The sequence below is a fragment of the Magnolia sinica genome, chromosome 8 (assembly GCF_029962835.1).
Source record: "Magnolia sinica isolate HGM2019 chromosome 8, MsV1, whole genome shotgun sequence".
NCBI classification, from domain to species: Eukaryota; Viridiplantae; Streptophyta; class Magnoliopsida; order Magnoliales; family Magnoliaceae; genus Magnolia; species Magnolia sinica.
This window is the reverse complement of record NC_080580.1, coordinates 34,211,898-34,283,986: the sequence shown is the minus strand read 5'-3', so window position 1 is coordinate 34,283,986 and position 72,089 is coordinate 34,211,898. Positions and strand designations below refer to the sequence as shown.

At 42.1% G+C, this 72,089-nt stretch overlaps 1 protein-coding gene across 1 annotated transcript; it reads left to right on the top strand.

The window, feature by feature from the left end:
• Window positions 1–43,685: 43,685 nt before the first annotated feature.
• On the top strand, window positions 43,686–45,537 carry LOC131254217 (probable LRR receptor-like serine/threonine-protein kinase At3g47570). The gene is made up of 3 exons (XM_058255215.1): window positions 43,686–43,825; window positions 44,370–44,600; window positions 44,922–45,537. The coding sequence occupies exons 1-3, from the start codon at window positions 43,686–43,688 to the stop codon at window positions 45,535–45,537; spliced, it is 987 nt and encodes a 328-aa protein (XP_058111198.1).
• The last annotated feature ends 26,552 nt before the right edge of the window (window positions 45,538–72,089 follow it).

The following is a 72,089-nucleotide window of genomic DNA, read 5'->3' as shown; positions in this document are numbered from 1 at the left end:
ATCACATATTTGAGATATACTAAGCAAGTTATGTTTCAAGCCTTCAACATATAAAACATTTTTAAACATAGGAAGATTAAAAAGTTGAACCGTACCTTGGCCTATAATCTTGCAGTTGCTACCATCACCAAATGTGACTGAACTATCAGTCATATCTTTCAGATCTGTGAATAAAGCTTTGTCACCTGTCATATGCCTGGAGCATCCACTGTCTAGGTACCATTTTGAATGACTTGTTGCTTTGAAAGCAGTGTGAGCAACCAAGCAGGTAACTTTAGGGACCCATTTCATAACTGTTTTGGGTTTAGGAACATAGTTGGTCTTCTTTTCTGTATATTTGTAGGAATGACCTATAGAGTTAGATTTTAAGAGCTCCTTGAGTAAATCAACTATCTTTTCAGCTAGTGGATTTCGTTTCTGATTAAAGTTGACATGGCTGCTTCTAGGTTTTTAATCAGCTAGTGGATTTCATTTCTGATAAGTACTTTTCCCTTTTGAGTTTGAGGACTCTCCTTTAACAAACATAGGAGGAGTATACTTTTGTTTAGGAGGTAGATTTTTATCATAGCCCAACTTAGATCGATCGCCACATTTTCTTGATCCGAATAACAGTTTTTCTAACTTTGGATCACCTTGGGCATATTTCCATGTGTCCTTTAGACTCAGAAGAGAAGATACTTCAGTTTTAAGTTTCTCAATTTCAGATTTTAAATCAATAATTAGGGAGTTTTTGAATTCCAAATCGCATTTTGATTTTTCAAAATAATCTGAAATTTGTGATTTTTCTAAGACAAGTGATTCAAAACATTTTTTGAGTTTAGAAAACTTTTCTTTTTGAAGTTTAAGTTTGACAGCAATTTTACAACTTTCCTTATATAGGGCATTGTAAGCGTCTTGAAGATCATCTTCATTTTCACATTCACTACTCAGATTTTCTTCACTTGTTGAGTCATTATCTGAAAATGTGAATTTGGCTAGAGTCATAAGAGCTTTAACCTCATTGCCCGACTCAGTTTCAGAATCTTCTGATTCAGAAGAACCTTCAGAATCAGATGATTCATCCCATGTAGCCAACATACCCTTCTTCTTGGGTTTGTCCCTTTTAGGACATCTATTTGCTAAGTGCCCATATTCTTGACAGTTGTAACATTGACTATCTTTCAAAGATTTTCGAGATTTGGGTCTAAACTTCTTTTTATCATTTGATTTTTGAAAATCAACCCTTTTCTTGCTTTTGAAAATCTTGTAAAATTTCTTAGCTAAAAGAACCATATCATCTTCTGAATCAGAATTTTCTTCTGAATTACATTTAGAAGATTTTAGTGCGATATATTTACATTTAGGAGCTTTAAAGTTTAACTCGTAGGTTTGTAGTGAACCAACTAGTTCTTCTACCCTCATATTATCCGTATCACGAAGTTCCTGGATCGCGGTTACTTTAGAATTGAACCGTTCAGGAAGTGAGCGTAATATTTTTTCACACACTTTGCTTTCTGGGATTTTATCGCCAAGACCCCACATTGAGTTTACAATGTCATTCAATCTAGTGTAAAACATTTCATTTTCCTCCATATGAATTTCTTCAAATCTGGTTGTGAGGAGTTGGACTTTAGATTTTTTGACAATTGTAGTACCCTCGTGTGTCATTTCTAATATATCCCAAGCTTGCTTTGCAGTATCACAGGAAATGATTCTTTTAAACTCATCTGGTGATAGTGCGCAAGTAATTGCATTTAGTGCTTTAGCACTTGCACTACTCTCACTTTTCTGAAGAGTGGTCCATTGGTAATATAGTGTGACTTTCATAGATTTTGAACCATCAACCCCAGTAACTTCCATGATAGGAGGTTTCCATTCAGTCACTGTGGCTTGCCACACATTTTCATCCATTGATTTGAGGAAGATCCTCATTCTGGCTTTCCAATAGGCATAGTTGGAGCCATCAAAGGGTGGAGGCCTTGTGATTGAAAGGCTATCAAAATTTGACATCTTAAATAGCTTAAATTGTTAGCTCAGGAATTAAATCCAAGAATAAAAAAGAGCTATTAGGCTCTGATACCACTTGAAAAGGCCTAGCTATATGTCCTAGAGGGGGGGAATAGGACAATGCTAAATAAAACTTATAACAGCGGAATTAAAAAGAATATGATAGCCAAAATAAATCACAATGCAAGAAAGTAAAATAATCTCAAAATTCAGATCTTGAGAGGTTGATACAAATGTTGTTCTAAGGACAACCTTACACCAAAAACCAGAGTTTATGGTAGGACAACCTTATTTCTAGAAAGATCTTTGTATCAAATCTCAAACCGAAGAGGAATACAGAAATAAATACAAACTGAATTAAAATAAATTGTAATCACAAATGTATTGTTCTAGGGACAGCCATACACCATAAAAATGGCAGGGCAACCTTGCTGGAACAACTTTTAAAGGAAATTGAATATCAAGCAGATAAAGGAATAGCAGAAAATAAATTCTAAACTATTACAAAATTCTCACAATGCTTGAATTAAATGATTACAACATTCACCACCATACATACATCCCACAAAAGAATAATTAAAGATCAGAAGTATAAATCATTCAACCACAACACAAGGGATTATAGTGGTTCGCCTGTGTGTTCACCAACTGTTAAACAACAGCCACACAGAATGCTACTCCACTCCTAATATCCTCACACAGGGGATATTAGCGTTCACTAACAAAATAGGTTTTCCCAGGTTCACCCAAAACCTTTACAATTGTGTCTTTGTCTATGGGCTTACACAATTAAAAAAACCCCACTTCTGAGTTTTCCTGGCTCTCCTCAGATAACCAATACAACAAGATTTTTCTAGCAAATCTTGAAAGAAACCAAAACAGAAAGGAATTTACAATTAAATGTAAAATACCTGATTATCTCCTTCGTTGTAGCAACCCGGTAGAACCAAATCAGAGTAGATGATTGAATGTCCAAGTTCAATGTCCAGTACTCAATTACAATGGTTCTAATTCTAATAGATTTTAAATTAAACCAAATAGGGCTTGCCTTAATTGATTTTGATTCCAAAGAAAGGGAATAACAATTCCTCTTATCAAATTAGATTGGAATAGCAGAAACAAAATCAATTAAATAAAGCTAAGGAAAGAGAATATTAAATAAGCACACTTAGCTTAGATGGAGCACAGAATTATCTCTCAGAAGTTCGACGAAGATTGGCTTGAATGGATTAATTAATTCGATGATTTCTTCTGAGATTCGTGCACTATTTATAGGTGAGCAGATCGCGTCTTCGACTGGTCTAGGGAGCTCTTCGACTAGTCGAAGCAATAACAGATATTTGAAAAATCAGGCGCGATAAGCTTTGACCGTTCTACGACTGGTCGAAGGTCTCCTTCGACTGGTCGAAGGTCTCCTTCGACTGGTCGAAGAACCTGAAAAACAACGCTGGATTTTGAGTCGAAGTTTTTCAACTGGTCGAAGATGCAGTCGACACTGTTCCTTCGACTGGTCGAACAGATTCCTGGACTAGTCGAAGCCTAACAGATTTTATCCGAAATTTGTAACAAACTCACGACTGATCGAGGAATTTCTTAGACTGGTCGAAGCAACTCTAGGACTAGTCGAAGAAGGCCTAGGACTAGTCGAAGAACAGACCAAACTCATGTAAAATAAACATTCGATTTATGTATCCAAAATGACCTACTTCTATGGTCAACCTATGGTCAGTCAAACCTCAACCATGAAGTAAGGACATTGAAACATTAGGAACTAGTGACCTTAAAGTATGAGCCTAGAAGTCTTGATGTAGTTGAAATCTTGATGTAGCTCAATCTTGAAAGAGTCGCTTTACAAACTACCTTATACTCTTCTTGAAGTTTTGCAGCTTGAGTCTTGTCTTGTGAGTAGTTCTTGCATCCAAGATTGATCCTTGAGCTTTGCTTGTTGTGAGCTTAGCTTGTTATGAATGTTGATCCTTGAGAGAGCTTCACCTATGCAAGTTATATATAACAGTGATTTTGGCACCACAAATATGACAACAGACAAGGATATAAACTATAGCACTTACAAACCGTACACTATGGTTATTATCACAAATCTGAGATATGCTTAGAAGATTATGTTTCAGTCCTTCAACATACAACACATTTTTAATCAAAGGAAGGTTATAGAGTTGAACCGTACCTTGGCCCATAATCTTGCAGTTACTACCATCTCCAAATGTGACTGAACCGTCAGTCATGTCTTTGAGATCGGTGAATAAAGCCTTGTCGCCTGTCATATGCCTGGAGCATCCACTATCTAGGTATCACTTAGAATGGCTTGTTGCTTTGAAAGCGGTGTGGGCAACCAAGCAAGCGATCTTTGGAACCCATTTCATAACCATTTTGGGTTTAGGAGGATAGCAGGTCTTCTTTCGATTGTACGAGTTATAAGTATGACCTAGTGAGTTAGACTTTAGAAGCTCCTTAAGTAGATCAACTATCTTTTCTGCCAAAGGACTTTGGCTTTGCTTTTTATAGTTGATATGTCTTTTAGGTTTTTGAAAATATTTATAGTTTTTATAAAACATTTTTTCTTTCCCTTTTGAGATTAAGATCTCTCCCTTTACAAACGTGGGAGAAGTATTCATCGGTTTAAGAGGAACACTCTTGTCATAGCCCAGACCAGATCGATCGCCACATTTTCTTGATCCAGATAAGAGTTTTTCTAATTTAGGATCACCTTGGGCATATTTCCAGGTTTCCTTAAAACTCAAGAGAGAAGAGACTTCATGTTTTAGTTGTTCGTTTTCAGATTTAAGATTTTCAAACTGGGAGGTTTTAAAATCTAAATCGCATTTTGTCTTTTTAAAATAGTCTGAAATATGGGACTTTTCTAAAACAAGAGATTCATAAATTTTTTGAGTTTAAAAAATTTCTCTTTTTGAAGTTTCAATTTCACAGCAATTTTACAACTTTCCTTGTATAGGGCATTATAAGCATCTTGAAGATCATCTTCATTTTCATATTCACTATTCAGATTTTCTTCATTAGTCGAGTTATCATTATCTGAAAAAGTGAATTTGGCTAGAGTCATAAGGGCCTTAACATCACACCCTAACTCAATTTCAGAATATTTTGATTCAGAACAGACTTCAGAATCAGAGGACTCATCCCAAGTAGTCATCATACTTTTGTTTTTTGACTTGCCCTTATTAGGACATTTGTTAGCCAAATGCCCATACTCATGGCAGTTGTAACATTGATTGTCTTTTAAAGATTTTCTAGGTTTAGGTTTAGGTTTCTTTTTATCAAATGCTTTTTGAAAATCAACTCTCCTTTTACTTTTAAAAATTTTATAAAATCTCTTTGCCAAAAGAGTCATATCATCCTCAGAGTTTTCTAAATCAGAGTTTAAATCATTTTCAGGAAAACCATTTTTAGAAGTTTTTAAAGCAATAGATTTACATTTTGGAGTTTTAAAGGTTAACTTATAAGTCTGTAATGAGCCAACTAATTCCTCAACCTTCATATTGTCCGTATCAGGAAGTTCTTGGATTGCGGTTACTTTAAAATTGAACCGTTCAGAAAGTGAGCGTAGTATTTTAGCACATATCTTGCTTTAAGGAATTTTATCGCCTAGACCCCACATAGAGTTTACAATGTCATTTAATCTAGTATAGAAGTCCATGAACATTTCATTTTCTTCCATACATATTTCCTCAAATTTAGTTGTGAGGATTTGTATCTTAGATTTCTTGATAATTGAAGTACCCTCGTGTGTCATTTCCAATATATCCCAAGCATGTTTTGCAGAATCACAGGATGTAATTCTTTTGAATTCATCCGGTGATAGTGCACAAGTAATTGCATTTAGTGCTTTAGCATTTGCACTACTCTCAATTTTCTAGTGTGGTCCAAGAGAAATATGGTGTAATTTTCATAGATTTTGAACCATCAATCCCAGTTACTTCAGTGGTAGGAGGGGTCCATTCATTCACTATGGATAGCCACACACTTTCATCCATGGATTTGAGGAAGATCCTCATCCTGGCTTTTCAATAGGCATAGTTGGAGCCATCAAAGGGTGGAGGCCTAGTGACTGATAGGCTATCAAAATTTGACATCTTATATATAGCTTAGATCGTTAGCTCAGGAATTAAATCCAAATAAAAAGTAATAAGAGCGAGCTATTAGGCTTTGATACCACTTGAAATGGCCAAGCTATATGTCCTAGAGGGGGGTGAATAGGACTATGCCAAATTAAATTTAAATACTGTGGAATATGAAACAAAGAATAGATAGCACTATACACCAATCACAGAATAGGAATGCAAGAAACAAATTCAATTAACAAAGTTAAAGAAAGAGAATATTAAATATGCACACTTAGCTTAAATAAAGCACCAACTTATCTCTCAGAAGACTAAATTAAATTAACTTGAATTGCTTTATTTATTTTGAGATTCGTGCTCTATTTATAGGTGAACAAATCACATCTTCTACTGGTCTAAGGACCTCTACGACTGGTCGTAGAACCAACAGATATTTGAAAATTTGAGTGCGATAAGATTTGATAGTTTCAAGACTAGTCGTAGGTCTCCTTCGACTGGTCGCAGGATCCCTTCGACTGGTCGTAGGTGACCGAATTTCAACGTTGTTCTTTGAGTCGTAGGTCTACGACTGGTCGAAGATGCAGTCGACACTGTTCCTACAACTGGTCGAACAGTCCTCAGGACTAGTCAAAGCCTAATAGAAAATTTTCAATTTTTGTAACAAACTTACGACTGATCCAGGAAATATTTAGACAGGTCAAAGCAGTGTTAGGACTAGTCGAACAAAGTCCATGACTAGTCTTAGAACAAACCAAACTCACTTATATAAAACATATGAATTATGTATCCAAAATGGCCTACTCTAAAGGTCAACCTAAGGTCAGTCATACCTCAATAGTGAAGTAAGGACATTGAAACTTTAGAGACGAGTGACCTTTGAAAGTAATGGAGCTTGAAGTCTTGATGTCGTTTAAACTTGAGAGATTTTTGAGATCTTGAGATTGAACTTGAAAGCTTCTTGAGATCTTGAGGTTGAACTTGAAAGCTTCTTGAGATTCTTGACTTATGAACAGTGCTTGTCAACCTAAGTTGATCTTAAGTACAACATTGTTCTTCACAGATGCAAGCTTCATAACAGTGTCTTTGGCACCACAAATTTGACAACACAAAGGGCTATAAACTATGACACTTACATATACTTCCATAGTTTGGCCGATTTGTTGAGCAAACATTTTGTTCACTAATCTTTAATAAGTTGCTCCAGCGTTTTCCAAACCAAACGGCATCACACGGTAACAATAAAGACCTTTGTCAGTGACAAAGGTAGTTTTAGATTTATCAGATTAATGCATTATAATTTGATTGTACCCAGAATAAGCATCCATAAAACTAAGAAGTTCGTGCCAGGCAGTGCTATCCATCAACTGATCGATCCTCGGAAGAGGAAAACTGTCCTTTGGACAGGCTTTGTTTAGATCGGTATAGTCAATAAGACTCGCCACTTACCATTGACTTTCTTCACAAGTACGACATTATTTACCCATTCCGAATATTTTATCTCTTCTATGAATTTAGCCTTGAGGAGCTTGATGACCTCTTCTTCAATGATAGCGTACCTTTCAGGGTTGAGCGGGCGTCGCTTTTGTCGGATCGGCCGGTAGGTCGGATCAATGTTAAAGGATCGATCCCTAGCATATCCTCATGTCTCCATGCAAATACATCAGTGTATTGCATGGGTAGGGCTATCAAATTGTCTTTCAGGGGTGATTGCAGAGACGAGCCAATTTGAACCGTTTTGGATTCATCTGTCTCAACCAAAGGTATCAAGATAAGGTCTTCCACCGATTGCCCTCGTTCATGAGTTTCAACCCGAGGATCCAGTGAATCGATCATGGATACCTCGGTTGGAGTTTTAACGGCTGTCGCATAGCAATGTCTTGCATCTTGCTGATCTCCTTTAACGACTCCTACTCCTGACTCAGTCAGGAATTTCCTGAAGAGGTGGTATGCAAATACAACGGCCTGGAGAAGACTTAGAGAAGGTCGGTCGAGTATAGCATTGTATACGGACGACTGATCGACCATCAGAAAGTTGACCATTACTGTCGCCTAATGTGGAGGGTTTCCAGCAGTAAGTGGCAGTGAGATGATCCCTTCTGGGAGTGTCTATCCTACTGAGAATCTGATCAATGGGGTACGAATCGGCCACAATGCCAATTGTTTAACACTCATTTTGTCGAACGCCTGAGTAAATAGTACGTCAGCAGACGATCCTGTGTCGACGAGTATACGGAACACCCTTCGGTTCGCGATGGTGAGAGTGATGACTAATGCATCATTATGAGGATGGTGAATGCCTCGAGCACCTTCATCGGTGAACGAGATACAATATTTTTCCATTTTCTTTTTTTTCGATGGCCGAGCTATAATCAGAATTTCAGACTCAGGCCGACTGATGCTCCTGGCATGGTTCTTCCGAGCATTGTTGGAGTCGCCTCCGCCTCGGGGGCCACTGACGATAGTCTGAATTTCCTCCGTGGGTCGGTTGTCGCCTGGGCGTTCTTTCACTGTCCCAGTTCTTTCGTCGTGTTCTCTGAGTCGGCCTTCTCGGATGAGCCTTTTGATCTCTTCCTTCAAGTGATAGCAATCACTCGTATTGTGTCCATGATCGCGATGGTAGTGGCAATACTTGTTCTTACTCCGATGTTTGGGATTACTTTGGAGCCTATCTTGCCAGTTGACGAATCCTTCTCCCTTAATGTAAGACCCGTATCCTAGTCCGTACCGTTCTATAGGCTTCTGCGGTCCTCCCGGTCGAATTTCGGCGACCCACGATCTGTTATCGATGTTTGCGCGTGATCTTGAAACGTGTCCGTATATTAGAGTCGACTCGACCAGAAACTTATACCCTAGCGACCGCGCCGTCGTAGCAGTTCCAATGCCACGTCTCGCGCGCCAAGGCGATACCCAGGCCAGGGGATGTGGACCCACATTCAGTTCGAGGAAAACGCCGCGCGTTGTGAATTCTGAGAGAATCTCTACAATATGTCTCATTAACCAATTAATCAAGTGTACACCATATCTCAAGTACATCACCCATACCCCATGCCACCTCAGCCCCGTACAAGTTAACTCTCTCTCTCCCCACCCATACCTCTTTTACATAATTTTCAACCCAACCCATGCCTTTCCATTCCCATGCCTTACAATAACCATTCCACCCATCTCTCTCTCTTATACCTCTCTCTCTCATCTCCTCTCTCTCTCTCTCTCTCATTTTTCTCCCCAGCAACCCACATCCAATGCTCCATGAGAGAGCTAGGTGTGGCCCACCTTCCTATCTCTCATCCCCCACCCTTCAAAACTGATTTCGATCATTGAATCATGTCCCATTGGAGCTATGATGAGGAGGAACCCAAGAAGAAGCAAAAGGTGGGTGTTCTTAACCTTAGATCGTGATTTTGTTGTAGGGCCCACTTATGGTATGACCCACTTAATGTATGCTTTGTATTGGGTGTAGGGAGGGCCCATAGTGGTGGGTTCCCTCCCCTTCACGCCTCTTTCTCTCTCTCCCTCTCCTTTATTTTATGGTGATGATGAAGCCTTGTGGCCCACCCGAAGGAACCCCACCGTGAAATATGTGTTTTATCCAGGCCATCCACCAAATGGGCCTACACCAATGGTGAAATCCCGCTACAGCATAGTGTGGTGGACGCTACTGCCAGCGGCCAGAAAAAATACTGTAGCAGGCGACATCCAGCTACTTTAGTAGAGAGGGGAGTGTGGAACCCACAACAGGCCCCACTCATGATGCTTGTATTTAATCCACACCGTCCACCCCATTTTTCAATTCATTTTAGGTGTTGAGCCGAAGAATGAAGTTGATCCAAAACTCTGGTAGGCCACACCGACTAAAACATTATTTAATAGTTAAAATTTATTAGGACCTGCTGCGATTTTCTGTGCGTCAAAAAATATCCAATATTGGGCTCGTTTGGTCTGTCTCGAGCCGAAAAATCCAATGGCTGGGGTGGATTTTGCTGATACGGGCCCCACTTAGGAAAATCCGTAAGAAAACTAATTTTAAAAAAAAAAACAAAACAAAACTATCAGCAACAGTAGACGTTGTTGCTGCTGCGCTGTGGACGGACGGGCAAGGACCAGGGTCCCACCCGTGGGCCTCACCATGATTTGTGGGAACATCAACACCGTGCATTTTGATGGGGCCCCTTAGGGCAGTGGGCCCTCCAAAAATCAGCCATATGTAAAACTCAGGTGGTCCACACTACAGGGAATAGTGGGATTGAACGGCTACCATTGAAACTTTTTTTGGGTTGTCACATAAGTTTTGAATCGATATGAAATTTGTTTTTCATATGCATTTGGGTCCGTGTGACCTTATTAAAAGATTGGATGGCAGATAAATGTTATGGTGGGCCTCACGTGGGACCCACCTGTTGATTGGAAGCAGAATGGTCGGTGTACCTCACACCAGCAGGCGGCTGGTGTGATTGACGTCAGCAAGTTTTGGTGGGCCACACCTTGATGTACGTGGTGTATTTGCACCGTCCAGCAGATCTGGACGGTGGGCCACACCTTAAAGTATTTATTATATCCACATCATCCATCCCTGGACAGTGGGTACCCACCATGATGTATGCGTTATAGGTCCAGGCCGTCCAGGCCATGAACGCTGGATATGCTTAGAAAAATATTATTATTATTAGTATTATTATTATTATTATTATTATTATTATTATTATTATAATATAACATTATATATATATGTATAAAATAATATAATTTATTATATATAATAGTATGGTGGGCCCCACGTGGGACCCACCTGCCTAGAAGCCCATATCAGCTATATAGCTGCTAACTTAACGTCAGCAGCCCAAGGGTCTGATGTATGTGTTATAATCCAGATCGTCCACTCTCATGGACCCACGCTGATGTGTATTCTTGATCCACCCCATCCATGCACAGCTACGTGGGGCCCACCTTGTGGCTGCCATGTGTGGCCTGCCATGATGCATATCCACCCGTCCATCTGCTTTACCATGTGAGACAGTGGGTCCCAGCAGCGTAGCTGTTGTACTGATGTCAGTCAGTGGGTCTGATCCGAGGTATGCGCTATATTCAAACGTCTATCCATTTGGCAAGAGGGGCCCACCAAGATCCGTGCTTCGCTCACACTATCCAGCCATTTTGAGATGGCAGCTGGGGCCCACGTTATGTACGTATTTCATCCACACCGTCCACAACATTTAGACAGTGCTGGACTGTGGTTGGACGGTGTTGTGGACACCTGATGATGTATGTTTCATATCCGCACCATCCAGCGTGTTTGGACAGTACTGTCAGTGTTTAGACAGTGCTGACAAATGTTTAGACAGTGCTGGATAATGTTTGGATGGTGGTGATTTACCTAGCAATGTTTGGACAGTGCTAATCATCATTAGTGGGCCATGTGCCCTATGGAATGATAGTGTACAGTGATACACATGTTACACCTACCACCATTGAAATAATTTTTGGTGTGGTCCAAGTCCACTTGAGGGCCATTGGTGCGGCCCATCCATGAGGCTCATCATGATGTATTTTTAGCCCATATGCGGGGCCTACCTGTTTGTATTTTTGGCCCATGTGATGGGCCCCACCTGTGTTGTATTTGAAGCCCATATGATGAGGCCCGCCTTGATGTATTTATGGCCCACCTCGATGGATTTGTAGCCCATCCATGAGGCCCGACGTATTGCATATGAGGCCCATGTAATGCGGCCCACTTGATGTTTATATGGCTCATGTGGTGTATTTGAGGGACCATATGCTGGGCCCACCTGTTATGTGTTCGTGGCCTCTTATCGAGGCCCAATATGATGTTTTTATGGCCCACCTGGATATATTTGTGGCCCATCCCTAAGACTCACCTTGATGTGTATTACTGCGACCCACTTGTGATATATGAGGCTCATTGGTGCGACCCATCCATGAGGCCTATCATGATGTATCTTTGGCCCATGAGCAGGGCCCACCCGTTGCGTATTTATGGCCCATCGATGAGGCCCAATTGATGTATGTTGAGACCCATGGGTTGTAGCCCTTTGTGATGCATTTGAGGCTCATGGGTCGTGGCCCTTGGTGTTGTATATTGGGCCCGCATATGCGGCCCACCGTGATGTATGTATTGTATATCTATGTCGTCCATTCGTGCGGCCCTCCATGTTGTATGCATTGTATATCTATGCCGTCCATTTGTGCGGCCCGCAATGTGGTATATTTGCGGCCCATTGAGGAGGCCCATTTTGATATATTTAGGGCCCATGGGACGTGGTCCATCCGATGTATATAGGCCCATGTGATGCAGCTCATGTGATGTGTATTAGGCCCATAAGACACGGCCCATTATGATAGTATGAGGCCCATTATGGTGCATTTGAGGGCTAGGCTATGGAGCCCATTGTGATGTATGTTAGACCCATGTGAAAAGTCCATTGTAATGTGTATTAAGCTCTTGAGTGAGGCCCATGGTATTGTATATTTGTCCCTTGAATGAAGCCATGGTTCCACTATATGTTAGGGTCTATGAGGGCTATTCCTTGGGGGCAATGTTGGTTAAATGTCCACATTGTCGAGGCCGATTGTCGATACCAGTTATTGATACTGATTATGAGTATGTGGTAGCATAGCATCATGATACATGCCCATACGTATCATCTGCATGTTTATTGTGAGATGTGATTGATCATTGCATACGTCATAGTACAGATGATTTATGAGACTCCCTGATAGGTGGAGTTATCCCACATGAGCGCACGGTATGCGCAGGATTGATACATGATTGAACTACATGACTCATGCATCTTGCATTGTGTGATAGTGATTACTATACGCCCTAGCGACATCAGGGCTGTGACCTCCACAAGTATGTCGTGGGTGACTAGATGGGACACCAAAAATGTTTGGTTCGAGCATCTGGGCACTTTGGATGTCCGTGGGTGAAAGTCCCTAAACCTCTGAGGCCAGGAGACACCCAAACGTTGAGACTGAGTAGATACATAAGCGCCCGAGTACCAAATACCAGGAGGCCGCATCTCCCACTGTGTCATGGTCGGTTGGGAGGGGGTGTGGCCTTACCAGCCCGAGAGTAGAGGGCATAGCTAGGCTGAGTTGACCAGCTCGTGAATGGGTCCACTATCGATGTGTCGGGTAGATATTGGCTAACTACTGGTCAGGAGGATAGTGAGGTCTCTTCAACTTGTATGGTTGCGCGTCAGTGGGCGGCGATTTACATGTAGAGTGCACTAGACCCCAGTGATGATCCCAAAGATGTATAGTACTGATTTGTAGAGCAGGAGTTGCATATTCATTCATTCATTTACTATCCACTCGGGCTGGTGGTGTGCAACTATTCGTTATGTGTACCTTCGCAATGGCTAGGATTTCGGTTATGCCGTGTGACTAACCTGAGATCAGGAGTTTACCACATTGAGTCTGACTATCCAAATTAGGTATGGGACTAGTTTGGATAGAAGTCCTTTGTGATGGACTCCATAGCCTGCGATACTACATACTATCATCTCGACTTCACACTCTAGCATGGTCATTCCATTCGCACCGCATATTGCATTACATCTGAAGCATATGACATTTTGGGTTGATATGTTTCTGCATTCATATGACTTAGATGAGGCTAATGGTATTCGTTGCTCTTCAGAATTGCGTAGGGTATTGTACCATCGGTATCTGATATTTGACTCATTATGTCTCTGCATTGTACAACTGACCACTACCTTCTAAGTATATGACATTGGCTTGTTATGTCTTTTCATCACATATCCTGAATTAGGTTGATCATATTTTTATAGGACTTGTCAATACTACTGCTTACTCTGATATTGTATGGTTCGTGGACTTACCAGTATTTCTGTTTACTCTGACATTACATTCTGAGTACGCATATACTGTTCACACACTTACACCACCCTCTAAGCTTTCTGTAAGCTTATGCACGATAGATGTATGAAGGTGACGCTAGGACATAGTCGTAGCTAAGCAGGAGCAGGAGCGTGCAGCCAAGCCTTGTAAAGATTTTTATTATATGCATGTATTTTTCCCTTTCAGCATTGTACTGAAATAATTATATTTGTGGATATGTGGTGATGATGTCGTTCTTGTGATTTGAGTATACTTGTGGTTATTCTCCTTACGAGACAAATTCATATTGAAAATCCTCCTTGTGGGATCCCAGGATCGAAAACTGGCGTATAGGCGCTGGGAGCCAAGAATGGGGTGCTACGGAGGCTGTCGGCACTGGATTTGGCGATCGAAAAAATATAACAAGTCCGGAGACCCGGTTATGGACTGGACCAACTCCCCGAGAGTTCGAGGCAACAGTTCGAACTGAGACAAAATGAAGCCTAAAGGAGAGACTTAGCTCAGATTTGTAGGAAATGAATCCGACCGAGGCTCAAGAGTCAAGAGCCATAGGCAAAATATATAAGACACATAAAGCTAGCTTGGAAAACGAGGCAACAACGTCTAAAGCGACCGACTGAGGTCCAAATGCTAGAAGTCACCTGACCGACCATAAAACCGACCCGAGTTAAGTCAGTTACAGTGTCGGCTATCAGATTAAGGAAGAACATCGGCCATAAGTCGATGTTGTTTCGTCCGACAGAAGGCGAAAGTACTTGCAGCCAGCCGAGACTCATTTACTACCAGAGTCAGCTGAGCCGAGCGAGGAAGAGACAGTGTAAACTTTAAATATCGTCCCAAAAATCTTATATAAGGATCTTCGATCCCGAGGATCTCGGGATCCGTTGAAGTCCGTAAATGAATCAAACCAAATCTCCTAGGAATCGGGAAGAGAATCCCCGCACGCTGGGACCTCTCACTCCTATATAGGAAGGACTCTCTAGGATCAAAGGTACACAGAAAAATACCTCAAAAATTCCTTCCTTCTTTTCCAGTTACTAACTTAAGCATCGGAGGTTCCTCGACCCTGGCCAGGGTCCCCTTTCCATCTTTCCTGTGCAGGTAGCAACTAAGAAGGAGGTGCGTCAGGTTTTTTGCATCAACACTCAGTATAATCGATCTCTCAGCCAACAGATTCTATGGAACAATTCCTGAAGAAATGGGTCGTTTGCTTCTCCTACGGCATCTCAGTGTGGCTAATAACACATTCATCGGAGAAATTCCAACAAATCTGACCCATTGTTCAAAACTCGAAGCCCTTAGTCTTTATGGGAATCAACTGTCAGGGAGGATTCCAAATGAGTTTGGATCTCTATTGAATCTCACAAGATTGGAGCAAATGTTAGAACAGATGCATTGCCAACAAGTTCAATATCCTCATCACGGACATGCAACAAACGTCCCACAATAATGTGTTGACCCACAGCCTGTTGCTCTACGATCGGTCCCTTAGCAAAGTCAGCCCACGGTCTGTCCGAGCCAGGGCCCGCTCATTCCGCGACTGCCTTGCTACCCCCCACTGATCTCCGACACGAGATAGATCGGCAGAGGCGTAGCCAGCCTCCGGTTGAGGGAATGACAGAAAGCGCCGAGCCCTGGAAAACTGACCTCCAAGACTTCAGAAGAAAAGTGTAGGAAGAGATCGTGGATATGAATCAGAGTCGGGATACACATCAAACTAAGCCCGAAACAAAGACATCCTCGTTTGTGGAGGAAGTAATGCGTGCTCAACTACCGGAACGGTTTCGTCTTCCACAGATCACACCTTTCACCGGTAAAATCGATCCAACTAAACACATCGAATGCTTTCGAACATACATGAAATTGCACGATGCCTCGGATGCCGTGATGTGCCGAGTTTTCTCCCTCACCTTAGCCGATGTAACCCGACTTTGGTTTAACCAGTTGAAGCCAAAGTCCATCAGCTCATTCACGGAACTCAGTGATGGCTTCCTCACCAACTTCATTGGTGGGAAGAAGAAATTGAAGCCGCCTGCACATCTGAACAACATAGTTTAGAAGGAGGGAGAGCTATTGAAAGACTACATCAAGCACTTCAATTTTGAGTTGCTCCAAGTTTGGAAACATTCAGAGGAGACAACACTCAATTCAATCATGCAAGGTGTTAGGGACAAACTGTTTCTGGCATCCTTGGACAAGAATCCTCCTCTGACTCTAGCTGAGTTCATGACTCGGTCGGATAAATACCCAGACCCTGAGGAAATATAAAATTTGCATGAAGCTGCCTAAAACGCAAGAGCTCTGGCCAAAGAGTCAGCCAAAAAGAAAGTTGACTCGGCTGGAGGGAAGAAGTGTAAGGACGACCGAACGCACCCAAGAACGTAAGTCGAGAAAATGACCAGACCAAAAGTTTTCAACCTATAACCCACTCAACAAACCTCAAAAGCAGGTTCTGATGGAAATTAAGGGTGAAGGATTCATCAACTGGCCAAATAGGCTCCGAAGTAATCCCAACCGATGGAGTAAGAACAAGTATTGCCACTACCATCGCGATCGTGGACACAAAACGAGTGATTGCTACCACTTGAAGGAAGAGATCGAAAGGCTCATCCGAGAAGGCTGACTCAAAGAACACGTCGAAAGAACCGGGACAACAGATGAAATCCCGGGCGACAATCGACCCACGGAGGAAATCTGGACTATCGTCGGTGGCCCCCGAGGTGGAGGTGACTCCAACAATACTCGGAAGAACCATGCCAGGAGCATCAGTCAGCCTGATTCCGAGATCTTGATCATAGCTCAGCCTTCGAAAGAAAAGAAGAGGAAAAAATATTGTATCTCATTTACCGATGAAGATGCTCGAGGCATTCACCATCCCCATGATGATGCATTAGTCATCACTGTAAGTGCTATAGTTTATATCCCTGTTTGTTGTCAAATTTGTGGTGACAAAATCACTATTATGTTATATATAACTTGCTTAAGTGAAGACTCTCTCAAGGATCAACATTCATGAACAAGCTAAGCTCACAAGACAAGCAAAGCTCCCAAGTACAAGGATCAATCTTGAATGAAAGAACTGCTCACAAGACAAGACTCAAGCTGCAAGACTTCAAGAAGAGTTCAAAGCAGTTTGTACACTTTCAAGATTGAGCTACATCAAGGTTTAAGCTACATCAAGGTTTAATCTACATCAAGGTTTAATCTACATCAAGGTTACAAAGCTCATACTTCAAGGTCACAAGTTCCGAATGTTTCAATGTCCTTTACTTCATGGTTGAGGTTTGATTGACCATAGGTTGACCTTAGAAGTAGGTCATTTTGGATACATAAGTCGAATGTTATTTTATATGTGATTGGTCTGTTCTTCGACTAGTCCTAGGCCTTCTTCAACTAGTCCTAGACTTGCTTCGACCAGTTTAAGAAAATCCTCGACCAGTCGTAAGTTTGTTACAAATTCCGGATAAAATCTATTAGCCTTCGACTAGTCCAGGAATCTGTTCGACCAGTCGTAGGAACAGTGTCGACTGATCTTCGACCAGTCGTACAACCTTCGACTCGAAGTCCAGCGATAGTTTACAGGACCTACGACCAGTCGAAGGAAACCTACGACCAGTCGTAGAACGGTCAAAGCATATCCCGCCGGATTTTTCAAATATCTGTTATGGCTTCGACTAGTCGAAGAGCACTCTAGACCAGTCGAAGACCTGATCTTTTCACCTATAAATAGTGCACGAATCTTAGAAGAAATTATCGATTTAATTAAAGTATTCAAGCCAATCTTCGTCGAACTTTTGAGAGATAATTCTGTGCTCCATCTAAGCTAAGTGTGCTTATTTAATATTCTCTTTCCTTAGCTTTATTTTAATTGATTTTGTTTCTATTATTCCAATCTGATTTGAAAAGAGGAATTGTTATTCCCTTTCTTTGGAATCAAAATCAATTAAGGCAAGCCATATTTGGTTTAATTTAAAATCTATTAGAATTAGAACCATTGTAATCGAGTACTGGACATTGAACTTGGACATTCAATCATCTACTTTGATTTGGTTCTACCGGGCTGCTACAACGAAGGAGATATTTAGGTATTTTATATATTGTAAATTCCTTTCTATTATTTTGGTTTCTTTCAAGATTTACCAGAAAAATCTTGTTATATTGGTTATCTGAGGAAAGCCAGGAAAACTCAGAAGTGGGGTTTTTTTAATTGTGTAAGCCCACATACAAAGACACAATTGTAAGGGTTTTGGGTGAACCTGGGAAAACCTATTTTTAGTGAACGCTAATATCCCCTGTGTGAGGATATTAGGAGTGGAGTAGCTTTTTGTGTGGTTGTTGTTTAACAGTTGGTGAACACACAGGCGAACCACTATAAACCCTTGTGTTGTGGTTGATTGTTTTATTCTTCTATTCTTTAATTATTCTTTTGTGGGTTATATGTATGGTGGTGAATGTTGTAATCATTTAATTCAAGCTTTGTGTGAATGTTGTAATAGAATTTATTTTCAGTCATTCCTTTATCAACTTGAATTTCAATTTCATTTGAAAGTTGTTCCAGCAAGGTTGCCCTGCCATTTTTATGGTGTATGGCTGTCCCTAGAACAATACATTTTTAATTACAAGTTCTTTCAATTCAGTTTGTATTTCTTTTTGTATTCCTCTTCGATTTGAGACTTGATACAAAGATCTTTCTAGAAATAAGGTTGTCCTATCATAAACTCTGTTTTTGGTGTAAGGTTGTCCTTAGAACAACATTTGTATTAACCTCTCAAGATCTGAATTTTGAGGTTATTTTACTTTCCTGCATTGTAATTTACTTTGGCTATCATTTTCTTTATTATTCCGCTGTTATAAGTTTTATTTGGCACTATCCTATTCACCCCCCCCCCCTCTAGGACATATAGCTTGGCCTTTTCAAGTGGTATCAGAGCCTAATAGCTCTTTTTTTTATTCTTGGATTTAATTCCTGAGCTAACGATTTAAGCTATTTAAGATGTCAAATTTTGATAGCCTTTCAGTCACTAGGCCTCCACCCTTTGATGGCTCCAACTATGCCTATTGGAAAGCCAGAATGAGGATCTTCCTCAAATCAATGGATGAAAATGTGTGGCAAGACACAGTGACTGAATGGAATCCTCCTATCATGGAAGTTACTAGGGTTGACGGTTCAAAATCAATGAAAGTTACACCATATTACCAATGGACCACACTTCAGAAAAGTGAGAGTAGTGCAAATGCTAAAGCACTGAATGCAATTACTTGCACACTATCACCGGATGAGTTCAAAAGAATCATTTCCTGTGATACTACAAAGCAAGCTTGGGATATATTAGAAATGACACACGAGGGTACTACAATTGTCAAAAAATCTAAAGTCCAACTCCTCACAACCAGATTTGAAGAAATTCATATGGAGGAAAATGAAATGTTTATGGACTTTTACACTAGATTGAATGACATTGTAAACTCAATGTGGGGTCTTGGCGATAAAATCCCAGAAAGTAAAGTGTGTGCAAAAATATTACGCTCACTTCCTGAACGGTTCAATTCTAAAGTAACCGCGATCCAGGAACTTCGTGATACGGATAATATGAGGGAAGAAGAACTAGTTGGTTCACTACAAACCTACGAGTTAAACTTTAAAGCTCCTAAAGGAAAATCTATCGCACTAAAATCTTCTAAATGTAATTCAGAAGAAAATTCTGATTCAGAAGATGATATGGCTCTTCTAGCTAAAAAATTTTACAAGATTTTCAAAAGCAAGAAAAGGGTTGATTTTCAAAAATCAAATGACAAAAAGAAGTTTAGACTCAAATCTCGAAAATCTTTGAAAGATAGTCAATGTTACAACTGTCTAGAATATGGGCACTTAGCAAATAGATGTCCTAAAAGGGACAAACTCAAGAAGAAGGGTATGTTGGCTACATGGGATGAATCATCTGATTCTGAAGGTTCTTCTGAATCAGAAGATTCTGAAACTGAGTCGGGCAATAAGGTTAAAGCTCTTATGACTCTAGCCAAATTCACATTTTCAGATAATGACTCTACAAGTGAAGAAAATCTGAATAGTGAATGTGAAAATGAAGATGATCTTCAAGACGCTTACAATGCCCTATATAAGGAAAGTTGTAAAATTGCTATCAAACTTAAACTTCAAAAAGAAAAGTTTTCTAAACTCAAAAATTGTTTTGAATCACTTGTCTTAGAAAAATCACAAATTTCAGATTGTTTTGAAAAATCAAAATGTGATTTGGAATTCAAAAACTCACTAATTGTAAAATCTGAAATTGAGAATCTTAAAACAGAAGTATCTTCTCTTCTGAGTTTAAAGGACACATGGAAATATGCCCAAGGTGATCCAAGTTAGAGAAACTTTTATCCGGATCAAGAAAATGTGGCGATCGATCCGGGTTGGGCTATGATAAAAATCTACCTCCTAAAAAAAAGTATACTCCTCCTATATTTGTTAAAGGAGAGTCCTCAAACTCAAAAGGGAAAAGTACTTATCAAGATTTTTCTAGAAATTCAAAAACTTTTCAAAAACCTAGAAACAGCCATGTCAACTTTAATCAGAAACGAAATCCACTAGCTGAAAAGATAGTTGATTTACTCAAGGAGCTCTTAAAATCTAACTCTACAGGTCATTCCTACAAATATACACAGAAGAAGACCAACTATGTTCCTAAACCCAAAACAGTTATGAAATGGGTTCCTAAAGTCACCTGCTTGGTTGCTCACACTGCTTTCAAAGCAACAAGTCATTCAAAGTGGTACCTAGACAGTGGATGCTCCAGGCATATGACAGGTGACAAAGCTTTATTCACCGATCTGAAAGATATGACTGATGGTTCAGTCACATTTGGTGATGGTAACAACTGCAAGATTATAGGCCAAGGTACGGTTCAACTTTTTAATATTCCTGTGTTTAAAAATGTTTTATACGTTGAAGGCCTAAAACACAACTTGCTTAGTATATCACAAATATGTGATAATAACCATAATGTTCGGTTTTCTAATCAAAGCTGTGAAATACTAAACAATAAGGGTTCTGTAATATTAACTGGATGTAGAACGTCTGAAAATTGCTATATTATTAGTGAATCCAGCTCATCTAATCAAACATGTCACATGGTCCATACAGACGAGACTGACTTATGGCACAAACGTCTTGGACATGTACATTATCGAAATTTATATCGATTGAGCAAACGAGAACTTGTAAGAGGTTTACCCAAACTTCAGAAATTAGATAAAATATGTGGTGAGTGCCAGATAGGCAAACAAACAAAGAACTCACACAAAAAGGTGAATTCAAATACCACATCAAGACCACTCGAACTTCTCCACATGGACTTGATAGGACCTATCAGAACGGAAAGTTGTGGTGGTAAAAAGTATATCTTGGTAATAGTTGATGACTTTACCAGATATACATGGGTAGTCTTCTTAAGGGATAAATCTGAAACCCTTGAAGAAGTAAGAAAAGTTCTCAAAAGGATTCAAACTGAAAAATCTTCTCAAATCAGTAAAATTCGTAGTGATCATGGATCTGAATTTGAGAATAGCAATTTTGAGAAGTTCTGTACCGACCAAGGAATATTACATGAATTCTCTGCTCCCAAAACTCCACAACAAAATGGAATTGTTGAAAGGAAGAATAGGGTGCTTCAAGAAATGGCTAATGTCATGTTGAATAGCATGAAGCTCTCAAAAAATCTTTGGGCTGAAGCAGTCAACACAGCTTGCTATATTATTAACCGAGTATACACTAGAAAAGATAATAATAAAACGGCTTACGAATTGTGGTTCAATAAAAAGCCTACTGTTAAATACTTTCGAGTTTTTGGCAGCAAGTGCTATATCTTACGTGATCGTGAAAATTTGGGAAAGTTCGATACGAAGAGTGATGAAGGTATTTTTCTAGGGTACTCTTTAAACAGTCGAGCTTATAGGGTCCTGAACAAAAGGACTGGTGTGATTCAAGAATCGATCAATGTTGTCATTGATGATCATTTAAACACACCAACTTCTAATTCAGATAATGATGAAGTACTAATCATTGATAAACCTGATACTTCATCGAATCAAACTGATTCTGAGTTGAGGACTGTTAAAGATCATCCAACCACACAAATTCTTGGAAACCCTCTCACCGGTGTTCGCACCCGTAGACAACTTGAAGATATATGTAATTGTGTATGTTTTACATCCCAAATTGAACCATCTAACGTAAAAGAAGCTCTTGCTGATGAAAACTGGATTGTTGCGATGCAAGATGAACTCAACCAATTCGTAAGAAATGATGTTTGGTATCTCGTACCAAGACCTAAAAATAAACACATCATTGGAACAAAATGGATTTTCAAAAATAAGTCTGACGAATGTGGAAATATAATTAGAAACAAGGCTAGACTAGTGGTACAAGGTTATACTCAAATTGAAGGAATTGATTTCGATGAAACCTTTGCACCAGTAGCACGTCTTGAATCTATCAGACTATTTATATCCATTGCATGTTTTAGAAAGATAAAGATCTATCAGATGGATGTGAAAAGTGCTTTTTTAAATAGCGATTTACATGAAGAAGTCTATGTTGAACAGCCAATGGGATTTGAAGATTCCAAAAATACTGATCATGTATATCGGCTTACAAAGGCACTTTATGGATTAAAACAAGCACCTAGGGCATGGTATAAGAAACTAACGAAATTTCTTTTAAATCATAATTTTCAAATGGGATCTGTTGATAAAACTCTGTTTATTAAAAAACATAATGATCATATCTTAATGGTACAGATTTATGTTGATGATATCATTTATGGATCAACTTGTACTGACTTGACTACTGAGTTTGCAGATTTGATGAAATCACAGTTCGAAATGAGCATGGTTGGGGAATTGACTTATTTCCTTGGATTGCAAGTAAAGCAACAATCTGAAGGAATATTCATTTCTCAATCTAAGTATGTCTTGAATCTAATCAAGAGATTTGAATTTGAAAATGACAAAAATTTTGATACTCCTATGAGTACTACCCTGAAACTATCAAAAGACTCTAATGGTAAAAATGTTGACTCAAAACTTTATCGGAGTATGATTGGTAGTTTTTTATATTTAACTGCTAGTAGACCTGATATTTCTCTAAGTGTTGGTATTTGCGCAAGATATCAATCTGATCCAAAAGAATCTCACTTGATTGTTGTCAAGCGAATTATTAGATATGTCGCAAGTACTGTAAATCTTGGTCTCTGGTATCCTCATGAAACCGATGTCCAATTAGCTGGGTACTCGGATGCTGACTGGGCTAGTAATCTAGATGATAGAAAATCAACCAGTGGTGGTTGTTTTTCATTGGAAATTGTCTAGTTTCCTGGTTTAGTAAGAAACAAAATTCTATATCACTTTCAACAGCTGAAGCTGAGTATATCGCAGCTGGTAATGCATGTACACAGCTTGTTTGGATGCAACGAATGCTAAGTGATTATGGAATTAAATAGGATTCTATGTTATTACATTGTGATAATTCCAGTGCGATAAATATTTCAAAAAATCCTATTCAGCATTCTCGTACTAAGCATATTGACATTAGATTTCATTATATAAGGGAATTAGTAGAAGAAAAAGTTATATCTCTAGAATATATTCCTACTGAAGATCAACGTGCTGATATTTTCACAAAACCTCTTGATAAAAGCAGGTTCAAAAAGATGAATTTGATCTTGGCATGTGCATTTTAAATTGATAATTTATGCCTTCTTGTATAATATTGTATATATTTGCTAGATTGAATTCCAATTTTTGTTTAAATTGCAAGAAAATTTAATTTTTTGGGGTTTGTACGACCAGTCGTCCTACGACCGGTTGTAGATACCCACGACTAGTCGTAGAACACGGGTTTCACTTCAAATTGGGGATTTTTCACTTTCTTCCTCATTTCTTCTTTCTTCTCCTTGGAGCCGAACTTTGACTTGTCGAACCCATCTTTCAAGTCCTTCAAGGTTAGTGTTCCAAATCCTCTTTTTCTTGCATATTTGTGTCTAGATTGGTTCCTTTTCTCTCTTGAAGCTTTCTATTTTAAAATTCATTGAATTTGGGTTTAGATCTTGAAAGATCTGTTTTAAGAAAACCCACTTCTCAATTCTTTGCAACTTCCTATTTTCTTAAAATCCTTGTTGCAAATGGCTTCTAGAGGTAGAAAAACTACTTCCCGTAGTCCATCTTCTTCCTCCAGATCGACTGCTATTTCTAAGCGTCAACTTCTTGTTCCTAATGATGATCCATCATATGTTAGGGACATTAGATCTCGTAATGTTATTGTTGAGCATGCTGTTGATGTTAATCATATTGCACCTTTTGACATCCTTCCTCTGCTTGAAGCTGTAGGTTGGGTTAACTTATTACATTGGGGTGGGCCTGCATACCGGTCCATTGCCCAATCCATGTTTACATGTATTAGTGCATTTTCACAGGATAATTTAACTTTCCAAATATCTACTAGAGAAGGGCCTTTTGACGTTGATCGTCATTTAATTTCAGCCCTTATGGAAATTCCTGTGAATGATGAGGGTATTCCAATTCATAACTTAACTGATAAACCCTCAATGGCTGAAAAACGCATGCTAACTAGAGACTTGTGCAACATGGATGTTCAATGGACTCAAAAAGGGAATGCGCTTCCCGCAAGGTATTTGTTACCCAAATACAGAATTCTCCACAGAATCTGTGTGTCTAATCTGTATCCTCGTTCGGGTAATAAATCTGACTTGACTTCATTTATGGTTCGTGTTATCCATGCTATCTCAAATGGTACTCGGATTTGTTTACCATCCTTAATCTGTCATTTCATTCTTCAGTTTCAACTCCATCCTGGTCATAGTGATATTCCTTTTGCCTATTTTATGACTGTATTGGCTACTCATATGTTAGTCGATATGCCTGTTGATGAAGCACCAATCCATCATCTGATCTTCAACAATACAAATATCAATAAGATGAAGTTGGATCTGCTTCCTGAACAAGGTGGTGGTGGTGGTGGTGGTCCTGAAGAAGCTGGTGTTGATATTAATATGGATAACATTTTTGAGGAACTGGATTCTGACTCAGCTAATGATCCAGATTTTGTACCATCTGATGTTGATGCACGTCTGAGTGCATTAGAGGGTAAAGTTGAGAACATAAATGTTAAGTTAGAAAACATGTCTGTTGCTCATGATTTGCAATTTAAGTACATGTGCAAATATCTTAGGCGCTTGAACAAAGGCATGCACCAACTTGATCCTTCTATTCCTGCTCCTTCATCAAGTTCTAGTTCTGACTAGTTTTTATGAGACTTCTGGTCTGTAATAACTTTATTACTTAGTACTTGTTTGCTTGGGTTTGAGATGGATTCTATTTATATTTTATGCTAGATATTTGTTCTTGATGTAATATTTATGCTGGATATATGTGATGCTATCTTGAGTACCTCTATGACTCTTTTGCTATACTCTCTTACTTCCTCATGTTTCCTCTCATGACTTCCTTTATTTAGTTCTCCTTTGTCATATTGTGACAAAAAGGGGGAGAATGGTTTGTTCTTAATATGATTGTGAGAGGAGTAGCATTGGTTATGTTACTCAGGGGGAGTGGGGAGCCAAGGGGAGTATATGTTGGCTCTTGTTGAATGTTGAAACTGGTTGCATGTTGAATATTGAAATTTGAATATTGATTTGCAGGTATTAACCAGTCGTTTTACTTTTGTTTGGTTATGTGTTTTGTCACTAATTTGACAAAGGGGGAGATTGTAAGTGCTATAGTTTATATCCCTGTTTGTTGTCAAATTTGTGGTGACAAAATCACTGTTATGTTATATATAACTTGCTTAAGTGAAGACTCTCTCAAGGATCAACATTCATGAACAAGCTAAGCTCACAAGACAAGCAAAGCTCCCAAGTACAAGGATCATTCTTGAATGAAAGAACTGCTCACAAGACAAGACTCAAGCTGCAAGACTTCAAGAAGAGTTCAAAGCAGTTTGTACACTTTCAAGATTGAGCTACATCAAGGTTTAAGCTACATCAAGGTTTAATCTACATCAAGGTTTAGTTACAAAGCTCATACTTCAAGGTCACAAGTTCTGAATGTTTCAATGTCCTTTACTTCATGGTTGAGGTTTGATTCACCATAGGTTGACCTTAGAAGTAGGTCATTTTGGATACATAAGTCGAATGTTATTTTACATGTGATTGGTCTGTTCTTCGACTAGTCCTAGGCCTTCTTCAACTAGTCCTAAACTTGCTTCGACCAGTCTAAGAAAATCCTCGACCAGTCGTAAGTTTGTTACAAATTTCGGATAAAATCTGTTAGCCTTCGACTAGTCCAGGAATCTGTTCGACCAGTCGTAGGAACAGTGTCGACTGATCTTCGACCAGTCGTACAACCTTCGACTCGAAGTCTAGCGATAGTTTACAGGACCTACGACCAGTCGTAGGTGACCTACGACCAGTCGTAGGAGAGCTACGACCAGTCGTAGAACGGCCAAAGCATATCCCGCCGGATTTTTCAAATATCTGTTATGGCTTCGACTAGTCGAAGAGCACTCTAGACCAGTCAAAGACCTGATCTTTTCACCTATAAATAGTGCACGAATCTCAGAAGAAATTATCGATTTAATTAAAGTATTCAAGCCAATCTTTGTCGAACATCTGAGAGATAATTCTGTGCTCCATCTAAGCTAAGTGTGCTTATTTAATATTCTCTTTCCTTAGCTTTATTTTAATTGATTTTATTTCTACTATTCCAATCTGATTTGAAAAGAGGAATTGTTATTCCCTTTCTTTAGAATCAAAATCAATTAAGGCAAGCCCTATTTGGTTTAATTTAAAATCTATTAGAATTAGAACCATTGTAATCGAGTACTGGACATTGAACTTGGACATTCAATCATCTACTGTGATTTGGTTCTACCGGGCTGCTACAACGAAGGAGATAGTCAGGTATTTTACATATTGTAAATTCCTTTCTATTATTTTGGTTTCTTTCAAGATTTGCCTGAAAAATCTTGTTATATTGGTTATCTGAGGCAAGCCAGGAAAACTCAGAAGTGGGGTTTTTTTAATTGTGTAAGCCCACATACAAAGACACAATTGTAAGGGTTTTGGGTGAACCTGGGAAAACCTATTTTTAGTGAACGCTAATATCCCCTGTGTGAGGATATTAGGAGTGGAATAGCTTTTTGTGTGGCTGTTGTTTAACAGTTGGTGAACACACAGGCGAACCACTATAAACCCTTGTGTTGTGGTTGATTGTTTTATTCTTCTATTCTTTAATTATTCTTTTGTGGGTTGTATGTATGGTGGTGAATGTTGTAATCATTTAATTCAAGCTTTGTGTGAATGTTGTAATAATTTAGAATTTATTTTCAGCCATTCCTTTATCAGCTTGAATTTCAATTTCATTTGAAAGTTGTTCCAGCAAGGTTGCCCTGCCATTTTTATGGTGTATGGCTGTCCCTAAAAAAATACATTTTTAATTACAAGTTCTTTCAATTCAGTTTGTATTTCTTTTTGTATTCCTCTTCGATTTGAGACTTGATACAAAGATCTTTCTAGAAATAAGGTTGTCCTACCATAAACTCTGTTTTTGGTGTAAGGTTGTCCTTAGAACAACATTTGTATCAACCTCTCAAGATCTGAATTTTGAGGTTATTTTACTTTCCTGCATTGTAATTTACTTTGGCTATCATTTTCTTTATTATTCCGCTGTTATAAGTTTTATTTGGTACTGTCCTATTCACCCCCCCCCCCCCTCTAGGACATATAGCTTGGCCTTTTCAATCACTCTCACCATCACAAATCGAAGGGTGTTCCGCATACTCATCGACACAGGATCATTTGCTGACGTACTGTTTACTCATGCGTTCGATAAAATGGGTGTTGAACGATCAGCATTGCAGCTGGTTCGTACCCAGATGATCAAATTCTCGGGAGGACAGACACTCCTAGAAGGGATCATCTTACTGTCACTTATTGCCGGAAACCCTCCGCATCAGGCGACAGTAATGGTCAACTTTCTGATGGTTGATCAGTCGTCCGTTTACAACGCTATAATCGGCCGACCTTCTCTAAGTCTTCTCCAGGCCGTTGTATTTACATACCACCTCTCCATGAAATTCTCGACTAAGTCAGGAGTAGGAGTCGTTAAAGGAGATCAGCAAGACGCAAGACGTTGCTACGCGACAGCCGTTAAAGCTCCAACCGAGGTATCCATGATCGAGTCACTGGATCCTCGGGTCCAAACTCACGAACGAGGACAACTGGTGGAAGACCTTATCTCGGTACCTTTGGTCGAGACAGATGAATTCAAAACGGTGCAAATTAGCTCGTCTCTACAATCACTCCTGAAAGACAATTTGATAGCCCTGCTCCGACGATACGCTGATATATTTGGATGGAGACATGAGGATATACCAGGGATCGATCCTTCGGTGATAACTCATCGACTCAACATTAATCCGACCTACTGGCCGATCCGACAGAAGCGACGCCCACTCGGCCCTAAAAGGTACACTATCATTGAAGAAGAGGTCAGCAAGCTCCTCAAGGCTAAATTCATAGAAGAGATATATTATCCGGAATGGGTAACTAATGTCGTACTTGTGAAGAAAGCAAATGAGAAGTGGCGAGTCTGTATTGACTATACCAACCTAAACAAAGCCTGCCCAAAGGACAACTTTTCTCTTCTGAGGATCGATCAGTTGGTGGACAGCACTACAGGGCACGAACTTCTTCGTTTTATGGATGCTTATTCTGGGTACAATCAAATCGTAATGCATCAATCTGATAAATCTAAGACTACCTTTACCACTGACAAAGATCTTTATTGTTATTATGTGATGCGGTTTGGTTTGAAAAATGCCGGAGCAACTTATCAAAGATTAGTGAACAAAATGTTTGCTCGACAAATCGACCGAACTATGGAAGTATACATTGATGACATGCTCGTCAAAAGTATACATGTGGCCGACCATATAGCCACCTAGAGGAAATGTTCCTGATCTTACGCAAGTTTCAAAAAAGTTGAATCTGAGCAAGTGTGCCTTTGGTGTAAGCTCAAAAAAATTCCTCAGATTCCTAGTTAGCCAACGAGGGATCGAAGCAAATCTGGAGAAGATCAAGGCATTGCTCAATATGGAGTCTCTAAAAACAATCAAAGATATACAGAGGTTGACCGGATGAGTAGCCGCACTCAACCGTTTCCTCTCCTGAGCTACCGATAAATGTCTTCCATTCTTCAAACAATTGAAGGGTCGGCAAACATTGGATTAGACGGAAGAGTGCGAAGCAGCGTTCCAACAATTGAAATCCTACCTCGGATCTCCACCTCTTTTATCGAAACCTGAATCAGGGGAAGCTCTGCTGTTGTATCTCGCAGTGTCCGACGCAGCGGTTAGCTCAGCTTTGATATGAGAGCACGAAGGAAAGTAGCTATCAGTCTATTACGTCAACAAAGCACTGTTACCGGTAGATATGAGGTATCCATCTCTGGAAAAGGTGGCCTTAGTCTTGGTAGTCTCTTCACAGCGGCTCCAACCATACTTTCAAGCTCATACCATCGTCGTCATGACCGACCTCCCACTGTGTTAGATTCTTCAAAAGCCAGAAGCATCAGGCCGACTTACAAAGTGGGCGATCGAACTCAGCAAATTCGACATTCAATACAAGCCGAGAGTAGCAATCAAGGGGCAAGCCGTAGCCGACTTCATTTCTAAAGTGACACCACAAGCCGATCCAATGTCTGAGCATGCTACCGAGCCTATTGAGGAATTGACGACCATTTCTCCCAAGTCCAACCCAATCCCCTGGAAGCTATATGTCGACGGCTCCTCCAACTCTAAGGCAAGCGGGGCAGGAGTTATCTTGGAAACTCCCGATCAAACCTACATGCAGTATGCCTTACGACTTGGATTTCAAGCCTTGAACAATATAGCAGAATATGAAGCTTTATTGCTTAGCCTCCAACTCGCGGCCAGTTTGGGCATTATGCATCTCAACGTCTTCAGCAATTCACAACTAGTCGTTAATCAAGTTACCAGTGTGTATCAAACACGAAAAGAACAATTGAAAGCATACATGGAGAAAGCCAAAGAATTAATCGGTGGCTTTCAGCTTTGTGTCGTCACTCGGATCTGTTGGACAGAAAATACCAAAGCTGATCTACTAGCAAAACTTGCTTCTGCTGACGAAGACGACATACCCAAGTCCATTGCATTCGAGTACATCGCTAAGCCGAGTGTCAATGAACCAGTTAGCTTGATCGTACACACAATTGATTCGGAACCTACTTGGCTTGACCCGATCGTCCGATATTTTGACAATGGAGAGTTACCCGATGATCGTGCTGAGGCTTGACGATTGAAGATCCGAGCCTCCCGTTACACCATACTTAATGGGACGTTATATTAAAAGAGTTACTGTGCTCCCTTATGATGATGCTTAAATCCCGATGAAGCCAACTATGTGCTATGAGAGATCCACGAAGGGCTCTGTGAAAACCACTCGAGAGGGTGATCACTCACACACAAGGTCTTATGTCTAGGATATTACTGGCCAACCATGCAGCACGACGCTCGTAAGCTCGTCCAAAGATGTGACAAATGCCAACAGTTTGCCGCCATTCTAAGGCAACTCCCGAAGGAACTGACTCCCTTGATCGGTCCTTGGCCCTTTATGCAATGGGGAATTGACATCATTAGACCACTCCCTATGGGGAAAGGCCAGACCAAGTTTACTGTTGTAGAAGTAGACTACTTCACAAAGTGGGCCGAGGTAGAGCCATTGGCGAGGATAACCGAATAGAAGATCACAGACTTTGTATGGAAAAATATTGTCTGCCAGTTCAAGATACCCCGTACTATTATTACCGACAATGGAAAGCAATTCGACAATAGGAGCTATCGAGAGATGTGCAATAATCTCAGGATCAAAAATGTGTACTCATCGCCCCATCATCCTCAGACGAATAGACAGGTTGAGGCGGTCAATAAGATCATCAAACAGCATCTCTGAACCAAGCTCGACCGAGCCAAAGGAGCATAGGCTGAAGAACTCCCGAAGATCCTGTGGGCATACCGAACCACGATTCAAACCGCTACAGGAGAAACTCCTTTCTCCCTTACTTATGGCTTGGAAGCGTCACTCCAGTCGAGATCCGGTTGCCTTCAACCTGAGTCAGTTCGTTTAATGAAGAGGATAATGAAGAATTCTTAGCCCTCAGACTCGATCTTGTGGACGAACAAAGAGAAAAATCTCGGCTGCGAATGGTGGCTCGGCAACAACAAGTAGTTCGGTTCTACAATGCCCGAGTCAAGGTCAGGCATTTTCGAGTCGAGGACATGGTCTTCCGAAAAATGTTCCTCAATACCAAGGAAGTTAGCGCAGGCACACTGGGACCCAATTAAGAAGGACCCTATATCGTCTCAACCACTCTCCGACCTGGAACGTATCGATTGGAAGACCTAACCGGGTAATTGCTACCTCACCCTTGGAATGCCGAGCATCTAAAGATATATTACCCTTATGTCAATCGAATATGTAAGAAGACTCAAAGATGACAAACGTGTAAACTGGGTCAAAATGAGTACAAGGAAACCAAGTTATATTCATTCATTAGTACGTTTGTTACATCTAATTACATTTTGTTTCAGCGTTACATTGATGGAGTAAAAGGATTAAGGACGAAAGAAAGATCGGCCATGACGTACAAGCTTCTTCCTCGGCTGTAGATACCCTCGAGCCTGCCCTGGAGGTCGGAGTGCTAGTGTGAGTGCCAAAAATCAAGCTGCGTAAAATGCTGGTGTGAGTGCCAAAAATCCAGCTCCCAAGTTTATCAGGAGCTAGCTCAGGAGGCGGCTCAGACTTAGCTACTACCGCCACTTGGAGCGACCTCTAGAGCTGCCTCAGATTTGACCTCGATACTAGCCGCAACATCAGTAGACCCAGTAGCCTCAGCTTCTGGACCCTCAGATCCAAAGGCACCTTCATCAAATCCTGAGAGATCAAGGTTGGGAAAAGATTGCTTCATTAGAAGGATACAAGCTGTGTACCCACTCTGATACAAGCGATCCCTCTCATCCGAAAACTCTTGGGACTCAAGAAAGGCATTTATGGTCTGATCCTTGGCCTGCTTGGCCTCATCTTTTGCCTATTCAATGGCTACCCCGACTTCAGCCTTAACCCAGGCAAGCTTATCCTCACAAGAGGCATGAACTTGATGGGCTCGCCGACTCTCCTCCTAAGCCTCTTTCAGTAGCAAGGCCACGCGAGCACATTCGGCCTTGGCACCTTCAGCAGCTTTTCTAGCAAGACCCAAGTCGCCTGACAACAAGTCGACCCGAGTCATAGTGCCTTCAAGCTATGCCACCTGCTCAGTGATTCACTTCTCAGCCTCAGCAAGATCCGAGCTACCCCTTAGCACGTAAGGGGAAAACTGCAAGAAGAAAACTTGAGGCCAAAATCAAATCACTAAGATGAGTGGGAAACTACTAATAATAGTAAAAGATCAAAAACCTTACCTCAAGCAGCACCTTCGCCGCATGGGCAAGAACCCTCCTCGAGGGGGAGCTACAGAGGCCAGCATAGTCCTTCTCTCCCCCATGAGATATGGCCCAAGGGACCATGGTCGACACATCACGCTAAAGGGGCAAAGGCTCCTATTAAGTCATCTCCCCCCTTGAGGTCTCCTCCCTCTGCTCCTCTCTCAGGTCCTAAACCTGCTCTGCAACGGGCCATGGCTCAGGAGCCACCTAAGACTCGGTCAGAACTATGTCTACCTCTTCCACCCTCTCTTTTGGGTTAGAGAGTACGACCACATCGAGATGACCGAGGCAGGGGCGACCGGGGTGGATGGCCCCTTAGCCTTTGGAGCCGGTTTTGGCTTCTTCGAAGGCCGAGTCTCTGACAGAAGCGCCGACCTCGGAGGAGACATCAGTAGAAGTACAGAGTCAAACCAGACTCAAGAAAAGTAAGACAAGTTAAAAACAACTCGAAGAAAATGTAGTAGGATTTTCGTAAGTTACCTGTTACAATTGAGTCTAAACTTACAAGAAGAAGATGCTCCAGCTGAAGAAGTGTCTTCCAAGACCGATCTTCCGGACTTAGTGCCTTCAGATCCTTGATCCGAAATAGAGCATTGGCTTCAAGCTTCGGCCTTTTCTTGAGAATATCTACAGAACATATTCAGTCAAACTCAGAAATATAATAGCAAGAAAATACAGAGAGAAGACGTACCGAGTCACCTGCTTCAGAAAACGCCCGAGGAACACGAGGTTCGAAGAGTCCAGAATCGGCAGTCTCCCAGCGACCGCATGCCCAAAACCACCTCTCTCTCCAGTGCTTGTTAGAGGTAGGAGGGTCGGTTATCAAAGACCGACCTTGTTCCGCCAAGTACACAAAAAGTACCAGCCGGGCTGTTGGGGGTTTGGCCATACTTGGTACAGATAGAGGAACTCATCGATCGTCAACGAGGGCTACTCTGTCTCAGCCCACAATACTGACATCCGAACAAGTTCCTCCACCCGTTCGGAACTATCTGTCCGAGAGTGATTCAGAGTCGGGAAAGAAAATCCCAAGCAACGGGTTGAAGGGGCAGATGCAAGCCACATTGCATGGCAACTTGAAAAATTGCGACCATCCCAGCAGGAGGATGGTCGGGTAATTCATTCGAGAGGGGGAGACGAAGAATAACTGAGTCGGGGACATGGTACCTGACTCGAATTATGTCCAAGTTCGCCTCAGTTAAGACTGAAGGGACCGGACCCTTCTGCTCGTCTCCAACTTCCCCTCCCTCGGCAGCCTCCCCTTCCTCGTCTGCCAATTCAACGGCCATGCCGATCTCCTAAGAGGAATGGACTTAGTGGTTTCCTCAAACTCCTCATCCTCTTCCTCTAAGTCTTCCCCAGGAGGATTTGGCCTCCTAGGGGCAGTCGTCAATGATACACCCCCGTCAGAAGGACCTGCCGAAGCAGGACATTCCGCTGAAGTCCCAGACACTCTCTCAGAGAACTAAAAAGCTTCATTGGCACTAATCTCCATCTCCGTCAGCAATGAGGGTGATTCCGAGACATTCCAAAGATGTCTCGTTTCGTCCTCATCACTGGAAATTCCCTCCCATTGACTTGAAGAATGCATTGCCATTAAGATTAAAAAGGAAAGGGAGGGAGAGAAAACTCACCAGAGAGGCGAGAAGCACACAGATAGGAAGGGGAAAAAGGAAAAGGAAGATGAAAACAGTGGAGGAAATGGAAGAATGCGGAGACAATGAAGACAGGAAAGGGAGAGAGGGAGAGAGAAGAAGGAATCAGGAGGAAAAAGGACGCGCGAAAATGAGGAACTGAATCCTGCTCCTCCTTTTATAACCCTGTCACGTGACAGAGGCATTTAAGGAGGAGTTGAATCGACGCAAGTCTCGACTCCCCCGCCCGACATGTGGCGCACGACGACTGACGCAAGTAATGCCTTCACCACGCTTCCAACGTTCATAAGCGGGCAAAGCGTTCCGACGGCTATCTGCTCGTGCGACCTCAACCAAAGAACCAACGCCTGTTAAGGACGATACAAGGAGCATTAAATGTTCCATTAGAGCCCCGATCTCCAGCGCGAACCGACTCAAAAAACTCGTTACTCCTTAGTGTCGACGTGGCTGACACAAGGAGTAAGGGAGCTTACTGTTGGGGAAAAATATGACAAGTCCAGAGACCCGTTTATGGAATGGACCAACTCTACTGACACTGCCCAAGAGTCCGAGGCAACAGTTCGGACCGAGACAAAACGAAGCCTAAAGGAGAGACTTAACTCGGATTTTTAGGAAATGAATCCGACCGAGGCTCAAGAGTCAGGAGCCATAGGAAAAATATATAAGACGCATAAAGTTAGCTGAGCAAACGAGGCAACATAGTCTAAAGGGATCGACTGAGGCCCAAATGCTATAAGTCACCTGACCGACCATAAAACCGACCCGTGTTAAGTCGGTTACAGTGACAGCTATCGGATTAAGGAAGAACATCGGCCATAAGCCGATGTTGTTTTGTCCGACAGAAGGCAAAAATCCTTGCAACCAGCCGAGACTCGTTTGCTACCAGAGTCGGCCGAGCCGAGCGAGTAAAAGACGGCGTAAACTTTAAATACCATCCCAAAAATCTTGTATAAGATCTCTAATCCCGAGGATCTCAGGATCGGATGAAGTCCGTAAATGAATCAAACCAAATCTCCTAGGAATCAGGAAGAGAATCCCCGCACGTAGGGACCTCTCACTCCTATAAAGGAAGGACTCTCCAGGATTAAAGGTACGCAGAAAAATACCTAAAAAAGTCCTTCCTTCTTGTCCAGTTACTAACTTAAGCATCGGAGGCTCCCCGACCCTGGCCAAGGTCCCCTTTCCATCTTTCCTATGCAGGTAGCAACTAAGAAGGAGGTGCGTCAGGTTTTTTGTATCAACACTCAGTATAATCGATCTCTCAGCCAACAGATTCTATAGAACAATTCCTAAAGAAATGGGCCATTTGCTTCTCCTACGGTATCTCAGTGTGGCTAATAACACATTCATTGGAGAAATTCCAACAAATCTGACCCACTGTTCGAAGCTCGAAGCCCTTAGTCTTTATGGGAATTAGCTGTCAGGGAGGATTCCAAATGAGTTTGGATCTCTATTGAATCTCACAAGATTGGACCTTGGTCATAACAATCTTATAGGAAGCATACCACCTTCACTTGGAAACCTTTCGTCTCTCACTTACCTTTATCTCCGAAGAAATAGTCTGATGGGCAGCATCCCGGGTGAATTCAGCCAGTTGGTAAGCTTAGAGGTTCTTTGCATAAGTGAAAATGAAGTTTCAGGTACGATTTTGCCACTGCTATACAACTTCTCCTCTATTAAGTGTTTGCACCTGGCATGGAATAGATTGCAAGGAAACCGTCCACCTAACATAGGCCTCACTCTTCCTAATCTCCAACAGCTTTATGTCTAAGGAAATTAATTCACAGGACCCATACTAGTTTCATTATCCAATGCTTCGGGGCTTTCACTTATTAAACTTGCTAACAACAGTTTTAGCGGATCCGTGCCTAAGAATTTTGGAAGCCTCAAGTGTCTCACCAAATTATATTTGGGGGGCAATCAAATTGGAATTGGAAAAGCTCATGATTTGAGTTTTCTTGATTCTTTAACCAATTGTAGTAGATTACAAGAATTAAATGTAGGCGATAATTGTCTTAGCGGTTCATTGCCTCACTCCATAGGTAATCTTTCAACTCAACTGAGAATACTATGGTTAGGGAGTAACAGGATATTCGGAAGCATACCATCTGGGATTTAGAATCTTGTCAGCTTAACAACATTGAGAATGGAGTACAACTCTCTTACAGGTATTATTCCCATTGGTGTTGTGAAGCTTAACGAATTGAGATGACTTTCCTTGGGTGGGAATGAATTATCAGGGGAAATTCCATCTTCCTTGGGCAATATCACCCAATTGTACTTGTTGATGACAAAATCTGGACACCCTCCACTCCGTGCGACGTGCCTCCAAGGGACCCTGGCCCTGCACAAAGGATTAGCAAAGGAGACCCTGGCTAAGCCGGGGGACCCTCCGATGCCTAAGTCAGGTTAAGGGAATCTAGGCCTAAGTTGAAAGGTAGAGGGAGAGTACAAGATGTTACGTACCTGTAGCAATGGGGTCTCATTGTATTTATACCTGAACATTAGACAGTCTGGGTCCATTAATCTCGACACAATTTACTCAATTAATGGGATCTTCGGATCATGGAGATATCATGCATAATCTAGGGATCGTGTAGTGTATCGATGGGCGAGGTTAGTGGGCACATCCGTTTAAGGCAGTTTCTTAGTTTAGCGTCTGAGATGTTCCGCCCTGGTCTCAGCTCAAGACATCCTTCTTCAGACGAAGATGAAGATGAGGACGAGGACGAACCCCCGGCTCAGATGTCCTTCTTCAGATGAGGACGAGGACAAGCCGTTGGCTCGAACATCCTTCTTCAGAGGAATAGGAGGATGAGGACAAGGATGAGGCCTTAGTTGGACTTACCATACCCGACCCAGGGTTTGGCTCGGACGTTGCTCTCTTTGTTAGTGTTTGTCATTTTGGATATTCTTATGTCTTATTGGACTAAGAAGATGCTGATCCTCGAAACTATAAGGGGCTCGGATCTTTCCATAACAGAAGCCCCCTACTCTTCGAGGTCGGCCACAGACTCGGAGAGTAAGCACATGGAAGATCAACCGCCTCATCTGCTGAACCTTCCACGCATGCCGATATAATCATGATTTTGGAATTTTAACTATTGATTGTTGACTATAGAACTAATTCGTTGACAGGTCAGTTTATTTTAAGCCATGGCCGAGCCGATCCTTTGACGGGTCACTCCTTCCAATGCCGTCTCGTAGAATTTCGAAGCCTTTATGGCCTGGTCATTGTTGAGTTCGAACCCATAGGGGGTCGGCTCGTCCCACGATTAGTGAGAAACCTCCGCTTCATGCGTTAGTCGGGCGATGAGCCGACTCCTATGTTGAGGAGTCAGGTCATCTTTTGGCTTTTCCCCTAACTAAGAGGGGATGCCCTGTCGAGTTTTTGTGGGATAACACTCTAACCCCTTATTCAAGGGATCAGTTCGTTCAGTCTGCCTCTGCATATGACAAATAACTTTTTCTTAGTAGATAACTCGTTCATGTAGATAAGAAGAGGTGAGCTTTATTGAGAGCCTTAAAGGCTTGTCGCTCGGAGGCGTACATTTGTTGAGAGCCTTAAAGGCTTGTCGCTCAGACGCATACATTTATTGAGAGCCTTAAAGGCTATTTCGTCATGGATAGTAAACTTTCAAGTGCTCGATATTCCAGAGGTGGGGGAGCTGACGGCCCTCGAGGTCTTCTAAGTAGTAGGAGCCTAGTTTGGTCGATCGGACAACACGGTAAGGCCCTTCTCAGTTAGGCCTAAGTGTCCCCAACCCTGGCTTAGCAGTGTTCTGGAATACTTGACGAAGGAGTAAGTCCCCTGTGCAGAACCGCCTGGTCTTGACTTTCGAATTGTAGAATCGTGTAACTTGTTAATGTTGAGCTACGACTCGGAGCCTTGAGATATCTCTGACTTCTTCAAGCAAATCCAGGTTAGCTGCAATCTACTCGGAGTTTTGATTTTCTTAGTAATTCCTAACCCAAGCAATAGGGAGGCCAATTTCAACTGACACCATTGCCTCCGAGCCATAAGAGAGTGAGAACGGGGTTTCCCCAGTTGAGGACTGAGCTGTGGTCCTGTAGGCCCAGAGGATGAATGGGATCTCCTCGGCCCAACTGCCTTTCACTTTCTCCAACTTCATTTTAAGATGGTGCTAGATACTTTATTGACCGCCTTCACCTGTCCATTGGACTGGGGGTGCCGAGGAGAAGAATACGCATTTGTGATGACGAGTCCTTGACACATGCTTCGGAATTTGTCGTTGTCGAACTGCCGGTCATTATCTGACACAATGGTGCACGGAATCCCGAATCGACAGATAATGTTTTTCTAGACAAAGTCCATCACATTCTGTTCTATGATTTTAGCAACGGGCTCGGCCTCGGCCCACTTGGTGAAGTAGTCGACTGCGATGATGGCAAACTTAACTTGCCCCTTCCCTATAGGCAGAGGGCTGATGATGTCGATTCCCCATGAGCGAATGGCTACGGACCGCTCATGGGAGTCATTTCTTCCACGGGTTGCCTTGGCACAACCGCATAACGTTGGCATTTGTCACATTTTCAAACTTACTTCTTTGAATCTTCCTGGATGGTCGGCCAAAAGTATTCTTATCAGAGTATCTTCAAGGCCAAGGCTCGGCTGCTAGAATGGTTTCTGCAGATTCATTTGTGAACTTCCCGAATAACATATTCTACCTCATCGGGTCGGAGGCACCTAAGGTAGGGCTGAGAATGCCCTTTTTGTATAGGATACCGTCCAGGATGACGTATCATGCTGCTCGGACTCTCAGGCACCTGGTTTTCAGTCTGTCCGAGGGAATCTCGCTAGATGTGAGGTAATTGGAGATCGAGTCCATCCAACTCTGAATAGCCTGTACCGGGTTAACTGTTTTCTTCTCCACCTGATCGATACTTGGATGTTCTATGAATTCGATAGGAATGATTCGCAGGATCCTCCCCTCCGTGGCTGAGTCCAGCCTAGCCAGGGCGTTGGCCCACGAGTTTTCTGGTCATAGGATCTGGTGGATGGAGCAACTTCAAAACCTTTCAATCAATTTTCTTGCCTCATCCAAATAACCAATCATCCTTGTTTCCTTAGCTTCATATTCGGCGGAGATGTGGTTCACCACTAACTGAGAATCAGATCGGACCTGAATCGACTGGACCCCTAGACTTGCCACAAGTCTGAGTCCAATGAGCAGGGCTTCATATTCCGCCTCGTTGTTAGAGGCCTTGAAGCCGAGCCTGATCACATACTGGATGGGTGTAGAATCGAGAGCGATTAGGACAATCCCTGCTCTAGCACGTTTAACGTTAGATAACCCATCCACATAAAGAACCCACCCCGATTCTCATGTCGCCTTTTGATCGTTCGAGGGAATAAGTGGAGTCGTCTCGACTTTGGTACTGATCTCTTCTTCGCTCGGAATTGTAAATTCTGCAATGAAGTCAGCCACGACTTGACCTTTAATTATTGTCCTCGGACGAAACTGGACGTCAAACTCACCAAGTTCGATGGCCCACTTGGTTAGCCGACCTGAAACTTCGGGTCTCTGGAGAACTTGTTTAAGAGGGGAATCAGTCAACACCACGACGGAATGAGCTTGAAAGTAAGGGTGTAACCTCTGACCTGAGACAATGAGGCTGAGCGCTAGCTTCTCTAGAGGCGGATATCTCGTCTCGGTAGGCACCATGGCCTTACTCACATAATATACAGGGTGCTGCTTCCCTCCTATTTCTCTGATCAAGACTGAGCTGACGGCTGAGGCCAAGACCACGAGGTATAGGAACAGAGGCTCGCCTTCTTCAGGTTTGGACAACAGGGGTGGTGAGCCTAAATACTGTTTCATTACTGGAACACTTTCTCACATTTCGACATCCATTCTGCCTTCTTATGACCCTTCAACTGCTAAAAGAAGGGGAGGCATTTGTCTGTAGCTCTGGAGATAAATCGTCCGAGTGCTATCATGCGCCCAATGAGACATTGTATCTCTTTAATAGTCTGAGGTGAATTCATGTCGAGAAGTGCCTTGATTTTGTCGGGGTTTACTTCGATACCCCTATGGCTAACCTGAAACCCAAGGAATTTCCATGAGCCGACTCCAAAGGTGCACTTCGCGGGGTTCAGCTTTATCTGGTATTCTCGGAGGATGGTGAAAGTTTCTCCAAGATTCTTCAGGTAGTCGGACGCCTTGACACTCTTTACTAGCATGTCGTCGACGTACACCTCCATGGTGTGCCTGATTTGTTTGGCAAACATCTGATTCACTAGTCTTTGGTACGTGGCTCCAGCATTTTTTAGGCCAAACATCATGACCCGGTAACAGTAGAGCCCCTTATTCGTGACAAAGGTAGTCTTCTACCTGTCTAGGGGATGCATTGCTCTCTGGTTGTACCTAGAGTATGCGTCTAAGAAAGAAAGTAATTCTTGTCCCGCCGTACTGTCCACTAGCTGATCGATCCGAGGCAACGGGAAACTATCTTTCGGCCATGCCTTGTTTAGATCCGAGTAGTCTACACAGACCCACCATTTTCCGTTGGCCTTCTTAACGAGGACCACATTAGCGATCCAATCAGGATAATGTACCTCTTCTATGAAATCGGCATCGAGTAGAGTGGAGACTTCATCAGCTATGGCCTCGTACTGTTCGGTGTCGAATGGTCTCCTCTTTTGCTTTACGGGTTTATAGTCCAGGTCCACATTCAACTTGTGGACCATGACATCTAGAGAGATCCCGAGCATATCTTCATGCGACCATGCAAAAACATCCTTGTGCTGTCGTAGAAAGGTCAGCATTTTTTATCGTTGCTCAGGGTTCAATGAAGTTCTGAGCTGGACAGTTCTACTTGGATTTGCCTCGTCAAGCGGTACTTGCTCCAGATCTTCTACTGACGATTCTTCTGTTGGTCCTCTGGGGTCCAGCATGTTGATGGTAAGTGTTTGCTTAACTGACCCCTTCTTGACTGCTATAGCGTAGCATCTCCGATCTTCGTGCTGGTCACCTCGTAGGCAACCTATCCCGCCCTCAATGGGAAATTTCATCATCAAATGATATGTAGAAACGACTACTCTCATTGCATTGAGGGAAGGTCTGTCTAAGATGACTTTACGTACCGTTGGCACATTAACAACAAGAAAGTCCACCATGAGGGTGACCTGATGTTGTCCTTCTCCCGTAGTCACAGGGAGGGAGATGTCTCCCTCTGAGATCACCCTTTCTCCGGCAAAGCCATGTAGGGGGGTCTTCACAGGTCTAAGGTGAGACCTCGGAATCCCCATCCTTTCAAAGGCTTCAGAATAGATTACGTCTGCCGAGCTCCCGGTGTCGACCAAGATGCGGTATACCTTGCGGTTCACTATGGTCATAATAACAACCAGGGCATCGTTATGCAGATGCTGGATTCCGCGTGCATCCTCTTCAGTGAAGGTCAGAGTGCATGGGCTGACCCGGAGTTCCTTGTTGGGCCGCTCGGTTAAGTGGACGTAATATTTCAAATCAGACTTTCGAGAGTGGGCTTTCCACGCCCTATTAGAGTCTCCTCCACCTGATGAGCCCTCGAAGATGGTATAGATTTCGACGAGCTCTTCCGTGGTATTATTCTGTTGCTCTCGCACTCTCTTCTTTCTAGGTAGTTTTTCCTTCTTTAGTGTATCGGCGTAGGTGTCCCTTCCGAATAAGGGTCTCTATCTCAATTTTGAGATCTACATAGTCAACCGTGTTATGGCCGTGATCTCGGTGGAAGCGACAGTATTTATGCTTGTCTCGATGATTCGGGTCGGCCCTCATACAAACGGGCCAATTCAGCAGCTTTTCTCCTCAGATGTCCAATAGAATCTGCTCGGTGGATGTGTTAAGGGGGGTGTAGGAGCGGAACTTTCCCTCCGGCCTTCTGCTTGGGCGACGATCGCGAGCGGTGCGGTCGTCGGGCCCTTTGTTGGATGGCTGGGATTGCTCGTTCCTAGGCCTCTTCCCTTTACCATTCGGCTCTGCCACTTGGACATTTTTATGGGCATTAGAGAATTCTTCGGGGTTAGTGTATTTCTGAGCTTTGGCAACAAGCTCTCCTAACGTCTCTGGTGGGTTCTTTCCAATGGAGAAGGTGAATTTCCTTTCTTTTAGGCCACTGAACACGGCTACGAGCGCCATCTTATCGTCATAATCTTCTATTAACAGTGCTTCCTCATTGAAGCGAGTGATGTAATCTTTCAATGACCCTTCGGCTCTTGCTTGATATCAAATAAGTGCGTGTTAGGCTTTCAACTTCTCTCATCACTTATGAATTGGATAAGGAATAGTCGACTCAACTCTGCGAAGGAACTAATGAAATTTGGTTTGAGCTGCCGGTACCAACTCCGAGCAGAGCCCGTGAGCTTGATTGTGAACCCTCAGCACATCATGGCATCCGTCACCGTCTGAATCTGCATCCATGAGCGATAGGATTCCATGTACTCAGATGGGTCTCCAGACCCAGAGTATTGGATGACAGGAGGTATCTAGAACCTCTGAGGCATCACCTTGTTCATGATTTTCGAGGTGAAGGGAGGCTCGGTCTCTTCCATCATTGCCTGAACAGCGGAGGGAACTGACGTCGGCTGTTGTTTCTTTTCCAGAGCTAGGAATTTGTCGTTGAGCTCCATAAACCATTTCTCCCAAGAGTCCTTGTTCTCCGCTACAATTTCTTGGGTGTTTTTTTATTTTTGGAGTTCTCCTTCCCCTCCTCCATTCTAGTCGATGATGGAGATCTGTTGGTGTCAGGGCTGAAGTGACCGAAGCATTGGTCGGAGCTTGAGTGGCTGTGTTCCGAGCCGAGACTCTGATTTGGGTCGGAGGAGGATTCTGACCCGAAACTGGCATCTGGGGGTGTTGAGGCGCGTCGGGCCTCATACTCCTCGGTGTGGAGTGAGCTTCCATGACAAGACCGATTGGCTCAGGAACAGGATTTTCCTGAGTCGAGCGTGGTTGCAGTTCCTGTTGCTGCTTCATCCGGTTCACTTCGTCGCGCAGGGCCTGTATCTTATTCGTCACCCGATTGCGAGAACGCTGGGAAGGCCCCGGGGCTGATTCGGCATGAAGTAGTGAGGAGGAGCGAGTCTGCTCATTTGGCTCTGGTTCCACAGCTACTACTTTCTTCTTTCCTCTAGCCATTATGCTCGAGAATAGGAACCTGACCTTTTGTATCAGATTCCCACATAATGTGCCAAAAATGTTGAAGACAAAATCTAGATCACCCTCCACTCCGTGTGACGTACCTCCAAGGGACCCTGGCTAAGCCAGGGGACCCTCCGATGCCTAAGTCAGGTCAAGAAAATCTGAGTCTAAGTTGAAAGGTAGAGGGAAAGTACAAGATGTTGCGTACTTGTAGCAATGAGGTCTCATTGTATTTATACCTGAACATCGGACGGTCTGGGTCCGTTAATCTCGGCACGATTTACTCAATTAATGGGATCTTCGGATCGTGGAGATATCATGTGTAATCTAGGGATCATGTAGCGTATCAATGGGCGAGGTTAGCGGGCACGTCCGTTTAAGGCAGTTTCTTAGTTTAGCGTTTGAGATGTTCCGCCCTGGTCTCGGCTCGAGACATCCTTCTTCGGACGAAGATGAAGATGAGGACGAGGACGATCCCCCGGCTCGGATGTCCTTCTTCAGATGAGGATGAGGACGAAGATGAGCCACCGGCTAAGATGAAGATGAGGACGAGGACGAACCCCTGGCTTGGATGTCCTTCTTCAAATGAGGATGAGGATGAGGATGAGCCACCGGCTCGGACATCCTTCTTCAGAGGAAGAGGAGGATGAGGACGAGGATGGGGCCTTGGTTTAGGTTGTCGTTCATCGGTTGAAGCTTACCTTGCCCAACCTAGGGTTCGGCTCGGACGTCGCTCTCTTTGGTAATGTTCGTCATTTCGGATATTCTTGTGTCTGATCGTACTAAGAAGATGCTGATCCTCGGAACTATAAGGGGCTCGGATCTTCCCATAACAGTACTTAGTTGATTTGTTTGGGAACAATCTATGGGGAACCATACCTTCAAGTCTTGGAAATTGTACATTGCAGTTTATATACCTCCAAAATAATAACTTGAGCAGTACCTTACCCAAACAACTTCTCAGCATTCCCTCTTTGACCGAACTCCGTATTGAAAATAACTCTTTTACCGGTTATCTGCCATTTGAAGTTAGTTACTCGAATGCTCTTGGAAGATTCAGTGTTTCTAATAACAAATTGTTAGGCGAAATTCCAAGCTCGCTAGGCAATTGTCTTGGTTTAGAGTATCTCTGTTTGGATGGGAACTTGTTTCAAGGATCAATTCCTCCAACATTTGCTAATCTAAAAGGCCTTCGACTCCTCGATCTTTCACACAACAACTTATCGGGGAAGATTCCAAGATATCTGGAGAAGTTTGCTCTAGAGTATCTAAATCTATCATTTGACAATTTTGAGGGTGAATTACCAAAACTGGGGGTCTTTAGAAATATCAGTCAAGTTTCAGTGCTGGAAAATAGTAAGCTTTGTGGGGGTATTCCAAGATTACAATTGCGTCCATGCTCTAAACAGGGGAAGTCTCTTGCATCGAAAGTAAAAATCTCAATAATTGTTGTGGTGTGTCTAATTTCGCTCTCATGCTTCTTTACCACTCTTTATTGGGTAAGAAAGTTGAGAAGGAAGCCTTTTACCGCGCCTTTTATGGAGGATCCAAGAAGTAAGTCTTTTGGTCTGTCTTTTTTCGACAGTTCGTCTTTGAAGATGTCTTATGCGGATCTCTTTAAAGCAACAGATGGGTTCTCTCCTACCAATTTGATTGGCACTGGAACATCTGGCTCTGTATATAAAGGGTTTCTGCATTGTAACGAAACTATAGTAGCAGTGAAAGTCTTCAACCTCCAACGGCAAGGAGCTATGAGGAGCTTCATGGCTGAATGCGAAGAATTGAGAAATATGAGGCAACAGAATCTTGTTAATATCTTAACATGTTGCTCAAGCATTGATTTTAAGGGCAATGATTTTAAAGCTCTAGTTTATGAGTACATGTCCAATGGAAGTCTAGATATGTGGTTGCATGAAGATGGCAGTGAGCAGGGGATCAATAGGAACTTGAAGCTTATTCAAAGGCTAGATGTAGCTATAAATGTGGCTTTGTTTTTAGATTATCTATATAATCATGCGTCAATCATTCATCGAGATTTAAAACCAAGCAACATCCTTCTTGATGATGATATGATTACTCGCATGGGTGATTTTGGGATAGCCAGGTGCTTAGATGAGATTGCTCAAACTATGACGGTTGTGATCATGGGATCTGCTAGGTACATCGCTCCAGGTAACAATTTCATCTATTTCCTTTCATAACATATTGAGTCCTAGCCTATTCACAGTTGATTGGACATGCCAAAAAAGTGAGAGTGGGCAAGTGGGCCCACCATGATGTGTATATGAAATTCATTCCGACCAACAGCCTGATCTATGATTTAGGTAGGCAATACTAAGTGAAACTTCTGGGGAGAGGATGCCCACTCTTGTTTTTTTACATGGTCTACTATGATTTTTTAATGAAAATTACTCTTTTACCATTATATGCCTCATCCCAGTTATGTTTAGGGCCTAAAAATCAGACTGACATATGATTTAAGTGAGCCATACCAAAGAAAACAATAGAGGGGGAGAGATGTCATCCCTTAATTTTTGCAGGACCCATTGTAATGGTAATATGAAATCCACTCCACCATTAGATGGGACACTAAAATTTAAGCCTGGAGCCGAAAATCAGTCCCATTTTATGTTCAGGTGAGCCACTTGAAGAGAAATAATTTGGAAGTTAAATGTTGCCTTGTATATTGTTTTTAATTGGTTGGTCCACCTGAATTATAGATGGGGATGATTTTTGGGTCTTGGACCTAAAATGAGATGATGCACTTAGTGGTAGGGGTGGATTTCACATAACATCATGGTGGGGCTCACCTGATTTGAAAACCCGCACAGATGGTCTCCTGCAACCCCCAAACCCCGAAAAAAAAAAAGTTACAGTCCACCCATTCAACTTTTCATGTACTTCAAACATCCAATCCCTGCAATAAGTTAGCCACATCATGAAGATTTCCTTATGCAAAAATCAGTTATGTTCACTAATTGATTGGGTGACCCTTCTAGAATGGTATTTATCAATGGCTAGACATTATTTTCTAGGTGTGACCCACATGATGAGTAGATGGTGTTGATTTTTGCAATAGGTGATACTCATGGTGTGCCCAACCTATTGGAAGGTTTGGATGGCACATTCACTTAATGGGTTGGAGTTATCTGTCCGGTGGACCATAACTTTTGGTCAAATCGGATGGACTTGAAACCTTCTCTCTATCTTATGTTTACACACACCCACATCCCTTGTAATTGTATTAACAGATGAAACATGTTAAAGCTGGAGGGGAGAAGTTGTCAATTATTTTGAAAAAATGTATTCTATTTCCTCCCGTGCCTGCTTGAGTGTGCGTGTAGACAACCAACCATGTGCAAAAGTAAGGTTGGTCCATAGTTTTAAGAGGCATGCCAATTGAGTGGACTGACTTTTGTATGCTCATATATAATTGAGTTCTTTCATTTGAGTAGTAGAGTCCTGTTCAACGTAGAACATCTTTAAAAGAACTTATAAGTTCACAGCACACCAATTGATGTTAGAAATTCTTATCCTTACAATAGCAACAATGCTTAATGCTTATTACTTGTTCAAATAGATTATTCCCTCTCGTCCCTCTCAAAATTCAACCATTGATATTATTTGTATTTAAATGGTCACTTATATTTCAATATAAATTGTATAAATTACAAAATATGCAATGGGCAGTAAACCATCTACACAAGGAGATACTTACAGCTATGGAATCCTTCTATTGGAGATGATCACTGAAAAGCGACCAACTGATGAGATGTCTAAGCGCAATCTAACCCTTCATCATTTCGCTAAGCTGGCTTTGCCTGAACAAGTAATGGAGATTGTTGACCCACGATCGTAGAAGAAGCTGAAGTTATTCAAGGCAATGAAAACCATACCAATACAAGAAATAGAATGCATGATTGCTTAATTTCAATGGTTAAAATTGGTATGTTGTGCTCTTTGGAATCTCCAAAAGAACAAATACAGATGAGAAATGTTGTTGCAAAAATGCATGCAATCAAGGACTTATATCTCGGGGTTGGGATTTCCGAACAGGTTAGGTCACAAATATTAGATGAAAGTTTGTCTTACCTCAGTCATTAGTGTTGAAAAGGAGTTTGTGGTGTTGACTGAATTATTCATGGTGCAGTTGTTGAAATTGGATAGCAATGCTGAAGGAGAAACAGGAAGTACAGAGAGATTGGAGGTAGTTTATTTTCTTCAAGTCGTGGTTGCCTTCTTTCCCTTTCTTGCATATCATGTACCTTTTCAAGCGTCTAGCTGTCATCAGTGGGTTATAGAGCCCGAATGCTCTTCCAACATTGCCATCTTCTTGCAAAATAACCTAGGATTGGGAACGGTTGGACTAGCACAACACTCTCCTCTATTCTGGTTTGTACAACTGCCATATGTGTGTGTGTATCCGTGTGTGTGTGTGTTTTACTATGAGGTCGACCTCATGGGAACTTCCCATGAGGTTGAGCTGCGTGGGCCCCACTATGATGTGTGTCGAACATCTAACCCATCAGTCAAATGCACCATTTCATGGTGGGCCTTGGGCTTAAAAATCAAGTCAATCCATGACTTGGGTGGGCCACATCATATACAACAATTGAGAGGGGTTACTCTACCATTAAAACATCCATAACCATTTTTTGGCCCAAATGTGGTTCACAAATCCAGCCCATCCATTGTGTGTGTCCCACTTGGATGAGGGTCAGACCAGGTTTCAGCAGCATCCAAAACTTAGGTAGCCCCAACCAAGTGCTTTTAAATGTTTTAGGCATGTCATCACATGATTTTAAATGGTATGGCCTACCTGAGTTCCATATATGGCTGATTTTTGGGATATCCCATAACTTAAAGGGGACCTATCAAATTCACAGTGTTGATGTTTGACACATATCACGGTGGGGCCCACTGCCCACACAACTCGACCCCATGAGGTCGACTTAAATAATACCGTTTCCCATATATATATATATATATATATGCTATTTTAGAAGAATGATATTGTGGTATATTGTATTTTAGAAAATTCCTAAATTCTGTTAATATGATTTTTCTTTTCTTTTTTGATATTTCATCCTGACAGAATTCTCAGGTGAGGGATCCCAACTTGTCTCTTTCCCATTTAAATCAAAATAGAATTTGTGTGATAAGTGATTACTCTCATGTAATACTTCAGTTTGATTACTTGCTTTGATTATGCTTCATTGAATTTACTTATTTCATTGTTAATAATTGTTCACATGTATTGATGTTGATATACTATGATATTTGTAATTTAGTTGTTTTATGTACATATTTTGGTAGAACCGTTGAAACTGTAAATGTAATAATTGATGGTGGAAACTAAATATCATACATATATAGCTCAAATATAGTGTTTCCTGGCAACCCCCCGGCAAGGTATACCTAGTTGCCTTGCTTCCAGATGTAAGTTTTACGCATGCTTATCAATAGGTGGATGCCTTCCCAAAGCAGAGGATGCAGGTTGATGTCTTTCTAACTCATGCTGGTGGGTGTATTCTCTACTTGATGCATACATACATTACATATTCATTTAAAAAGATTAAAATGTATTGTATATATATTTTTTTACTATCTTTGATTTTTCATGTAAAAGAACCCTGGTGGGAATTTTCACTGGGCCTAGCCAACTCACCCTTTCTTTATATATATATTTAAAAAAAAAAAAACCATACAAGAGCATGTAGATGTCGCCAAGTCGATGAACGACTCACAAGACACGTAGCCCTATCTCACTGAAGAAGAACTTGCTGCTTTGGAATGATTTCCATTTATTTATTTTGATTTACTTAAAATATGATGGCTGTTTATTTTCTATCGATTCGATTTTGTAGTGAACTTAAAATTGTGATTAAGAGGGTTGAATATTAGATATTTCATTTAAATAAGACCCCAAATGGGTGGGTCATTAGGTGATTATAGATTATTGATATAGAATGGAACTTAGTTCCACATCTTATATATAATGGATGCTTGTGATTATATAAATTTTTGTATACTCAGTGTACTAGTCACGATGCAAAACTCAAGACTGGGATGCGCGCACCTGGTCTTCAAATTTCGGGTTGTGAAAACAGGACCCTACAATCATATCACCATGCTTTCTTATGAAACAACTTGGTGGGATTGATGTAGAGCGGGTCACAAATACTTTCTTGGCAAAGATGGACCAGATAAGGCTTGATCGGAGGCAAAAGTGATCAGAACCGTCAAAACCATAAAATAGTCGTATCTTGCAAACCGGAATAAGTTTTTTGATGTATCATATATGATTTTGGGTAGAAGAAGCTACTTTAGCCAACCAACCCTTATGTCAGGTTGCCCAAGCTGAATTTGTAAGATTCGATCTGATCACGGTCAAAATTCCCTTTTATTTGTATTTTCACTACAAATAGAAGGTTTTAATTTGATTATAACTTTTGTTCTTTTGTGTTTTAGGAGTCATGCTTGACATGAAAAGATCTTAGAAAAATTAGGAGAATAACATGGTTAGGCCAAATTGGAGACTATTTTTTTTTTTTTGCTAAAAACCATAAAGTCTACTAGGAATGATGGGTTGGGCTTGAGCTCTGCCCATTATAACCAAACTGTTTAACCATTTTTTGAGATCATTTTAGAGCATAAGACAAAAAATTAATCATATACAAAGGTCAAATGGACCACACCACATACATAAGCTGGGATAATGATTTTCACCGTTAAAAGATTCGTAGGGACCACCATAATATTTATTTTCCATCCAACCTGCTCATAAGGTCACACGGACATGGATGAAATGAAAAACAAATACCATATTGATCCAAAACTTCTATGACCCCAAAAGGGTTTCAATGGTAAGCACTTTAGAACTTGCTGACGTCAATACATGGGGGTGTGGCTAGTGCTTAGTGGTGTCAATGGGCCGGGCTTGGTCCTGCTAAAATCAGAATTTTGAATAGGGCTGGGCCAAAGACCCCACCTGAACAGTTCAAAATTCAGGCTGAGTCCAACCCCAGGCCCGGCCCGTTGACAGCCCTACTAGTGCCGTGGAGTGCCATTTGCGGTGAACGTGCATGTGACCCGCCCCATCCATTGGATGTACCACCTCATTTCTCAACCTGGATTTCAAAATTCAGAGCAATCCAGAAATAATGTGGGACCGCATCATAAGGAACAGTGTAAGCTCTTGCTTGAAAGCTCTAAATTCTCATTCTGTGGCCCACATTACTTTTAAAATTGATATATATATTGTTGAGGTCAAAATTTGGATCACCCTCCACTCCGTGTAATGCTCCTCGAATGGACCTTGGTCCTGCACAAAGGGTGAGCAAAGGAGACCTTGGCTAAGACAGGGGACACTCCGATGCCTAAGTCAGGTCAAGGGAACCGGGGTCTAAGTCGAAAAGTAGAGGGAGAGTGCGAGATGTGGTGTCCTTATAGCAATGGGGTCTTAATGTATTTATACCTAACTATTGGATGGTCTGAGCCCGTTAATCTCGGCACGATTCACTCAATCATGAGGATTTTCGGGTCGTGGAGATATCATGCGTAATCTAGGGATCGTGTAACGTATTAACGGGCGAAGTTGGCAGGCACATCCATTTAAGGCTATTTCGTAGTTCATCGTGCGAAATATTCCGCCCTAGCCTCAGTTCGGGACATCCTTCCTCGGACGAAGGTGAAGGTGAGGACAAAGACGATCCCCCCGGCTCGGATCAATATGAGCATGGTCTCTCGGCTCGGAGACAGTTCCCTCGGTTCGGGTACTTTGATGTTGTTATCTTCTTCAGCGTTTATTATTTCAGGTGTTCTTTGATCCGAAAGGACTTTGAAGACGCTGGTCCTTGGGACTATAGCTGGCTCGGATCTTCCCATAACAGAAGCCATGTCTTACAGAGCGAGTCGCGGCACTAGGACGTTTCATATCCAGAGCAATAGATAAGTGCATCCCCTTCTTCCAACAGTTGAAGGGTCATAAGAAGGCAGAGTGGACGTCTGAATGAGAATAAGCCCAACACGTCACGCACCACGCTGGGTGTGCAGGCAACACAAACACGAGGAGATCGGAGGAATGTATCAGAATTCGTTTTGCCTCCGTCGCAACGCAAGATGTAGCGTGTCTCGCCACCCGCGGAAGCGGATTGCGTACTGAGTAACTTTCGGCTCAGAGGTTACGTCCTTCTAAGCCCGTTCGATCGTTGTGTTGACCGACTCTCCTCTCAGGTAAGTTCTTTAGAGGCCTGAGGTTTCGGGTCAAATGACTAAGTGGACCATCGAACTTAGCGAGTTCGACATCCAGTTTCATCCAAAGACAACGATCAAGGGTCAAGCTGTGGCCGACTTCATTGTCGAATTCACTACACCAAACGATGAAGATATCAGTACTGAAGTCAGAATGACTCCACCTGTCCCCCCAGGTGATCAAAAGGAGACATCAGATCCAAGATGGGTTCTTTAAGTGGATGGGTCATCCAATATCAAAGGAGCTGGGGCCAGAATTGTCCTGATCGCACCTGATTTCACAACTATCCAGTACGTGATCAGGCTCGGATTCAAGGCCTCAAACAATGAGGCGGAATACGAGGCTTTACTAGCTGGACTCAGATTGGCAGCAAGTATGGGTGTTCAGTCTCTTCAGGTCCAATGCGACTCTCAGCTGGTGGTAAACCACATTTTTACTGAGTACGAAGTAAAGGAGACAAGAATGATTGCTTATCTTGACGAGGCGAGGAAATTGATCAAAAGATTTTGGAGTTGCACTATCCATCAGATCCCGAGAGCGGAAAATTCATGGGCCGATGCCTTAGCAAGGCTTGCCTCAGCTGTAGAGGGGAAGATCCCTCGAGTCATTCCTGTTGAGTTCATAGAACATCTGAGCATAGACAAGGCAGAGAAGAAGGAAATTAATCCAGTACACGCTAATCCGAGCTGGATAGACCCGATCTTTAACTTCCTCATGTCCGGTGCGATCCCCTTAGACAAACTGGAAGCCAGGCGCCTGAGAGTTCGAGCAGCACGATACGTCATCCTGGACGGTATCCTATATAAAAAAGGGCATTCTCAGCCCTACCTCAGGTGTCTCCGACTCGATGAGGCAGAATATGTCATTTGAGAGATTCATGAAGGAATTTGCGGAAATCATTCCGGTAGCCGAGCCTTAGCCTTGAAGATACTCCAACAAGGATATTTCTGGCCAACTATCAAGGAGGATTCTAAAAACTAAGTTTAGAAATGCGACAAATGTCAACGTTTTGCAATCGTGCCAAGGCAACCCGCAGAAGAAATAACTCATATGAGCGGTCCCTAGCCGTTCGCCCAGTGGGGAATTGACATCATCGTCCCTCTGCCCACAAGAAAAGGGCAAGTCAAGTTCGCCATCGTTGCGGTCGACTACTTCACTAAGTGGGCCGAGGCCGGGCTTATTGCCAAAATCACAGAACAGAAGGTGATTGACTTTGTCTGAAAAAACATCATCTGTCGGTTTGGGATTCCACGCACCATCATGTCAGACAATGGCCGGCAGTTCGACAACGACAAATTTCGAAACATGTGTCAAGGACTCAGCATCACAAATGCATATTCTTCTCCTCAACACCCCTAATCCAATGGACACGTAGAGGCAGTCAATAAAGTTATCAAACATCATCTTAAGACGAAATTGGAAAAAGCGAAAGGCAGCTGAGCCGAGGAACTCCCATTCGTTCTCTGGGCCTACAGGACCACGGCTCAGTCCTTAACTAGAGAAACTCCATTCTCACTCTCTTATGGCTCGGAGGCAATAGTGTTAGTTGAAATTAGCCTCCCTACGGCTCGGGTTAAGAATTACTAAGAAAACCAGAATTCCTAGCAGATGGCGGCTAACCTGTACTTGCTTGAAGAGGTCAGAGATATCTCAAAGCTCCGAGTCGCAGCTCAGCATCAACAGGTTGCGCGATTCCACAATTCGAAAGTCAAGACCAGGCGGTTCCGACCAGGAGACTTGGTCCTTCGCCGGGTATTCCAGAACACCACTGAACCGGGGGCTAGGACACTCGGGCCTAACTGGGAAAGGCCTTACCAAGTCGTCCAGTCGCCCAAACCAGGCTCCTACCACTTAGAAGACCTCGAAGGTCATCAGCTCCCCCACCATGGAACGCCGAGCACTTGAGGGTTTACTATCCGTGATGAAATAGCCTTTCAAGGCTCTCAATAAATGTACGTCTCTGAGCGACAAGCCTTCAAGGCTCTCGGTAAATGTACGTCTCCGAGCGATAAGTCTTCAAGGCTCTCAACAAATGTACGCCTCCGAGCGACAAGCCTTTGAGGCTCCTAATAAAATTCACCTCTTCTTATCTACATGAACAAATTATGTACTAAGGAAAAGTCACCTCTCATATGCAGAGGCGGACTAAACAAACTAATCCCTTGGAAAGGGTTAGAGCGTTATCCCACTAAAACTTGACAAGGAATCCCCTCTCAGTTAGGGGAAAAGCCAAAAGATGACCTGACTCCTCCACATAAGAGTCGGCTCATCGCTCGACTAGCGGATGAAGAGGATTCTCACCAATCGTGGGACGAGCCGACCCCAGCGGGTTCGGACTCAATAATGAACTGGCCATTAAGGCTTCAAAAATTTTACGAAATGGCATCGGGAGGAGCTGGCCTGTCAAAGGGTCGGCTCGGCCATGCCTTGAAATGAATCGACCTATCGACAATCAACATTCAAACATTCAACATTCAAAAATTAATTATGAATTAACATATAAAAGAAGAATTGCCATTCATATGCCCTCTCCAGAGGGTCAAAAATCATCATTCATGTACCTTCTTTTGAAGGTCAAAAAGTAACCAAAGAGAAGTTTCGACAAGTTCAAAAAAAAGGGGGGGAGGCGAATGATCCGATCTACGTAGTCGGGGCTAGGGAGCTGGGGCCTTCATCCGGGCAGACGCTGTTGGTAGGCTTCTCCCCTGCATCTTCAAGCAACAAAGTCTCTAAGTTAAGGTCTAGGTAAAACTCCTAAACCGCCTAAATAGAGGCATCGAAGATACAGTTGTAAAACTTAGTGGCTTCGGCATCCCTCTCCTTTGATGCCTTGAAGGCGTCCACTGCAGCAGCCACCGATGTAGCCATGGAGGCTTCGTTTTTGGCCCGTTGAGTCTCCCTTGCTTGGGAGATGGCTCGGCCCTGCTCTTCTGCCACCTCAGCTTTAGTCTGCTCGAGGAATTCACCCAATCGAGCATTCTCCTTTGCCAGCGAGTCCGCGTGAGGCTTGGCCTGGGTCAGTTCGGCAGTTGCAACATCACACCGACCTTTGAAGTCATCTGCGACTCCCTGTAGCTGCAGCCCTTTAGCTTCAAGGTTAGTCACGACCCCTTGCAGACGGAGATCCCTAGCCTTCCCATCTTTAAGCTACCGACGCAGCTCACCCTGCTCAAGTCGAAAAAAGGTGGCCTCATCCCGCAAGACCCCCACTTAATGCTTGAGGGCCTCCACTTTAGCCTCCCTCTTTTCCAACTCTCGAGCTGATAGGAGCTTCGGGACAGACTGGACAAAGACAAAAGAACAAGCATTCAAAAATAGTAAGTGCAAAAAAGTAAGGAAAGTTGATAGAAATACCGTGTAAAATATGGAAGTCATGTCTTTCAAGAAGGAGCTGTCCAATTTTCTAAGGAGGCGGGCTATATCCTCCTCTGGGGCGTGTTTGGTAGCCCAAGGCATCAGGCAAGATAGGTGGTAGCCTGGTTCAAACCTTCCACTACTCGTTCCCACCTGGGCCGAGCCTACTGCCTCTACGAACCCAGTCCTGCTACCAGCCGAGGTCTGAGCCTCAGCCCCGAGGTTATCTCCAGCCTCGGGAGGGGTGATCATGGCATCGGCCATCCGAACGGCCTCCTCCCGCTCGGATGATGAAGGAATAGCTATGCAGGGGGCTGCAGGACAAGCTTCCTCGATAGGGGGAACGGCGGTGATCGGAAGAGGAGTTATGGTCACTGTTGGAGGAGTTTTTGTTGCTAGAATCAGAACAATGATTACTGGAGTTGGAACAATAGCTGCTGGAACCTGCGTATCGGCAAGCACCACAGCAGGAACCTGCATATTGGCAAGCACCACAGCAGGAGTCGCGGCAATCGAAACTACAGTAGAAGGGCCCTCCCCACAAGGGGCGGCCTGCCTCTTCCGAGCAGTAGTCTTTGTCCTCGACTCGGTCCTCAACATCTCCTCTGCTGTTGGAGCGACTTTCCTCCTCCGAGAACCAGATGCCTCGGCCATGCCTGCGTGATTTAGTTTGGCCACTCTAGAAGGGGATGAAAGTAAAACTTACTGAAAGTAAAACTTACTGAAAGATGTCGGGAGAGGTGGGGACTTGCAAAGCCCCGACCGGTGAAGGTTGGTGGCTGTGATCAGGTCCGACCAAGACCAAAGCTCTCTCGATCGCGCCTTAGCCTTAGCAACGCAGTTTTTCTAGTCCAAGGTGGGGAGTGGCGTGCCCCTCGAAAAATCTACAAGGATAAAGGAGGGCTTCAGTCAGACTGGAGTAAATAAAAGGGGTGAAGGAAAAAATGTTTAAAGTCCGACCTGATTTTGAGAATCGGGTAGGGACCCGAGTTGTCAGAGTCCCGAGCTCCGCCGCTGGCACCTCCTACATGCCCGCAGCCCAGAACCATTTGTTTTTCCAGTCCTTGTTGGAAGACGGAAGATTCATCACCAACCCCGATCCTTTGTTGCCTCGGGTCGCGAAGTAGTACCATGGTTCTTGACTGTCGTGCTTAACCAGGTAAAAGCTAATCAGCTATTCTGGAGTCAGCTCCAGATTCACGACTTGACACCAGATGATAAAGGAAGAAATTAACTTAGCCAATATTCGATGTCGAATTCACCGAGCTCAATGGCCCACTTGGTTAGGCGCCTGGATACCTTGGGCTTCTGGAGTACCTGCCACAGTGGTGAATCAGTGAGGACGATTATGGAGTGTGCCTGGAAGTATGGGCGTAACAGTTGTGCGGACACAACCAGTGCTAGTGCAAGCCTTTCCATGCCTGGATACCTTATCTCCATTAGGACTAGCGTGTAATGATCCTAAAAATTTTGTGCTATTCTTTCCTTAGTAGTTTTTAGAGTAATTAGCGCTATACTCGATTGCTTGTGAAATCTGCATCAATCACTTTAAATTGTATCTGCATGACTCAAAACCTGTAGATTAGTTAGCGCTATGTTACTCTGAAATTTGGGATCCATTGCTAAATCCAGTTGTTCTTGAAAATTTTTGGAAGTTCTGGATCGGACCTGGACCGCGCGTCGAAAGTCCGATAGCGATGATCTTAGGCTGTTGTGGTCACCATGTTGGACTTGACCATCACCTCAAAAATCAAGTCCATGTGATGTTCTGGGTCGATTTGATTGAGTTCGGAGTGAAGAGTGTGAGAACGGTTGGAAATTTAATAAGATTTTATGAAATCTGAGTCGTGTCGCTTGCGCGACGATTTTAAGCAATCTGACCGTTGGATTCTGACCCAATTTCACCCTCTGATCAGGGAAGGTGGCCCAGGCATGTCCTTGTGCTTGTGGACCTGATCGAGATTCGGTGACCGTTGAATTGAGTGTGGTCCGCCACGGCTGATCTGAAGATCCGGTTGGTACGAAAACTCAGCTTGACCTAGATCCATGGTCAGTGAGCTTAAGTCCGACCTTTCGTGGTAATAGGCCCACCGGAAGTGCTTCGTTGGATCGTGAGAGGCCGGTTTTGGTTATACCCTAAGTATACCTTGGCCCTGGGGTTATTTTCATCAATGTTAGGCCTATTTATAGACCTTAAAACCCTAGCTCTCTTTTCCATACGAATTTCCTAACCCTAGCTAAGAAAGAGAGAGAAAGTGAGAGAGAAGTTGGTGAATCATCTTAGATTCTTTCCTGTTCTTCTTCTTCCTTAAACCTTCACTTTTGAATCATTATTCCGACGATTTTGAGTTCATCTTTGGGTAAGTTAACCTAACCCTAATCTGTGTTAGAGCTTAGAATAGTCTTTGTGATGTTGTAGCTCATTTCTATTCTTACTTTAGGTTATCTTGTCGCCGTTGACGAAGACGTATCGTCTGAAATCAGTTCAGTGTTCTTTTCTAGATTAAGGTGTGGACTTTAATCGTATAGGTTATGGTTTTCAAGGCTTTCAATGCCAGTGAATGGTTTTTTCTTATTTTGGATGAGATTTCACATGCCAAATGTTATGTTTACTTTGCGTTCTTGATATGCATGTGTTATATTGAGATTTGTGTATTCTATGTGTATGTATAAAGTACTGTATGCGTATAAAATATGCACATGTGTTTGCCATGATTATTTGTCATGTATTTTTGCTAGATGTATGTGTGTCAACTCCTTGGCAAAAGGAATTGTCCAAATGCGTGTATTTCAACATACGTCATGTATGTTGAATTATGTATTCTAAGTGTTTGTAGAAATGTCTGAATGATCTAAAGTGTAATATACCAACCTAGTATAGGCATTGAGAAGCGATTCTCAACTCTCCCACTAATGTGTATGATTTCCTTCTTGTAAGTTACATTCCTTGTTGTTTAATTTCAAGTATTACTTATGTGAAATTCCATGTTAAGTTGATATTCTTTAAATGCTCATGTACCATATGATTTGAGATGTCGTTTCATTACTATTTTAAATTATTGATATCAATATCTGTTATAGTGGAATGTGTTTGGGACTATGAATAGTCCAGGAAATCGGTAATCAACCTTACGTTCGTGGCTGAGGTTGCTTTCGCCACGTAAGACGTGATTAGACGAACCCGAGTCGTATTAGAGTTGTCGGCAGTGGTTTGGCCACGCGGAGTGTTTGCGCACTCTATGTCGTTCAACCCAACGTGCGCTCGTGCTAGTCGAGTTCGTCAAGTAACTTGATTGTCCGATGTATGTTCACCATGTATGGACACTACTGTTTGAATCTAGGGTACCAAACTTACCGATGAAATTCTATTAACCATGGTACCTTGATCCGCTAAGACTCATGAGCCGGACATGGTGGTATGGGACACCATGGTTGAGCTATCGGCCTACGCTGGGGTGACGAGCCTCCCCATAGTGACCAGTGAGCAACTAAACTCGTGAGCCAATTATGGTGGTATGGGACACTATATTCGTGCTGTCGGCCTGTATTGATTGGTGATGAGCCCTTTGTAATGACCTCGAGCATGCCCGGATACCGCATTGAGGTGACGAGCCTTAGTGTAGTAACGAAGGTATGATAGGCGTGCATTGATTAGTGACGAGCCCTTTGCAACGACCTAAAACCATATGATCGTATGAGATGTCTAGGACTAACGACCCTAGAATGGATCACTGTTTGGATGGTGATACGAGGAAGGTACCTTAGCTTCCCAATCCTGCTGTATGAAAAGGACTAATAACAACTTGGTAATCATATTCATGCATCGCATTTGCATGTGCTTTGTAGACGTGGCGCACTTTGAGGCGATGTCATGCGTAACGTAAGATGAATACGTTGAGGGTGTACGCGTGAGGGCATGCATCATTCTGCATGCATCCTTGCATTAACAAGAGTACTTAGGACATGTTTAGTTGCTCTACTTTATCATTACTACTTGATTGAACTGATAACATGTTAACCTATGCTTTATTGTTCCATTGAGTTGATCACTTACTCCCACGTTCTGGGGCAGTGTTAAACACCCACCAGACTCTGTCTAAGCTGCTGATGTTGCAGATGTTGATGCGACTTCTGAGGCAGAGCGGGAGCTTGATGATGATGAGGTTGCTTTCTCTTTTATGTAGTTTTCAGATGGGTTCTAGTGAGCCTTATTCTGATGCGCGGGATGCTGGGATTTCTTTTGAGAATTAAATGATGTAATTTGATACTTGTAATTTTGATAGCAACACTTACATTACGACCTGGTATGTGTATGTATTTTAGGGATTCACACATGTACACATATATTTCTTTAAGTCTTCCGCTTGCTTTCTTCACTTATCCCTAAATTATATCTGCACTTTGGCTTAATCTATTCCATGTTTTATGCACTAATACAGACAACATACATCCATCATTAAATATGTTGCATAAGTGATGTTTTGGAACTCGGGAGCTGAGTTATGCTCGACCCCCGAATTTCAGGACGTTACCCTCCGAGGCCCGCCCACTCGCTGGCATCTCGGTGGCTTCAGTAGTTGTGGTTCGGGGGGCTTGAGCGGTTTTCTTTTTGCCACCCTAACGTGTCCGAGCCCCCGTCTCCTTTGATTTTCTGGGCAGGGGGAATAAGGGCACAACTTCAAAGGGGCCTTCTGAGGCCCCTCTCCCGCCATCAGAACTCCCCGACTCAAAATCATTATCATAATCCCGAACGGTCTCCAAGTCAGATGACATCTTAAAAGAAAGGAATATGGAGTGGCACAAGGAAGGAGACTCATCGGACGATCACCGGGAATCGCTTTTGCCGAAAATGCCTGGTCGGTCGGAATCGCCTGTCAGAAAATCTTGACCGGTCGATATCGCTCTCACCGAAAATTGCCTCCTCCGGTAACAACTCAAACACAAAGCGCAGAAGGAAAATAGAGGTCTCCGAAGGAGGCTTATATAGACCTTGCCAAATCTCTGCATTAATGACAAGAAATGATGGCCGCAGCCGAATCGTCGCGAGCCAATTTTGGAGCTTACGTGGCCACACACTATTGGCTCGGGCTTTGTCGAACAGTACGCCTCTGACATTGAGCGGCGTGCTCCGGATAAACGAAATGATGCCCAAATAATGAAGGCTCTGTCTGAAACACTAATCAGGGTATACCTGCAATCATTCTGACGATTTGAAATCATAACCGTGACTACGAGTTCATCCCACATAGGTCCGCAGATGAAGAGCCTCGACGGTATGCCTTCTTGGCGACTGGGAGCCATAATTGCAGATGAGGTGGCCGATCTTCCATGTGCTTACTCTCCGAGCCCGTAGCCGACCTCGAAGAGTAGGGGGCTTATGTTATGGGAAGATCCGAGCCCGTCATAGTTCCGAGGACCAGCGCCTTTGTAGTCCAATCGGACGAAAGAATACCCGAAATAATGATCACTGATGAAGAGAGTAACATCAAAGCACCTGAGTCGAGGGAACGACCTCTAAGCCAAGGGCTCATACTCATGCGAAGAAGGACATTCGAGCCAGGGGATCGTCCTTGTTCTCATTTTCACCTTCATCCGGAGGAGGATGTCCCGAACTGAGACCAAGGCAGAACATCTCAGACGCTGAACTAAGGAACCGCCTTAAGTGGACATACTGCTAAACTAAGAAATTGCCTTAAGTGGACGTGCCCGCCAACTTCGCCCATTGATGTGCTGCACGATCCCTGGATTATGCACGATATTTCCACAATCCAAAAATCTTCCTAATTGAGTAAACCGTACCAAGGTATAAATATATCAAGACCCCATTGCTACAGGTACGCGACATCTCGCACTCTCCCTCTACTTTTCGACTTAGACCCCAGTTCCCTTGACCTGACTTAGGCATCGGAGGGTCCCCCAGCTTAGCCAGGGTCTCCTTTGCTCACCCTTTGTGCGGGACCAAGGTCCATTCGAGGAGCATTATACGGAGTGGAGGTTGATCCAAATTTTGACCTCAACATATATATATATATATATATATATATATATATATGTATATATAGCATGCCTGGTGGAATTGACCTGATTTTTGGGATGAGGGCCACATCCGATAAGATGGATCTTATGAATGTATAGTCACTCCCTCCAATCTAAGAAAGTCATGCCTCCCTGAGCAGTTAGAGTAGTAGAACTCATTGTAGAACTGCTCTGCATGAGAGAGGGAATTGAAGAAAAAAAGAAAGAAAGAAAGATAGGTTGGAAAATATGCATCTCTTCTTCCTTAGTATGGAAAGGGAAGAGAATATGAAACCTCATTCTAAAACTTGTATAAGATTATGTAATATTATGTATTACTAGCCTCTTGCAATTCATCAAATGGTTAAAAAGAGGGTTTTCTCCATTAATAAGAGAGAACTCGCCAACTGAATGATGGGACAGTCATTTATGAGTCTTAAGGCAAACCGAATGATGGGATCCGCCGTTAGCTACTCAAACGATGCTAAGAGCCAAAAAAATGTTTTAAGTACCGAGTTGATATTTGTGTTTATCCACATCTGTGTGACCTTATATATCTACTGGTTGGATAGCAAATAAACATTAGAGGACTTTATAAAGTTTTTAACAGGGGTCATTTGTTGAAATCAAGTGGCTTTAATTAATTTATGCTGAATAGGGGGATTGACGAACGTTGATCCCATCAAGAAAATTTTGATTTTTCTTCTATGCTAGCTGTATATTTTTTGGTAGAGATGTACACGAGTTGAAGCCAGTCAATCTTGGAACAGGTCGTCCTGACTTGGCTAGTTGACAACTTCAGCTCGAACTCGGCTTGACTCAATCCTCAAGCTTGACTAGCCAACTCGGCTTAGTTCGATTAGAAGCTCGAGCTAAGTTTGAGCCTATGTGATATTTTCTCAAACACATAGATTGTATTTTCAATCTACCATACTTTGAGTGCAAATCAGGAAGGGCATTTTTCAGACATTTCATCAAACATTCAATAAGTAACATCAAGATTAAGATACGAGGGTAGACCTATAATTTATTTTTTATTTTTTTTTGGATTTATTCCTTAAATCTTTCCTCGAATACTTATTTTGAGAATACCCTGATGTGAGGGCAGTCAAAGAAACAACACTTTGTTGAGACATTTCATTAAACACTCGGTAAGCATCATCAAAATCAAAATGACAGAGTCACTGAGTCAATTTGATTCAAGTTGATTCTAGTAAGTTCCAAAGCCTTTTCTTTTTATATTTTCTCATGCTTTTTATTAAACAACCCGAAATCTATGCGGCAAACGGGGTAGATCGACCTATTGTTCATAGTGTTGATTCGTGAAAAGTTTTGGAGAATAGATGAAAGCTTTGAGTGGGATCTCTTATCGTAGATATCAGCATGGGGCCGTTTGGCTATGTCATTCAAAATAAGTTCATATCATATGTTTCTTAAAGTCAAAATACATTAGGGCCTCGAATTCTAAAGTGATCCGACCACCGGGCAAGCCACACTGATCAGAGTAAATCTCGGTCATTATTTTGTATAATCATTGATTCAATGGATTTTTCAATATTTTAGATTGATCTACATTATTAATATTGACCGTGGATTAGATCTGGGATATTACCCAAAATTTTATGTGGATCTGATTGGTGGGTTGTCTACAATGATCAAAGAATAGAATTAATGATAAATTATGCCGTATTATGATTGTAGATCTCGGATGGTCCAAATCTGAGCAATCCTTTGGCTTTTCCCAAACTTGATGTTGCGAAAACCAATGGATGGTTTGGATTCAAACCATGTGAGAGGAAAACTCATGAAAACTAAGACAATAGGGAAAAAGAAAACCTAAGTTTTGTGAAAATTAGATTGTGTAATTGAGTATAGTTGACCTCGGTCGATTTGATCAAAAGAAGCTTTGATCGATCGAAACATGTCAAAATATGTCCATTGACTTAAGTTGTAAATTTCTAAAGTTTTTTATATGATCAATCTATAATCAATTCGATCAAGGGTCTTCGATTTGGCTTGATCGATTGACAAGTTCGATCGACAGATCCTTGTGCTGAACTATCAGATTCTAAAAGAAAATAATTAGATTTTTAAGTTATAATACACATACATAATCTTGGATTAATTATAAATAAATGAATGAAAGTGGATCATCTTGAGTTGATAAAGGTGTGCCTCATTGGATGGAATAGTTGGATCAAATTTATGATTTGTTTAAATTATTTAATAGGGATCTTAGATTCAAACTTGTACGCATGTTCAATGGATTTATCTATACCAAGTACAGGTGAGTGAATCCCAACATGTCTCATCTTTGTATGATTAAGAGGGATTGATTGCTATGGTTGTTGTATTGTGATGTTAATTGATGTATGAATGTTTGTGTTGAACTACCAATTCTATGAATTGCTTATATGGACATGAATATCATTACAATCATAAATTTATAGTTTCCTCTCATATGAAGAGATGCATATGACAATTTTCTATGTCTATGCAATGTGCATTAAGCATACATTACATGTATTACCTAATGCTACTGTGCCGATTATTATAAGCCTGCTCTTTATGACTTGAATGCACACCTCGTGTTTGGATTTGTGGAAGATCTCCCTGTATGGTTTCCTGATAGAATCATTACTGGATGACCACTACTAATGGAAACCTACTTAAGGAGTAGATGTGAGCCTTGCCTATATCTACCTGATATGATAGAAGCTTGCCAAGTGTAGATGCGGGTTGACGAATATTCAACTTAAGCAAGTGGATGATTATCCCACTTGATGCATACATCTCATGCAATCTCTGCATTCATACGCATATCTGCATACATGTACTTTGATTGTTGTTTGTACTATCTTAATTGTACTGACAATGAACCTTGACGGGTTCACTCATTGGGCCCGACCAACTAACGTTTGTTGAATGACAACCATACAAAAGTGATGGAGATCGAAGATGAAAATCAGATGCCAGAGAATGAGACCGATAATGCAGATGACTTATAGGATCAGTGGCCATATTTATCTGAGGATGAACTTGTTACGATGAATTAACTGAATGGATTGTTGACATCAACTACTTATTTTGACTATGATTTATATTGTTAGAGTATTTGTTTCTAGACATTTATGACAGATGATTGTTGATAATTATATTTAAATAAAGTCCCAAATGGATGGACATAATTAAGTTATCATATTTAGGGCTGTACACGAACCGAGTTAGCTCAGTTAGCTCGCTCGACTCAACTCGCAAAAAGCTCGATTCAACTGAGTTCGAGCCAAGTTGAGCTAATTTTTTGAGCTCGAAAAAATTTCGAACTAAGTTCGAGCTTGCTCAAGCTCGACTCCACTCGAATTGAACCCAACTCAAATTAAACTCGGATCGAACTAGTTCGGTGACTCTGTTACTTTGATATTGATGTTGCTCACCAAGTGTTTGATGAAATGCCTCAACGAAGTGCGGTTGGTGGCAAGGAAGGTAGGTATTGAAACAACTACCCTTTTTTCTTGATTTTTATGTTTCTTAGAAGGTGTTTGATGAAATACCTATAAAACCATTGCTGCTATTTTACATACAGTGAGACTTTGAATGTACAATCCATGTGTTTGTGAAAATGATGCACAGGTGAACTCGGCTCGAATTAGCTCGAGTTGCTGACCGAACCGAGACCCTTGAATTTTAGATCACATGGTTCCCATGATCCATTAGATATGAAAATTTATACCAAGCCTATGTATCATAAATTAACTATACACATCGAATTTCAGCCCTTAGATCATTGTAAAAATGACCTAATTGACAAATCAGCCTGTAACCGTTGATTTTGGTGTCCATCGAGTGAAGAAACCTCGTGGGTAGTCGTAGTAGGATATTTACTTCATGTGAATGACCTGGATTGCCCATAATATGGACCAAGTGTAAAATATAAAGATCCCACTTTGGTAGACTTTTACTTAGCTGCCAAGTTATCCTTTTAGGGCTTACCAACTTTGTATAATCTTAGATCTTCAAATCTAACCACTTCCTGAGTGGTGAATCTGTCTCATTTTCAGCACCATGTTCTAACATGAGTGGTGGAAATGTAAAACCCGCACAAGAACCTAACGTCCTCTCGATTTAACCTCGGTAGAAATAGTGCAACCCACCTGAGTGGTGGATCTGTCCCATTTTTAGCGTCATGTCCTAATATGACATGGGAAAACAGATGAACAAAGGGGATTTTCCAAGACACGTCACAAGGGGCCCACCCAGCCATTAAAAACAAGTTTAAACACGAGACTTTCGTCCGCTGTAACAGCGGTCGAGAAAATCGAAAGGGAGGAGAGTTTCTACCAAGAAACTTCCGTCTCTAGATTGGGCTCCAATCCAAGCCGTCCAAACCTTAGATATGGGATTTCTAACCATTCTCAAGCCAACGAAAATAGGAAGAAACAACAAGAGAAGGGTGTTTCACCATTTTCCATAGGAACAAGCTTGTGGAAACTATCTCCAACGCACAGTCCACGGACCTACGCCTCTGATTTAACTAAAAAATCCAAGACTTGTATTCGATGGCTCGTCTAAATCCAATGGGAGTTACGGAGGAAAGAAGAAAAGATCTAGAAGGAGATCTTTTGGATGCAAACGGCAATCACGTTGTTCCTTGTTGCGCAACAGAGATTGCGTAAGAGTTCGCAGGAAAAAGTCTAGAAGCCCTTACACCCTATAAATCCTCACACGTCCAACACGAGAGAATCCACAACAAGAAAGAAAATGTGAGAGAAAGAAAGAAAGAAAGAAGGTAGGAAAGAAAGAAAGAAAGAAAGAAAGAAAGAGAAAGAAAGAGGAAGAAAAAGAAAAAGAAAGGAGGAAGAAAAGAGAAGGAAGGTTGGACATCAAGTAACCTCATAGATCCCTGATTTGATGCTGACTTCGGTCCAGGTTCACCATCCAAATCTTCTCCTTCACTCCCAAAGCCTTTAATCTCCTTTCACAGTGATATGTGTAGTAATATTGTTAGATGGACTTAGATACAATGTGATATACTATAAAATCCTAACTATTTAGGTCGCATGGATAGGACAAAAGAAATAGGTTTGAGGCTAAGGGATCCCTAGATCATCAACATTATTAATAGGAAGAACGAACAATTCAATCTGAGGGTTTTATTCCTTTAAGCTTATTTTGATTTAATTGATGAGAATTATCCTGCATTCCCATGTTTACATTTTACTGAGAGTTATCCTTTCAATTGATTTATTACCACCATTTATTTACCCTTTTCGGAAATCATGATTTAGTTTACATTCTCTATCACGCAAGCGATGTGTTAAAGGTATCACAACTAATGAATCAAATATTTATCGTGGACGTAATTTCGTGGGTTGGTTGGCATGGTACACAATCGATGTAAGCAAATCGCCATGCATGTTACATCACTTCTTGGGATTAGATGTCACAAATAGTCACTCCATAAACACATTGTGTTACGTAATCCTCCAATCACGTCGTTGTGTCACCTTGAGATGCTCGCATAAATCCATGTTAATGTGGGACACGCCGGCGAATATCCGTATAGTGAGGGTGCGGGTCGAGCCAGATATCATGAACTGTTTTCCACATTGTGATAGTGATCACTATGTATGATGAGCCACACACACTTTGCTAGGCATACATTCATGTAGTTTATTTGGCCATACTGATATCTCTCATAATGATGGAGTACGTGACGTATCAGAACCCTTACATTACTTTTATAAATCTCTTGAATCATTGTTAATCTTAAAAGATAAGCATCATTATGAGTAGGGTGTTACCCTCTCCAACCGTACAGATGATGCAGGTGACGTGCAGATTGAAGACTTAAAGGACCATCTCCCTATGAAAGATTGTACTAAAAGAATTAGAAGTTAGTTTTATGAATCAGTTTTATACTTCCGCTGTGAACTCGATAAATGTAATAAGCTTCCATTGAGAAGGCATTTGATTATTTATTGCATTTTATTACTCTGATGAAATAATCAATACAGTCAATTTTATTCTTGTGAATGTTACCTTCATAAATGTATCTAGATGTGATCTAAATGAAAAAAAAATTAAAGCATCTAATTTATACATTATCAACACCTGGTTTTCTCGGGCATGAGTATAAACTCTGGCCGTGAAAATTCGGGGCGTTACAAAGCCGAGCTAGCCAGTCAAGCTTGAGGATCGAGCCGAGTCGAGTTCGAGTTGGGGTCAGCAAGTGGCCGAGCCGAGTCAAGCCGTGCCCAACTCGACTCAGTTCGACTCGTGTACACCTTTGATCATATTTACGATGTGATTGGCAAATGTGATGGTTATTGTTAATGGAAATGTGTGGAATCGTATAAGATGTGTGGATATGGGAATGTTATAAGAAACTAAAATTGACTCAGAATGTATTAAGCTATGCTTCTAAGAAATTGTATGAATGACTGGTTTAAATATAATTAGTGTGCGAGTCATAAACCACAACTTAGGTCTGAGGGTACACACTCTGTATCCGAATTGCATAGCATAACATGAGCCATGTTTATAAATATCTTTGAGGCAACACCCGTAGTTACTGTTTGTAATTTTCCTTTTTCCACTAATACAAGGGGACTTTCCCTCATATTTTCCAAAAAGCGCACCGGGGGGGACTACAGAATGGTATAGGTTGAATTGAAGGGGGACTCAGATCAAAAATCAAAAATCAAGTTAGAATTTTAGACCTAGACACAACCCATTAAAATTCAAGTCAATTCGAAATTGAAGCAGGGATGAACGTGATGAGGTCAAGCACCGTCTCCCTTAAGAGGATAACTATTTCAAATCCACAGAATTTCTCTAGACTCCTCACTGAGGCTTCTCGAATCCACGAGAAAGAAAGCAAGCAAAATAGAAAATAAATTCTATAAAATTTGAAATTGATTAATGAATGAAATAAACAAGTTCACAACCCTTTAAATAGGGGTACCATATAATGGGAGAGAAATCAGAAGCAAACTACAACTAAAACTCCTAGAATTCGCAACTTATTATAAATAGTAAACTTACTATTTATAGACGGTCGTGATGTCTACTCGTGTGCAAGGTTTTCAGCCAAAAATAGTAAGTATCCTATTTGGCTTCACCAAACTGTTCTCTTAATTACTTTAAGCTCTTTTCACATTAGGTGCAACTCCTAAGGCCCGACAGATGAAGAGTTATAATCAAACTAAAACTTACTATTTATAATAAAAATGAAATTAAAATAAGGAAACAACTGTCGATCTAGGGGTATTTCACAAATCTGACTTGCGTAACCCAACAAACTGGGGTTGGTTGGCTAAAGTAGCTCGTTTTACCCCCAAAATCATATATTTTATGCCTGATAACTCATTCCGGATTGTGAGATATGCCCGATCTAAGGTCTGATGGTCTGGATCACTTCTGTCATCGACCGGGCCTTTTCTGATCCATATTGGCCATGAAACTGTCTGCGACCTGTTCTACATCAGTCCCCTTTACTTCAAAAGAACTCGTCCTACTTTGGTTCATGATATTCAGTCAGGTCCGCGACATTGAAAGTCTGTGAGATTGCCATGTCATTTGAAAGATCAACAACATAAGCATTGTCATTGATTTTTCGGATGATTGATATGGGTCCAATCTTCGTATTCTTCAGATTATTGTACATTCCGGTCAGAAATATCTCTTTACGCAGATAGACCATAACGCGATCGCCCACCTCAAACACTTCTTGTCGCCGATGCTTATCCGCATGTTCCTTGTACTTCTCGTTCGAGGCATTAGCTTGGTCTGCACTTCCGCATGGATGTCCATGATCCTGTCTGCCATATGTTCTGCTGCAATGCTTGTGCTTAGGAGCTTAGGCAGAGGGACCAAGTCAAGTGTGTGGCGAGGCATTCATCCATAGATAATCTGGAACGGTGATTTCTCTGTCGAGCAGTTCACCATGTTGTTGAATGCAAACTCTGCTTGAGATAAGGCCAAATCTCACTGCTTCATTTTTTCTCGTGAAATACAGCGAAAGAGGTTTCCTAACGTGCGATTCACAACCTCAGTCTACCCATCAGTCTGTGGATGGTAGGCGCTGCTAAATTGAAGTCATGTATCGAATCAAGTCCACAAAGTTTGCCAAAACTGGCTAATGAACTTCGTGTTATGATCAGAAGTAATAGTCTTGGGGACCCTGTGTAGCCGTACGACCTTCCTAAAAAATAGATTCACCATGTGTGTTACATCGAGGGTCTTCTTGCATAGGATAAAGTGCACTATCTTGGAGAAACGATGTACCACCACGAACATTGAATCCATGCCGCAATGTGTTCGTGGGAGACCAAGCACGAAGTACATAGATAAATCCTCCCAAGGACCGTCAGGCACAGGTAACAAGGTGTTGAGGCCCGTATTCTGAGATTGTCCCTTGAGGTTTGACAAACATAACAATATTATATGATTTTTCTCACATCACGTACCAATTGCAGCCAGTAATACTGCTCTTCCACAAGAGCTGGTGTCTTGTCTCGCCCAAGGTGTCCATTGAGGCCACCTCCATGTAGCTCCTGAATAATTTTCTCCCTCAAAGAACTTTGGAGGATGCACAATTGATTCCCTTTAAAAAGGAAACCATCCTATATATGAAGGTCACTGGGGTGACCTTCTTGGCATTTCATCCAAGAATCTTTGAAGTCCTCATCCTCGGCATATAACTCCTTGAGATAGTCGAAGCTGACCCCCTCGTTGCTCATCATAGTAAGTAGTGATGCACGATGGCTAAGTGCATCAACCACCTTGTTTTGCTACCCTGACTTGTGCTTCAGAACGAACATGAATTCCTATGAAAACGCAACCCATCTAGCATGCACTCGATTCACGTTAGTCAGATTATTAATAAACTTTAATGCTTGATGGTCAGTGTACAGAACAAACTCTCTTTAAATTAGATAATGTCGCCAATGTCTCAGCGCCTTAACAACTGCGTATAACTCAAGGTCATAAGTCGACCACTTCTTTTGGGCTTTGCTGAGCTTCTCGCTGTAGAAGGCTACCGGCCTGCCTTCCTGTGATAATACTCCTCCAATTCCTATATATGAAGTGCCATACTCAACCTCAAATAGCTTGTTAAAATTAGGAAACACCAAGACCGATGTTGTGGACAAACAATGCTTGATCTCATGAAAGCTCTTGTCAGCTTCATCGGTCCACTGGAACAGTCCTTTCTTCATGCAATTTGTTATAGGCGTGACTATTTTGCTAAAATTTCACACGAATCAATAATAGAAAGTCACCAACCCGTGATAACTCCTCACCTTATGAATGTTTGTTAGGATCGGCCATTCCCTAATGGCTCACACCTTTTCATCGTCCACACGGATGCTTGTGAACATTACAACAAATTCTAGAAACAATAGGCTGTCCGTTAAAAACTACACTTCTTCAAATTGAGGTACAACTTGTTAATTAGTAGGACCTGTAGCACCTGCCTGAGATGTTTCTTGTGCTCCATCTCATTGTGGTTATATATCAATATGTCATCAAAATATACTACCACAAATCGGCTAGTGAACGATTTTAGAACTTGATTCATCAAACACATAAAAGTACTTGGTGCGTTCGATAGGCCGAAGGGCATGACCAACCACTCATACAACCCTTCCTTGGTCTTGAATATCATTTTTCACTCATCATCGGGTCAGATATGAATCTGATGGTACCCACTTCTTAAGTCTAGTTTAGAGAACACCTTAGCCCCTTCTAACATATCGAGTGTGTCGTCTAACCGTGGCATTGGGAACCAATATTTGATGGTAATTTTGTTAATTGCCTGACTGTCGACACACATGTGCCAGCTTCCATCTTTTTTTGGCGTTAATAATATTGGTATGACACATGGGCTCATGCTCTCTCTCAAGAGACTCTTACGGATCAATTCCTCCACTTGCCCCTGAAGTATCTCACACTCCTTTGGACTCATCCGATAATAAGGGTGGTTAGGCAAGCTAGCCCCAGGGATAAGGTCTATGTGATGTTGGATGTCCCTCATGGGAGGCAATCCATCAGATAAATCTTTAGGCCAGACTTCTCTGAATTCGTTTAACAATAGTCTTAAACTTGAAGGAATGTTTGAGAGTTACGATTCCTCGCCCTTCACTACTATGGTGTATACCTTACCAATTTCCTTGGATTTCTCCATGAAATCCCTAATGGTCAAGAAGGAACTCCCCTCCACTTCAGAGGCTTCAGGGTGATTCTCTGGTGTTATAGGGGCAATGATTTATTTTCGACTATTCTTGACGAATATGTAAACATTGTCTCATCCTTGATGGGTCGCATCACAGTCCAACTATCAGGGTCATCCGAGTAACATATGATATGCTTCCATGTTGATCACATCACAAAGTACTTGATCCTTATAATTTTTACCAATTGAAAATGAGATAGTGCATTGTTTAATTACCTTGGTCTCGTTCACCTTTTTTATCCAGCCAATTGAGTACGGGGAAGGATATTTATCGTTTGTAGCTACAACTTGTCCACCATCACTCTTGAGACGATGTTCTCGCTACTACTACTGTTTATGATTACATCACAGACCTTTCCGTTGACAGTGCATTGCATACGGAATATATTGTGTTTCTTTCCTTCCGTGGGGTATACAGTAATCGCCTCACAATTAAAGATTCGTCATGATCCTCACCCATCAATTCATCACCATCTGCTATTTCCTCAGTGGCTTGCTTATGTTCATAGAAGCTAGGGTTTTCTTTTATGGCCTCACATTCAGTGCCTCCTTCATTTATGATCAAGTGTATCACAGGACATTAAGGACATGTGTTTGATAAGTGGCCCGGTTGGCCGCATCGGTAACAATTGTTAGACCTTGACCGATCATAAGGATTTGAAATCCTACTCGGGCCTACTGTTGTGGGTGCTGCACGTTGAGGCCTGGATGAGCCGCTCCCTGTATCACGGCTTGCGGTTGTAGGAGGTTGAGGATGTTCTCCTACTGGTTATTTTCCTCGTGACAGCACTGGATCCTGCGTGGGACCCATCATGGGGGGTCGAGTTGAAGGATAGGTCGAGCAGGAACTCTTGCAAGTTGCATTTCTGCCCTACCAGCCAATTGAAATGCTTCAT

Excerpts from the sequence above, each read along its gene's own strand:
- LOC131254217 (XM_058255215.1), top strand. The coding sequence starts at position 43,686 with ATGGGCGAGGTTAGCGGGCACGTCCGTTTAAGGCAGTTTCTTAGTTTA. Across the intron at positions 43,826-44,369 it reads GACGATCCCCCGGCTCGGAT|TTACTCGAATGCTCTTGGAA; the intron begins GTCCTTCTTCAG and ends ATTTGAAGTTAG. Across the intron at positions 44,601-44,921 it reads CTGGAGAAGTTTGCTCTAGA|TTCGTCTTTGAAGATGTCTT; the intron begins GTATCTAAATCT and ends TTTTTTCGACAG.